Source organism: Hirundo rustica, chromosome 14 (assembly GCF_015227805.2).
Source record: "Hirundo rustica isolate bHirRus1 chromosome 14, bHirRus1.pri.v3, whole genome shotgun sequence".
Taxonomy (NCBI): Eukaryota; Metazoa; Chordata; class Aves; order Passeriformes; family Hirundinidae; genus Hirundo; species Hirundo rustica.
In genome coordinates, this window is record NC_053463.1 from 3,705,866 (window position 1) to 3,769,601 (window position 63,736).

Below are 63,736 nucleotides of genomic sequence, written 5' to 3' on the forward strand. Positions count from 1 at the left end.
ATCAGAGGAGGTGAGGAGGAGGAGAGGACTTTTAGGAAGACAACCAATTTATCTCCTTGGAAATAAAAAGCTTCTGGCATCACCTGCTGCTTATCTTGTTGCAGTGACATCTAGTTTCTTTCCAGGAGTAAAGAGCACAACCCTGACTCCAATAGGAGCTTAATTGCTATTAATTCTGTTAATTGAATTTGGTTCTCCTGTGCCACTTTAGCAGTCTGACTGAAGGAGGGAAGTTGAACACAAGGAGACTGGGAAACAAGCTCAGCTGACCTAAGGCATGTGACTCCTCTGATATCATAAATATGTGTCCCCTACAGATTTAGGGGGAGGTTAGGTGGTTTGGAGAGCTTGCAATGGAAGTGTCTTGGGTGCTGTACTAGGAAGAAGCACACCCTGGCATAATTGGTTGTGAGGCATCTGCAGGCTGAATGTGAGTTCTTAAATTAAGTTGATTTTCAGGTAATAATGAGACTTGGGGTAGTAGGGGACTAAGTATGCTCTCAGGGATTGGCCTGCTTTTGTAGAGCTCTATTTGAAATCCGGTGTGTGATTTATGATAGTTTATTTGGTTTGAAAACCAAGTGTTTGAGGGTGGGGTGGGATGTGTCAATTAACATGATTGTTTTTTCCTAGATGGTTCCTGTCCAGGGCGGACCTTTCTCAGGTGGCTCAGAGGCACAGGGTTTCATGTCAGAGCTGTCTCTGCATCTGCCCCTGGGCAGAGAGGAGTTTGCTGTGTGCCAGCTCTTCAGGCAGCCCTGCTGTGCTGGCTCTTGCAGGGATTTCTGTGCTCACCAACAACTCCCCCAGCAGGAGAGCCCGAGTGGGCTCTTGAGAAACACTTCATTCTTATTTGGATTTGTTGTGTTCTGGCTAAGGGAAGGGTTTTGAGAAGGGATGTTTTAGGCAATGAGTTCAATTCCCTCTTATTTGTTCGGAATTTCTCTCTAACTCGAGCTTTGTTTTGTAAACTGGTTTAAGTATCTGTTCTAGTGAGTCCTTGGGCCTTTCACTTCCCAAATATGATGAAGGTTAATGCACTGTTGGTCAAAAACTTGGTGGCCAGCTAATGGAAAAACAAATTTGGGCTTGAAAAGAGTTTGGCAAGTAGATTTCTTGGGGTGGGGGATTCCATCTTCCAATGACTTTTATCAAAAAGAAGAACAAGCTAAATACTTATAAGTCTGAGAATATGCCAGAGAATCTACCCATCTGCTAAGAAGCGCCTTGTGGTGACTGTTAAGGGTCCCTGAGGGCCCAAAGCCCTGCTGAGCTTGGTGGCTTTGCTTCATATTTTGATTCTGATCTGAGCCAAGCTGCAGAGGTTGTCTGGAGGAGTTCATAGGAGTTTTCTGAGGGTGTTGCATGCTTGTGGGGTCAAGGTAAACCCCATAACTGCTATTTAAGGTATTTTGGGTTTGTGGGCACATCGTGAAATTGCAGTATCCAAATGCACATCTATTCATGGGGCTTGAATAGGGTGGGGTGGTCTCCCTGCTCAGTTCTAGGGTGTTTCTAAGTAGCTTGGGCTCCTCTTCATGCCCCAAAAACGTGATGAGAGGTTCATGAGTGGAAGAGATGATGTCGATGTTCAAGGAAGATATACAAAATCAGGATTTTCGGTGGACGAAGAAGACAAAGCCCACTCAGAAATTGTTTCTTGTCATATCCCAGAGCTGGTGTCTGCCTTTTCCTTCTTTCCTTGGTGAACATGTGGTGTCAAATCCCATAATGTATTGAAGGCCGTGGACAATCCAGCAGCTCAGTGTCTGTCCCACACAACCTCATGGGGAGAGAGAAAGGTCTTGATGAGCAGAGAATGTCATGTAGAAAAGCAGCTGCTTTTTGTGGTCTGGCTTCCACGGGGGCTGGAATTGAGCTGGGAGGTTGCTTGGGGACCCCGGTGGGAGGGATGGGACGGGGACCAGGTGACAGCAGGTGGCACTGTCTGCTGCGAGCCAGCCCCACGCTGTCCCTGCTCCTTGGGGCGCTCCTGTGGGAGCAGCACCTGGGGAAGCCACAGCTTTGCTTTCCCTCCCTGGGGCCCGTTTGCAGCCCGTGCTGGAGGGGCAGATGTGACACCCTCTGCGGAGGTGGGCAAATCTCCCTTTTTAAGGTGCTGCTGTGACTCGAGGTCTGTGCTTAGCAATGAATTCAAGGCATGCTCTGAATACCTGTTTAAAACAGGACATACAGTGATTCTTGATGCTAAGAAAAGCCTTCCCTCGGGATGGTACTTCTATTCCAGATCCAGCAAGGCTTCTACCCCCGCTGCCTCTAATAACTGCAGTTAGAGAATTGCATTTCATCTGCCTGAAATTCTCCTGCCACTTAAGCGAGACACTGGACTGATTTCTGCTCTTTCCAGTATTGATCTGGCGTTGCAGAGCTTTCTTTAAAGGTTGCCCCTCTCCATCCAAAAAGGCTTTGGGATTCCTACATCTTCACAGGGTTTAGCGAGCCATTTGGAACCTCGGGGTGAGTGGTAATGAGTAATTGTCAGCAGTCAGTGCTGAGCCACGGCCATTGGAAATGATGAGAAAAAATGAACCGGTGCTTCCCTGTAAGCCCTGCAATTGTGGGTTTTCCCTGCCACCAGGGCAGCGGAGGAGCAGGAGTCCCACCCTGGGTCAGCGGTGTTGCAAAAGCAGAGAGACTTTCACTCACATGTTCTGAGGAGCCCTGGGGACAGAAATTGCTGTCGAGGTGAAAGGGAGCAGCATCCCAGCCCTGCCTGGCCCATCCCATGGTGTCATGGGAAGAGCGGGAGCACTCCTGTGGTTTAGGCGGTCCCTTCTCCCCAGCCAGCAGCAATATTCCTGAAAAGGTTTTAATAACTGCAGCCATCACTGATGGTGGGCTCTGGCATTCAACCCCTGTGCGTGTGTGGACCCCATTCTCCCTCTGCACGGCCTCTCCTGGCCCACGGCTGTTGGGATCAGGGTGTTTCCTTCCCCTCCTGGATGCTGGAGGAGGGAGGAGTGCTCATGGGCTTGTCTTCAACTACTAAATAGTCATTTCAGGTGATAAAACACTCTTTTTGCTGCTCAGAGGTACGTGATGGGCCTGGTGAATGTGAGTGCTGTGCTCTTTGTTGGTAGTGTTTGAGTGAATTCTGGGGGGAGCATCACTCCCATGACACATGTCCCATCCTGAGTGAGCTGCCACCACGCTGGCGTGACACCTGCTGACTTCTTGCACTCTCCCAGCTGAAGGAAGTTCCCCTTCCAATCCCCTGTCTGTGCCAATGCCCCAGAGGTTTGTAGGGTTTCCTAAACCAAGTTTTGCCTGGTGGAAATAAGTGCAATTTAAAGTGCAGAATGAGCTGGGATGTTCTGCCCCAGTTTTTAGCAGAAGCTAAGCACTGCCAGTAGCTCATGCCGTGTTTTGACTGCCTATCTACCTGTGGTCACATCAAAGTTTGTCCCCTTACTCTGGAACTGTCAGTGCTGAGCTCTGTTTTTTATTGCAAGATGTTGGACTTTTCCTGGCTTATTAAAAACACTTGCTCAGTGTGTGCCCCTGGCTCTCCAGCTGGTCCTGGTGGCTGTGTCAGTGGCCTCCTCTGTCTGGCTTGTCTCAGATAATTTTTCTTCCAGGTCGTTGACTCATGATGAACAGAAAATGCTCCAAAAGCTGAATCATATGAGGCATGGAGAAAACCAAAGTTGCTTGATTTAGGTGCTGTGATTCCTGCAGCATTTCCTCTGTCTGAGGTGCACCTGTCCATTCCTCTGATGGTCCCAGCCTGGGGCTGGGAGTCAAGTGCAGACAGCCTTGGGAGAGGCACTTAGCTCTCTCCTTCTCATTGATGGGGAAAAGAGATAAAGATGCTCGCCTCCTTTGGAGGGCAGTGAGAGGATTAATTGGTTAATGTTTGTGAAGTGCTTTGAAGTTGAAATAGGGCAGATGGGTGCTAACCTGGATTGCAAAAGCTCTGATGTCATAAGGAGGTAAAGGTTATGCTGAGGAGGCATTGAAAGCTTTAAAATCCCTCTACTGCAGGTGTCAAGCATCTCACGGGCTGATCTGGTCAAAAACAGGGTTTAGGAACAATGGCAATTGCAACAGAGACCTTTCCCTCCCCATTATCTCCGGGCCAGCCTGCAGCCCTACTCACGGGGACGTGGAGTGGCGGGGTAAGGCCCGGCCACGCGTCCTGCCAGGCCCTGGGACAGAGCCGTGTGGCAAGAAGGGCTGGCACGTTTTGTGATGAGTGAAATCTGGTTCCGGGTTCAGCACTGGGGAAACCAGAGTGGAGTGGGGTTGAGCAAGACGGGCTTCTCCCGGGGAGGAGCATGGGAACCAGCGCGCCCAAAGCAAGAATGTGTTTGGTGACCTGGGCCTAAGCCACGGCGGGCGGGGGCGGCCGTGCTGGAGCTGTGTTTAGCCTGGGTGTGTGTCCACCCACTGGGGGTTGCTCAACAGGCTGGAGGAGGAGGAGGCTGTGCTCACTTGGCTGCCCATGGTGCCTGGTGAGGATTCCCAGGCGCCATGGGATGGCCCAGGGAAGAGGGAGTTCCCATGGGGCGGCCAATGCTCTGGGTTTGGGGCAGAGCACCCCTTGGGGTTTGTGTGTCAACCCTCAAGACAAGCCCTCTGTGTTGTCCATGGGCATCCACAGTGGAAGAAGTCAAAGCCCACTTTCTCTTTTCCTGGAGTAGTGGACAGAGCAAGGCTTTATCCTGCGGTATGAGCAGTGACAGAACCCAGCAGCAGAGCTGGCTGTCGCACCCAGTGCTGTCCTGAACGAGACCAGACTTGAGACTTTCTGTCTGGAAGGACAGGTACTGTGCAGGCGGGTCAGCATTCACCTGCCATCTCTTATGGACCCTGTGGTCTACCTCCCATGGCACAAAGCTCTGCTGGGTGTAGAACTGTGCAAGTCAGGCCTCTGTCATCCCATTTCTCTGCTGCTCATGGTCCTGAGCAAGCAGACCACCTCCACCCTCCTCCTGGCTTGGTGCCACTCATGATTCAGGGAGAAGTGGAGGTGGTGCTGGCCTTGGGGTGAGGAAGGTTGTGGTGGTAGCAAATGTGGAGGCAGAGTGAGCAGTGGGTGAGCCTGGCTCCAGACCAGCAGCAGGAGCCGTGCCTGGCATGGGTTGGTCACTTGTGTGCATCCAGATTAGTTTCAGCAAAGACTCTCGGTATGAGGGATCCCTTTTCTCTGTACCTCAAGGGATTGGCTTTCCCAAGGTTTGGGGCCAGCACGTGCTGCTGGGATGGGCGAACTTGTGAATCTCCTATGGGCATTTGGAACAAAGCAAGGGAAGAGCAGACCCAGAGCTGAGCTGCAGCCCTGCATAACCTGTGGGCAGCCAGACCCTCCTGGAGCAGCAGCCTGGGCTTTGGCGAGGAGATGAAGGGATTTGAGTGGGAGGGGATGAACAGCCTCCCAGGGAGGAGCTGCCTGTCAGGGAAGGCTGGGGGGGGCAGGGTGGAGTCTGGAGGAGGCTGCAGGTATCTTTCACTTTCCTTGGCTCCTCCTGGGACTCTGAGCCAAGGGGTAGCACCTGGTCTTCCAGGGAGCCTCCTGTTGTCCCTTCCTGCTGGCAGAGCAGGTGGGACTGCTCTGCCTGTGGCATGTGTGTGCTTGGTGGTTACCCGTGGCAGCTCTGCCCCATTCCTTTCCCCTGGGCAGGATCAAACTGCTGCTGCAGCCTTGTCATCCGAATGCCTTCAAGTGGGGAAGAGCCTGGGGACCTGTTTTACAAGGGTCAAACAGATGTAAATAGCTTTTCTACAAAGATTTCTGCTCCATTTCCCCCATCCCAAATGCTCTAACAGTCCCTGAGGAGGTTTTCTCTTTGCTTTGGTTACTGTACCCCGCTGAGTACTCAGCCCACACAGCCAGTTTTGGGCTCTCCAAGGTTTCTTGAAGAAAGCAGCCAAATGTTTATTTTGTGGACACCCTCATAATGCATATGGGTTTTCCAAGGAACAGCCGAAGGCAGGGAGGAACCAAGAGGAACTCTTCATCTGGGTTGACTCATGCATCTTGCTTCAGCTGGGTATATTATTCATCATGTACCCATTACTGCCTGGGGCCTGCTTAGCTCCATGCTCAAGAAAGGGATTTTTTTTTTTTTTCCTGCTTAAACCACATCACTGAAGTGCTGCTGAGCACTTGTTTGCTGTTGCCATAAGAGTCTTCACTCCAAAGCTCTGGGACAAGGCAGGAGATAACTAACTTCTTCCTCCTTTTCTGTAGAAAAGGGTTTTGTTCCTGGACAGCCCTGCACCACCCAGCCTGAGGAAGCTTTCCTTCCAGCAGGAAAACTGTCACGCCAAGTTAAATGGCATGCAAATAAGATGGTCTCATTTGTGTGTTTTTGTAATGACAGCTGCTAACAAAGGGTAAGACAGGGAGGCTGAATTTTGCCTGCAAGTCCTCTTGCCCTGAGCATTGGTTGGATGGAGGATGATTAAAGGCAAAACTAACCTTGTTTGAAAATGAGGCTTTCCCACGGAATGACAGCTCTGCTTTCTAGTGCTGCTCTCTTCTGTGAGTAAGTGTGGGCTCCTTTGTGTGGGCACTGAGTTCCCTGAGATCCCAGACCTTCTCTGGAGGTCCCTGGTGCCAGGGACAGCAGTGCTGGCCACGGAGATGCTGCCATTAAGGCATGCTCACTACACTTAGAGCAAATCACCAGAACCTCTACTTGAGCACTTTTTTTGGTGATGGATGTTGCTGTGGAAGCAAAATCCAGTGATGATGTGCTTGTCCCGGGAGAAGTGAGCCCTCAGAGACGATGCTCTTAGGGAGGGTGGGCAGGGGGAGGAAGGACTTGAGGCCTCCAGGGAAGCAGTGACACCTGATCTGCTGTTGTGAAGAGGAGCTGTCAGAATTGCACTTTTTGGCCTGGGAATTCCTATCGTACTGAAAGCTTCCTGTTGCAGAAACAGTGATGAATGAAGAGGGATGAAACTCTCAGCTGCAGCTGGGCAAAATGGCAGCACACTGAGCTCTCCCAAACCTTGAGCTGTTATCATGGAGCTCAGCAGATGAGTGTGAGAAGATGATGGGGACAGTGACCTGAATCCCAGCTTCACTCCAGGCAGAGAAAAGGGCACTTTACCTTAACCATTGGCTTGTTTGGTGGCCACTGGCAAATATCTCCTTTTTCTGTGTCCCAGCTGATAAAAAACAGACACTGCTCCAGGTCAACCTCTTCAGGCTATGGGAAAAGCAGTTCAGTTGGTGTAAAGCCCGTGGGAATTGATGGCCAGATATCCAAATACCACATCTTTGTGCGCACTGATGGAAGGGCAGCACCAGGGGCTCTGGGTACAGTTTGGTGGGAAGCTGAGCAGGCAGCACCTCCCCAGCCAGATGTTGTGGCAGGGATGGCTTAATTCCCAATGTCCTAAACCAGAAGGAAGGTGGTGATAAAACCATGCTTTGGGGGGTATGAGACTCCTGGGCTAGGACAGAGCAGCCTCCTGACAAATGACAAGCTGCTTGTTTTCTTGCCACTAAAATCCTTATCCCCCTGCTTGCTGAGTTGTCTACAGAACAAATGACCCAGTTTGAATGGACTACTTAAATCTTTGAGCTCTGCTGATGAAACGTTAAAAAATATATATATATCTTAGACCATGCAAAGCATCTTTCCATTTAGGCTCACTTAATTTGTGGAGTGCTGGGGTTAAAAGTGAAAGATGAAACCCATGGCAGAGGAGCCAAGTTCACAGATGTCCTGAAGTTATTCAAGCATCCTGAGAGTTCTTTATCCAGGGCAGGGGCAAGGCTTTCCCACATCCCTTTGTTTCTTGCAAGTTTTTTGTGCTTTTGAGAGCTGTCTTTAGTCTTAGCTTATTAATCCTGTTTGGTGCAGTGGTGCCACGGGGAGCCACTGCCGCTGGCGTGAGGAGCTCTCAGTCTAATTTGAAACAAGATGTAACAAGGGAACACAACCCGGAGTGGGAGGCAGAGGGTGTAATGAGATCCCAGGCTTGATAGCCTCTGTGTTGCTCAATGTGATGTGCTTGGGCACCTTGTTTGCAAACATGGGTCCGTTCTATAAGTTTTGGGGGAAAAATATCAACCCGAAGACCAAGATATATATATATGGAGAGTAAGCGTTGGTTCCAGCTGTGCCTGAACTATTGATTTTTAACTTCTAAAATGTTCTCACAAGTGATGGATGAGGTAATAATTTTGGAGATGGATTAGCCCACTAGAGGTGGCATGTGGGTTTTCTTAAATTTTTTTTTTTTTTTCACAAGGGGTTCAGTGGTGCTGCCTGTGGAGAAAAGTTACAAAAAGAAAAGAACTTCAGCGAGTGTTGGTGCTGTTGAAGCAGTAAGACCACATGATACAAAACAGAGCAAGAGCAGCCAAAGTAAGGAACTATAGCTCTGGGTAAATTTAAAGGTGAGGAGGGCAATGCACTGGTTTTAATGGGAACATGGAGAGTTATTAAAGGAAGGATGAGGGATCAGCAAGGATGGAGCTCATCAGCTGCCTTAAAAATGTAGGATGTGGGAAAACTGGGGGAAATGTGCTGGCATCTATCCTAGGCTGCTCTGATTTATTTTTAAATGAGGAATCTATCATTGTGAGATGTAAAGACATACAGCAGCTGTTCTCTGTGCAGGGATGTGAAAGTCCTTGGACATCCTGGGAGCCGAGTGAAAGTGAATCTTCTCTGTTTCTTCAGAGTAAAAGTTGATCAGCCCCTCCCTGCCAAAAGTGAAGTGCCGAGTGTTTCCACTTGATTTATTCCTTTTATGATTAGCTTCCCTCTGCCCTTGCAGCTTAATCTGGTTCAAAATGTCTGCAATTACCCTGGTACTGGGGATTTGGTGACTCATGTCGTTCCTCAGCCCAAGGCAGCCAGCCAGCCAAAGGACCTTGTTAGCTTGGCCTGTGTTAATCTGGGAGCAGGGGTGGCTTTGGGAGCTGGGTTGCCCTGTTACATGAGGTTCTTTGAGCTTCTCCAACTCAGAAAGCATCTAAAGGTAGAAATGAAACTGCAGGGGGAGGAGGAGTAAAGGATCCTCTGTTAGAAGAACAGGCACAGGGGGATGTGATGGGCTTTGGGGTCAGACCTGAGTATTTCTTCCCAACCTTGGCTCAAGGACGAGGCTGGAGCTCAGAAAAAAAGCGAAGTGTGTGGTTGTAGGTTGGCTACAGAGAGAAGGGGCTTTGTGGGGAGAAGAGACCATTGCTGGCTCTGCTTTGGCTCCCAAGTGCTGGTCCATCAGCAGCTCCTGTGCGTGTCAGGGTTCAGCTCTCAGAGGTACCAGGCAAAAGGATTATTTCTACCACACATAAAAAGATTGCGGAGTTTGGCATCTGCTTTGAGGTTCTCGCTGCCAGGCTTAGTAAAGAGGCTTAGGAGTGCTCAAACCAGAGAAATAAATCTGCTGCACCTCTTATCGAAAATAATGGATAGTAGGCTTCAAAGGAAGAGGAAGAGTCTTTGTTTTGTATCCTACTTATGTGTCCGGCCGGATTCTCACCCTTTGCACCGGAGTAAGAGTCAGTGAGGAAAATAAATAGGGCTGCTATGTCTAGGAATAGATTTGGCGAGTGGGTGGGACACCTCGGGTGCTGGGGAGGCTCTTCAAAGAGGAAAGGCTGTCTCCACCTGGGCTGCGGCTCACCAGGATTGCACGAGGCTGCCCGAGGGGGATTTTTATGGAGCAATCGTGGTAATTAGCAAGCACAAGTTTTTCCACGTACCAAACATTGTCGAGGGCAGTAATGCAGCCCCGTGCTTGTTATTGTAGTGAGTGTTGGGCAGGAGTATCCTGGGAATTTGTCTCATCCCAAGTGGGGGGAGCCCATCAAAGTGTCCTCGAGTTGCTGATGTTGGCTTGCCACCCTGAAACAAAGGGCTGATGAAATCGTATTAGCCAAGCTGGTCGCTAATGAGGGCAAAAGAACATCTGGAGTCAGGTTTTGTTTATAGCTCTTTGTTTTGTCATTGTTAGGGAGACAGAAGAGGAAGTGTCACTCATACTATAAATCATGACATCCAAACAAAGGGCTGACATCTGGGTGTGATTTTGGATTTCATGTCCTTGGAATCTCCTGAGGTTTAAAGCCCGAAATTTTAGCCTAAGATGCTGGCGATCCACCCAGTGTTCAAAAGATTAATGTCACTTCAGGACAGGGACAAAGAGGAAGTCTAGAACTCTAGACCAGAACTGGCATGTGCTGAGACCTAAAAATGCTCACTTCAACTCTGAGAGCCTGGAATAACTTGGAATAACCCGGGTCCGTGGTTGGCTGTGGATGTTGAGGGGAGCAAACAGGGCAAGCACCAAGTTAATCTTCCTGTGATAAAGTTTCATAGGGTTCAGGGACTTGTCAGCCAGAGGCTGAGTCTCCATCATCATGTTTAATAGCCACTGATGGACCTGTCCATGAATTTGTTTAATTGACTTTTGACTCTCTTGATGTGTTTGGTGTCCATAACATCCTGGGGCCATGAGTTCCACAATGCAATTATATCTTATAGGGAGAGGAAAAAAACCCTGCCCTTTGTTTGTTTAAACACACTATATGATAATTTATTTAGTATCCATTAATTCTGGTGCTGTAAGTAATCCGGAACAGCAACTACTCTTTATTTTCTGTGGGTTCCTCATGATTTTGTGGACTGCCATGAGCATATTCCCTCTATAGCCTGTTTGCTGCTGTGGGAGTTGCTGTGAATTTAGACAAAAGCCCTTCCCATTTCTGGGGTGGCCAGGAGAGGTGTTCCCTGTGCCCTGTGTGTTCCTCTCTAAATCCCTGTTATGATGATGATGAAGGCCGCAGTGCCACAACTGTGCAGCTGGGCAGACTCGGCAATCATAAGGCAGCATGACAGAAATAATTTGTTTTATCCCCTCCATGCTTCCTAACAGCTCCTATCAGGTGCTAAACCTTTCTGATTGCTCCTCGGTAATGATGTGACATTTATTTGTGACCTTAGCCACAGAACTCCTTAACACACCCCTGACAGTGATGGTTGCTGTGGAGCTGTAATGGGCAGGTAAATCACAGCGAACTTTTCTCCTCTCTGCCCATTTTCCAAGGCTGAAATTCCTCTGCCACTTTCTTGTCCAGCCACTGTGTCCTGAGTGACTTGTGGTTTTTCTCTCAGTTGACTCAAAGCTTTGAACTCTCTTGAATAATTCAATTTGTCCCTTTGCTAATTGCCTTTTCATATCATTTACCAAAAGCTGAGCTGCAGAGATGCCTGTTGGGTCTCACCTCCACTGGGAGAGCTGACCTCCTATTACCGCTTCCATTTTTAACCATTTTTAACTCAAAGAAGCTCTTCCTTCACTTGATGGCACCTTACACTCTTGTAACCGGTTCATTAGAAAGAAGTTCATCGTGTCAAGCAGTGCAGCTCTTACCCACGCTTTAGGGGACTCAGATGGGCTGATGAGGCAGGACTTGTTTCCCAGAAACCTGTGATGACTTTCCCCAGTCTGTCACTTCTCTCTGTGTGCTTTGTTGCTCAGTTTATATGAGCTTTCCTCCCTTTCCCCCAAAAGTGCACTATGGAGCCTGAGCTGGGCAATTGCACATTTGAGTGCCTTCAGTGCTGCTGAGAGGGGGGGATTTAATCCCTGACTGTGGCTCTGTGTTATCAGGATTTATCAGCTTATTGTGAATAAGTTAATTTAGCTTTTCTACTCTGCTGTTATCTTCCTTGGAGGCTCCCTTAGCCCTGTGATCAAGGACTCCTCAATGTGTTTTGTTATTAGTGCTGTGGCTTGGAAAATTCTTCTCAGTCTTTGGAGTATTTTGGCACAGTTGCAAACTTTAGATTTTTGTCTTGGTTTTTACATCTTTGTTATTTGGACAGTGCTTCTTCTTAGCCTCATCTTACTGTTAATTGTCTCTCTTTAAGCACACTAGCTTTTATTCTGATTTTTTTTTTTCCCCTTAAGCAACATACTTTTACTCTAATGACTTCTTCAAATGGTCTTCCCACCTCCTGGGTGTGTTTTTCCTTAAGGGCTTTTCCTTTTTAATTTTCTTTGAACAATTGCCTGTGTGTTTAGGCAGTATGCTCTTCAAGCTAAACTTACAGTAGCAGGATTTCAAGGCTGCCCTCAAGATTTGTCAATTTTAAGGTGCAGGAGAGCCCTTGGCCATATGTTTGAAATCAAATCCTCTGGCTCCTGGGTGCTGCTCAGGATGTGCTGAAGAGGCTCTTGTGTCAGAGGTCGTAAATTACAGCTGGAGGGAGCAGTAACTTTCCATTTTAAATGTAAACATGCTCCTGTCAGTGTTCCCATCTGTACAGGGAGAGGGACATCTCCTGTTTGTGTTTGTCTCTGCTTATGCCCATCACAGCCTCACTTGTCTCCCTTAAGGTTTTGCTGTTGTTGGTCTGTTCTGGGTGGGTGGAGGATGGAATAGCTCTAACACTATAATGTCTGGGCATGGGACTGCAATCCTAACAGTATCAACTATTTGTTGATACAGTTATCTTGGTTGAGCTCTTTGATAAGCTCTCCTTGATGCCCAGCTCCTCCCCCTGCACAGCCTACTCTCATTCCTGTTTGATTTGCACCCCCTCATTACCATGTTCCGCTGCTTATCTTCCCCCCCACCAGGATTCCAAGGTGCTGGTTATGTTAATAGCCCCATCTGAAACCAGGGCACTGCTGTTCACTCACCTGGACTTTTAGACCTGCCTGGATAGAAATGCACACACGGTGTTCTGTCCTGCTCCCTCTCTGCAGCTGGGCCTGCAGCCCGCTGTTTCCCCCCTGACTGTTTTTGGCTTCTCTCCTATCCTTTTCTTCAAGGATACTAAATTTTCATGACTTCTCTGCTGGAGACTGCATTTTCCCAAGCCACATGCCTTGTCAAACTCTTGGCTTTCCCACAATATTTAGTTTAAAAGATCTTTATGTGCTAGTAGCCTTGGTCTGTTTTCATTTGGATTTAATATTTTTTATCCCTACTGTACAGGTCCTACCTATTCAAGCCTGTCCTCAGGGTACTGCACTCTGCACTTTGGGGTTACCCTGGATTTTATCACAGGGCACTTGGGGAAGCATTTCTGAGCATTTTATTGAGCTGATCCTGGCCTTAAGCTGAATCTTTGCCTTCAAGACTGTTCTCTCCATCCTGCATTGGTGGTGACCCTACAGACCTCACCAGGAGCTGTTCCCCAGCTCAGAAATGAGAGATCAGCTCATCAGCATTCAGCACACAACTGATGTTTTGGTCCTCGGTCTGCTCCCATTGCACTGTGCAGGATGTTTGGAAAAGGCCTTCGGATGCCTGCTAAATGGGGGAAGACTGAATAAATTATTCCCTTGGACAGTGCCATAATCATGTGTAAATACTTAGACTTGTTTCTTTTTCTATGATTTTTGCAGCTTTTCAAGGGTGTTGGATTTTGAGGGGTCCCACAAATCTCCAATGTGGAGCTGCAGTGTTGTCTTCCATCCCTGAGCAGGACTTAACTGTTTGTCCTTTTGCTCAGTGGAAGGTGAATTCGTGTCCTGTTGCTCAGGGATTCAAAATCCTCTCCATTACATTTTTGACACAAATTCATGATCCCTTGTGTAGAATGTGCTGTCATTTCTGGGTAATTCCACTAAATCACATAGTCTAAGCATCCCACACAAGGCTGAAACATAGCCCCATGGAATGAAAATGTTTATTTTTGTGTGTGTCTGGGATGTTGCAATGATTTGTAGTCGCTGTTGCAGTGATTTGCATCATTTAAGGGAGGTATTTTGGGTTTATGTGAAATGTGGAATATAGAAAACTCAAGAATGAAGCAAAACATCTTATTTTGCCTGGAAAAAAAAAACCACACCCCTCCCCTCAAGTCTCTGGGTTTTTTCTGGTAATTTTTTTTTCTTCTGGAACTGATAATGATCAGAAAGTGAATCTTAGCACCACTATAATCATGGTGCAGTGTACACATGTTTGCTTAGGAGAAAATATTAGAGGTTGCCCAGGCTTTTTAGTAAGTATAAGAGACTTATTATTTGTTTGTTATTCATTAAATCCCCAGCCTGAAGATATGCTAATTATCTTAGATGTCAGTCTAATCTGCGAGAGGGCATCTTCAAAAGCATGTGGGAAAAGGGCACATGAATATGGTATTTTTTGATTAATTATTTGATGCCATACCTTGAAAACAAATAACAAATTCCATTTAACTCCTTGCTTTTGTAAACCTGGTGATGGGTATAGCACTTTGGGTGAGTTTTAAAGCTGCAGCCAGAGGATTCTTTAGAATTAGTTCTTGTTTTGCTCAGGGCAGTGATTTTATTTATGTTTTTTTTTCTTTTCCCCACCCCAAACCTCCTCTTTCAGCTTGTTAATGTCTCTGGAGCTGCCCAGGGAAGGTGCAATTCCTTAAAAGATAACCAAACCAAAATCCAACCAAACTTCAGTAACTGTATTATTACACAGCTGATGGAAGCTGCTTTTCTTTGTTGCTGCTCACAAACCATGGCACTGCTGTCTGGAGATTCCCAGACTCAGTTTTGGAGCAGAAAGCCACTGGATAAAATGGTCTTGGGGCAACATTCAGGCTTAACTGAAGATAGACTGAAAATCTGTGGGTGACATGGGGTGCCCTGGGCGGACCCAGGCACTGTTAAATGGTCACCCCTTGTTTCCAGCCTGGATCACCTTTGGATCCTGTTATTCCTCTGCCAGATGGAGGAGCCCATTAGCTGTGATAGGCCAATCAAACAGCTCCTAATTGATCTAGTGATGTGGTTACTGGGGATGACAAGCAGATGAACTTGATGACCCAGGAGGTCCTTTCCACTTTTGCACTCCGTGATAGCAGAGTGAATCACAAGGGTTTCTGTCCTACACCTTTGGAACCAGGCTCCATGGCACCTCCAGCTGTGCTTGGCAAGGCAGAGTGTGTCCCCTAAAGCCAGCACTCCAGCCAACAGCACGGGGATTGAGCATGTACACAGTGGGTACAGGACAAAAATAACATTTGGGCCCTGAGTGGTGTTTGCTGTGTTTAATCCTGAGGCAGAGATAGGAGGACAGACCTGGACAGGCAGTAACTCAGCCAAGGGTGAACCTCTCTGCAGTGAAGGCAGCTGGATGGTAGGACAGGCAGCAGCAGGGATTTTATGAATGTGCAAGAGATTCAGAAAAGAAGAGGGCTCTGCAAATACAGGAGACCTCCCTTGCTGCAAGCCAGGACTGAAGGAAATGAAGGGGGAATTCCTGAGGCAGCAGCTCGGTCTCTGCTCCCCAGCCCCAGGGCTGTCTGTCACGAGCTCAGTGCTGCAAAGGGGAGGTCTCCTTTTTGGTTTTGTTCGTGCTGTATGTGGAGCGTGCTCCCGTTTGTACAGATGTGCTCATGTGTAACAGCTGGTGCGTGGCATCCTCAGTTCCTTTGAAAAGCTGCAAATACAAGCTTTATGCAAATTTCCTCTATCCTATTTTGAAGGCTCTGTTCCTGCAGCTGAAATGTTCGATTATGGCTTTATTTTCAGCTGGGGAATGAAGAGTAAAGGCAATCCCATCCCTGGAAGGGACCACTGGCTGGCACGTTGCAATGGTCCACCAGGAAAGACTGTTTTGTGGTTCCTGTGGCATTATGGACAAACACCTGGAATATGTTCAGCCCAAACATTAAATGTTGTGGGGTAAGGTGAACATCAAAAGGAGCTGAGCCGCCTTGTTGCCTGTTTGAAATTTTACTGGTTTGCCCCTTCTGCCAGGCACTAATTGGTAATGAAAAGGGCTGGACCATGACCTAGATGTTCCTTAAAATTTTGGAATGGCACTGATTTAGGTCTTTCCTGTCCCTGTTTCAGATCTGGGATGCTGTTGCCTGCCATGTGCCACTCCTGGTAGCCAGTTTCCAAATCAGTGCTGGTGGACAGGTTTATTCCCACTGGCCATCAGTGATTTGTTAGCTGATCTCCACCATCATCCTGGTGATTCAGCTGCAGTGGGAAATGGGATGTTTATTGGGAAATGGGATGTTTATTGGTTTGGATATAGGGGCTACTGTGCTGTTGGAAAAAAAAATTTAAACGTAAGCCAAAAGCCACAGGCAGTTAAATGTAACAAGGCAAACCTCATGACTTCCCAGGGTGAGCACATTCCTGCTGCAGGGACGAGAGCTCTGTGTCACAAGTGTCATGTTTGTGTGCAGGGGAAGCTGTCCTGGCTGGGATCTGTCATTGTGTCCTTGTGCTGGTGCAGAAAGGGCCTGGTAAGCACCCCCTTGTGAGCACAGGGATTATTGGTTCAGTAGCCAGTGCACCAGCTGAAAATCGGTACAAACCTGCAGGGATTTGGTGACTCCAGACACATCCTCTGGGATGTTTGACCGCAGCACAGGGGAGCAGATTCCAGGCTTGTGTTTACATGAGACTTGGGTTTTGGTGTGTGAGTGAGGTCTGAATGGAGTTGCTTTAAGTGCATTAGGCCTCAAGTGACACCCCAAAATACTGGTGCATTTCTGGTGATTTCTCTCTGCAGCATCAAGGGCTGTGCCATTATCTTTGATAAGGCTGAGCTGTTCCTTCAGCAGCCAGAGTGATGCTATTCAAAGTGCTGATGCTGTTTGGAAAAATGCCTCCCATCCACGAAAAAATGTTTAAAGATTTTTACATCTTGTGTGAAGGAACAACTGTCTTCTTTCCTAGATACTGCTGCATCACCAGCACACTGGAGAAAGGTTGTACAGCGACTAGAAAAGTGAAAGTTTTGGATAGATTCTGCAGCTTTCAAATTAAAAATAGGGTGTTTGAACCAAATGCAAGTATTTATTATTTCTATGCTCTCCCCTAAATTTGGGGGATATGGAAGGAGACACAGATCATAATAGAATGGTTTTGATTGGAGAGGACCTTAGATATAATCCAGTTCTACCCCTCTGCCAAGGGCAGGGACAACTTCCACTATGCCGGGTGCTCCAAGCCCTGTCCAACCTGGCCTTGGACACTTCCAGGCAGCCACAGCTTCTCTGGGCAACCTGTGCTGGTGTCTTGCCACTCTTCTTGTGAAGTTTCTTCCTAATATCTAACCCCAACCCACCCTCTTTCAGTGTGAAGCTATTCCCCCTTTGTCCTATCACTGCATGCCCTTGTAAAAAGTCTCTCTTCAGTTTTCTTGTACCTCCCCTTTAGGTACTGGAGAATCTAATATAAGAGAAATCCATACTTCTCATGCAAACATATTCAACTTTCAGTTGCAGTTGCTTATTTTTTTCCTGTGCGAAAAGTTTTCTTTGGGAACTCTCCCTTTTGGCTGGCAGTTCCAGTCATGTGGCACTGCCACAATCCATGGCAGCAGATGCCTCAATTACTGACACTGGTTTTCTATCACATACAGATCCTGAAATTCTTATTCTCAGTCTCAATTTGACAGGGCAAGGAATTTGGGATTTCATCTTGCTGTGGGCTCCTCTGGAGGAGAAGCTGGAGCTTTGGGGGATGCCATAGGTGGCTCAAGGCAGGTGCCACGGGGCTGGCTGTGGCATGGGGCAGAGATCAGAATTTCACAGCGCAATTAGGAGAGCGGGGCGTGGTGATACTTTAATCTGAGAGCAGCCACCACCCACACGGGGCATGTTTTTGGCCTCCTGCTGTCACTGCAGCCATGGGTACTGGCACTTAGGCCACCACACCCCTCGGCCAATTCCGGCACTATAGAGCCTTTGCCGCTGATAAAACATAAATAATAATTTTGTGGAGGGGAAAACACCGTGTTCTTGTGGCTTGCTGTTCCAGGTGAGGGTGGGTGGGCACGAGGGTTGTTTAGGGGGCATGGAAGGGCTCAGCCCTCCCTGGGGGGGGCAGGTTGTTGGTACCACTCACTGGAGCAGCACTTAGAGGGGATGAGGCAGAATTACACAAGTGGAATCCTCTGTGCTCTCCAGGCACTCCCCTCACTGTCCACATGAAAATGATCTCAGGACAGATTTTTTTTCCTTCCTGTGTTGAAATTCTGCTGTTTCAGTAGCCTAGTGACACTCATTGTCTTTCATTTCCATGTGTGAGTTGAATCCAGAGTCAGAAAAATTTCTACTTTGTTCCCAAACAATAGGGCCCCGTTGTTCTGCTTTTCAGCCGGTGTGCTGCGCTTTGCTCTTTGCTGTGGTCCTGCCTGGTGCTCAGCAGAGGCTGGAGAATACCCACAGTGAATCCTGGCAGTTGTGCAACGCTACACACAAAGTAAAACTCCTTTCTAACCCCTGCAGGCGATCAGTTTACACCCTGAATGATGAGATTTTGATTACCCTTATCTAAGCTACAAATACTGTAAGGGAGGTGAACTCAGCTGGCTCTGGGCAGGACTATCACAGCGCATTTCTTGGTGGCCTTCGGAGGCTCCGAGCGCTCGGCAGCTCTGGGAGATGTCGTGGTGCTTTGCCGTGGGAAGTCCTTTCAGCGTGCAGATGTTACTTGCTGAGGCCTTGTAGATCAAACCCCAGCTCCTGCCATCTCCAGCCTCCCGATTTTCAATGGGCAGAAACCGCCCAGGAGAGTGTTGACAGCAGGAATGGCAGCTGCTTCCTCGGAGACGGCAGGGAGAGCCTGCTGCCTCAATGCTGGAGCTCCCTCTGAATGCAGAGAGCAGTTCCAGCATCCCCAGCCCCACATGGCATCAGTTGCAGCCTGGGGAGCAGCTTTGCCCTCCCAGCCAGCGCAGTTTCCCAGGGCAGCTTTATTCTTCTGTGAACAAAAGCTGTTGAGCTGCAGGGAAGCTCCTGGCTGGAAGGTGGGTCCTTTCCACAGCCAGACTGAGACTGAAGGGTGGGTGGAGTGAGGCTGGACTCTGTGCTGAACACACAGATGCATCTCTCCTCTGGGTTCCTCTCTCTTGTATTTCAAATCTAGAAGAAAAGTACATTTTAAAAAATTAAATCCAGCTTTAAGCCAGAGCTGCTCGTACTCCTCAGCCTGGTTGGAGGGAAGGAGAATTGATAAGTCAATCAGTTTTCAAGGTCAGGAGGGATCAATAGGACCAGGCAGCCTGGTGTGCTGCGCAAATCAGACCCCAGACACAGCAGTGGCTCCCGAACCAGGCCTGCCTGGGAGATAGCAGAGTTGTTTTTGCCTCGTGGGAGGATCTCTCACACTGCAGGGATGAGCTCCAGTATAAGACCAGGGATGAATAGACTGAATTAGGTGTGACCCAGAGGATAATGCAGCATTCTGCATCTTAACGTATCCATCTGTGAAATGCAAATAATAATAGGGGAACCCTGTAGGGATTCATTAGTCCTTTGAAGATGGCATGTGTTACATGCTATTATTGTGATCTTCCGAAGCTGGTCTCATCCCTGCCTTTTGGACCTACACCTCTCACTGTTGCTCACTTCCTGATTCATTTCCCCCTCCTACCTGGCACTGTCAAGCCAAATCAGCAGTGGCAAAGGCTGTCCGGGCCAGTCAGCCACATGTCATGGTGGCTCATGGCCTGGGAAGGGTTGCAAACATGAGGCTCGTGCTCTGGTTCCAGCACAGGGGGCTGGAAATTGCTGCCATGGTGTTGCAGGTGTGATGAGGACACCCAGGAGCTTTCTGTGCTGGGACGTCCAAGGGGCACGTGGTCAGTCTGTAACCCAAGATGCTTTTTGTGACTTTCAGATCAGAGTTAAAAAGGTGGATTTGGGTGGGAAAGGAAACCTGGTGACTGGGAAGGGTGTGACTCGTGAGACATTGGGTTCAGAGGAGGTTGCAGCAGATGCTGGATTTAGGGGAAGTTCTTGAATGCTCTCAGTGCACAGAGGTTTGCAAAGCAATTATTCCAAATTAAGTTTATCCACTTTGTCTCCTTTTGGTAGAATAAGTTCACTTGACACAGTTTTTTGGGTTTTTTAAATTGTTTTTCAGTAAGAACTTGCTGTGCTCTAGATGTGTTTCTAAAATGCATTTTACTGAGGCTTCGTGGATGCGTAGCATTCACCATGCACTTGACTCTCAGCAGTGGATAAAATCAGGAAATTCCCATCATTCCTGTCCTGGCCTCAGGCAATTCCTCCTCCTTGGTGAGCTGCCAGAGTAGGACTTGTGCTCCAGGGTGAAGGGAGTTAACACCTGCAGCATTTTCAGGGATGCAGCCAGGAGCTGTGACCAGCCAGCAGCTGGCTTGCACACCCAGCACTGGGAGCTCAGCCTCTGGAAAAAGAGTTTTTACTGCGCCAGACCGCTGGAGCTCTGCTTGGGCTCAGGAAATGTTCCTGGCTGAAGAAAAGGGACTGTGGTGGCCTTGGGTACCTGTGGTGACAGTGGGGATTGCAGAATGACCGAGACTTGTTTCCCTGGAGATCTGGGCGGCAGCCACCTGAGAGCTGCAGCAGCACAGGGTACAAATGGAAGCTCTGGGACATGTGGCCATTGCAGAAACTCAAACTCACTTCCATCAGCTTGGGGTTCACTGGCTTCTTGGGCTGGTCAGCACCTGGAGCTTGATCTTGGAAGGGCAGGCAAAGCTCTGTCCAGGATTATAAGTCTTGTTCTTGCCTGGGATGTGGGGATGAGGAACCTCCTAAGCTCTGCTGAGATGGACGAGGCTCGTAGCTCCTCTTGCAGCAGAGTCTAGCCCAGGATGGGTGCATAAATGAGTGTCTTAGACAGGAAACCATCCTGTGTCTCTGAAGTCCCTCTTTTTGGAATGCCTCACTCTGGAGTTAGAAGATGGTAGGTTTGGGTTGGGTATTAGGAAGAAAGTCTTCTCTGTAAGGGTGCTGAGGCCCAGAGGAGGTTGCCCAGAGAAGCTGTGGCTGCCTCATCCCTGGAAGTGTCCAAGGCCAGGTTGGACAGGGCTTGGAGCACCCTGGTCTGGTGGGTGGTGTCCTAGCCCACAGCAGGGGATTGGAATGAAGTGAGCTTTAAGGTCCCTTCCAACCCAAACCATTCTGTGATTCTATGAACTCATGAAACTGCTGAAGTTGAGAGCTCTGGATTCAGCTTTGGCCATGAAGCAAAACACCATTTACTCTGTGCTTCCTTTGTTAAATATTCTAAATAACTCTGTCTCTTCCCTTTTCTCCCTGAGGATCTCTGGGCTGGAGAGGGGCATAGTGGTCAGCTGGAAAAGAAAACAATTTCAATATTTTATAGAAATTAGGTGTTGAGCAGTGGTGCTGGTGGGGTTCCTCAGAAGAAGAGAGAAGGTGGGGGGTAAAAAATGCATCAATCAGGACAGAGAAGTACATCTGTGGTGGGAATATAGGCATGGCTGTAGTTTTATGAGGGTAAATGGTGCTGTGAGAGAGACTGGTGCTGCTGCCAGGGAAAAAGCGGGTGAAACATGGGCTGCAAGATCCTCATCAGGGCTTTTTGTCCCACTGTGGTGGCTTTGGGGACCTGACCCAAAACATTGCCTTGCTCTGGGGTGAGAATGGGGCAACACAACTCATGTCCTCAAACATTCAGGGCAACTTCAGAGCTGCTTGGGCTGCAGGCTGGCATTCAAACAGTGAAGAGCTACCAAAGCACAGATGGCTTAACAAAACCCACAAACCCAACCAAAAAAATCCCCAAACAAACCCTCCCTCCACTGCCTTAAAAAAAAAAAAAAATCCCAAACCAAAACACGCTAAAAAACCCCAAACCAAACAACACTCCCACCAATCAATATCCCAACCAATTATGCTGCCAGGAAGCTTTTCTCTGGTAAAAATATCCCTAAGTGACGCTAAACCCATTAGGAAGGAGGTGATCCTGCCTGCAAAACAGTGCCATGTCTCTAATGGGAAGAAATAAAACTTCCTGAGTGGACAAGGCATCTCAATTATTTTCCTCTGTCTGTAGATGTATTTCTGTGCAGGCACAGGCTGTGAGGGAATGAAATATAGGAACATCAGAAAAGGGAAAAAAAAAAAAGGTCCATAGGAAAAGGAGTGTGATGTTCATCACTAATTAGGGTATGAATCATTTGGCTGCTTATTGGACTCCCTTCCCATTCTCCTTGGGGCCCTGGAGAGGAGAGAGGTGAATGCCCACAGTGCTGGCCACAGCTTGCTGGCTGCAGGATATTGTCCCAGCCTTTTGGGTTTTCAGCTGCCTTGGGGTTCCCTAAATTTGATGTTATGCTTCTATTTTCTCCTGCATTTTCCTAGTTACTCCTTCATGATTATTTTTATCCTGATTCCTGTTTTCATAGCAGAATGTGGTGAAAAATAAACCTGGTGAGAGCTGTCTTACCAGGCACAGCATCATTACATGCTGTTTACTTCTCCAAATTTTTTTTAACTGAGACATGAACAAAAGATATGTTTGCAATATCTCTTCTTGCCCTCATCTGCTTTTCTCAGTGGCATTTTGCTCTCCAGCTGTTTGGCGTGTATTTGTAAATTAAGATTAGCTAAGTGCTGAGCTAAAAATATATTAATAAAGCATCGGGATCATCTCTCTTCCAGATCCAGTCCTGTGGGATATAAATTCCTATGGAAATGAATGGGCTGTCTGGATTCCAGTGCAGGATTGAGACTTCATGGGGTAGATGGATCAATACGGTGTAAATCGATCAATACAGGCAATCAAGAGAGTCAGGCAAGGTTTATGCTTAATGCACTCCTGCTGTCATCCCTCATCGTGCCCAGGTTTGTGTAACTCAAGCTCACACAAGCAAATCCTCCAAGCCACGTGTCTTTGCTGGTTCTTCTCTCTCCCTTCACATTTCATACCATTACTGGGTTTTTTTTTTTAGGAGGTTTTAGTTGTGCAGTAATAATTAGGCTGGGGATCTTTTTTATTTTTTTTCCCCTCTTGAGTTTTGTTACTGAACGTGGATCTGGTTTGGGTATCAGGGTGTGTTTGGGCCGTTCTGAGCTTCTCCCACTTGTTGGTGTGGGTGTAATTGGTGGACAGGGGGCTGCAGTGGTGGGACTGTGGGAGAGATGGGGTGGTCACAAGGCCAGAGAGTGGGGTCAGGACCTGTCTCTCCCTCTCCTTTTCCTTGTCACCTCACACTGCCAGCCTGGGAGCTGCTCTCACCCGGCCAGTCTGACCTGATTTGGCACCCAGTCTGCTTCCTTCAGGAACAAGGCAGTCAGCCAGCTGTCTTAAATCAGGGAATTGTTTCATTTCTCTGTAGGAATAGAACTTTTGGAGGAGAAGAAAATTTTAAGAACAAAATCCTTATAAAAATGCACTTCCCCTTCCCAAACCCTCCCACCTCATGGCTGACTCATGGGCAGACACTTCAGTAAGCAAATAGCATCTTTTGTTTTTTGTCCTTCAGATAGATTTCCAAGCTCTAACCACTTTTAAACTACCATACACCTTTTATTTTTTTTGCCTTTTCTTTTCCAATTCTCCCAAGGATTTACTGACACATGCCCTGTCAGCTCAGTTTTCCTCTCTTCCTGTTGGCCTCCCCTCCAATTCCACGCCCAAATACGCATACAGAAATTATCTCATGATTCAGGACAATACACAGCTCTTCAGATCTGCCATGAACCATCTGCATGGCCTTGGGCTGTTTGCTACTGTATTGCAAACTCTCCAGTGTGAAGTGATTTCGTTTTGAGTTGAAAAGAAATCTTAGGGGTGACCACACTCCAAATCAGGGCTGTGCTGGCTTGGCTTTGGCTCCAGCTGTGAACATGAGCAACTGTTCTGATCTGAGAAATGAGTGGGAGCAATTTATTACAAGGATTTATACTGAGCTCTACTGGCCAGGCACATATGTCATGCAGAAGTATGTTTTCTTCCTCAGGTGCTGCTGATCTGCCTCTGCACAGCCACAGTCCGTGTTCGAGCCCCTCGTTGCTCTGGTTTGCTTGGCTGACTCATTTATCGACCCCTTTCAAACCTTGCAAATGATTTTTCTCTCCAAATTCTTCTCTTTTCGCTGGAGACAAGGCACACAGCTTCTTCCCACGTAAATCACATTCCAAAACTTTGATGTCATCTTTATTTTCCTCTCTCGAGACTCCTGAGAAACCCTGCACAGGATGATTACTTTCATCTTATCTCTTTGGGAAAGACCAGAGCAGGGCTGCTTTGCTGAACCCTTGAGCATCAACAACAACACACCTCAAAGAGCAGCATCTATAATGTTCTGCCAGGTCCCACCTGGGCTGAAGAAAGGTTTTCACTGACAACATTGCAGTTGTTTTTTTTTCCTGAAGACCAGAGGGAGAAACTGGGAAAGGATGAGGATTTGGCAGTATGGTTTTATCATTAACACAGCCTCTATGAGAACTGTAGCATCAAACCCAAAGAATTTCAACAAAGCCCCAAATTTGATGTTTTTCGACGTTTTCCAAATGTTCACTCCTTAGGGTTCACACTGAGGTGCTTTTAATAAAAGCAGACTGATTCCAGAGGTTTGAGTGACCTGGCCTTCCTGTTGTCTCCTCTGCAGCCAAGTTATTAAAATAAAACCCTTTCAGCTATTTTGCTGATATATGGAAGGGTATTTGTGGCATGATGGCTGGAGTCCTGCTGTCTTATCACCCCCCCTGAGGATGGCAAGAATCCCTCTGGCTGTGTGGAGGATCTGAAGTGATCTATTTATAATTTTCTTACCTTGACAAAATCCAGGGAGTGACTCAAATCTGTTCCATCCTTATGGAAATTAATTGTGTTAATGGGATCATTAGAATTTAGAGTAGTGTCAACAAACTGGTTTTTGCAGCTAATGATGGTTCTTGGGAAGGTTATGTCATAAGGAAGGCGGAGAACCTGGTCATCTATATATATGTGATCAGCCCTGAGCCCTTTCTTTGGGTTTCATTGAGCAATGCTCTAGTAGAGCCAACGTAGGCAAACAGCTGCCACCACCCTCACCATGAAAATAGAAGGTGCCTCGGTGGTCCTTGCTCTGGCATTTTTCTGCTTCTTCTCAGGTTAGTAACTTGTGATGTTCTCTGTGCTGGAATCTGGGACTGCCCATAAAGACAGAGAGAGAGAGGATTAGAGAGCCCTTGTTTTTTAAAAAGCATGGTGGTGTAGCAGAAGACCACCTTTTTTGTTTTGTTTTTACTACATGTATTGGTTTGATATAACATATCTTGTTAATTATTCTTTCTTTTTCATGTGGAAATAGTGGAGTTTTATTGGTAGATGAAAGCATCTATTTTAAATAGAATTAACAACTTAAGAAAAAATACAAAAAAAACCCCCACACCCCCATTTGTCTAAGTGGAAGAATACCAAGCAGACTGAGTTCTTCCATAAAAAGCCCAACTTTGAACAAAAATGTAATACAATTTTATGTAAATTCAGAAAAAAATGGTAATGCCTTGTCAACACTTGCTAAGGAAGGCATTTTCACATGGCTGCAGTAATTTGGCTACAATAGATGGACTTCAGCAGGAGTTAGGTTTGAAGCAATGGTCTTTCAATTTCCTGCCGGTTTCTATTGAAAAAGCACTAATGGAAGATTTCTTGACAGTTCCTTACAATGCAATGATGATGCAAAGGAGGATGAAGCACATTATACCAGCTTTAAGTGGCTTAGTAGAAAGAAATAGGTATCAGCTACTCACCTGCTGACTCATTATTAATTTGATAATTTGCATGAAGTACTGCAGACGGAATGGGCCTTGAAAAGGAATCTGTCATTTTGGACAAACAACAGTGGCCTAGCTCTGGTATCCCAATTTTAAGGGTTGGTGAAGAATGCCAAAAATGTTTGTGTGAGTTTGATGCAACTACCAAGGCAGGGGTATAGAATAATGGAGAAACAGTTACTGAGACATCCTTGGAACTTGAATTTTAAGCCTGAGAAAAGTAACGCACTAAAGAAGGGCACAAAGATGCACAAAAAAAAAATGGATATGATTTTACATTTGAATGACAAAAAGTGCAATGTTCCAGAAAGGACTGGGCATCAGAGAATTTCTATCAGTGTGAAATAATGCACTGGATTAGCTTTTATCAAGAGGTATTTGGGTAGATTAGGAAACTGCATCGAGTATTTTAATTAAATGCTTTTGCTTTAAAATTTCCCTTCAAAGATTTTTGTATGGTTTCATTGTTCGTTTTTCTGTCACAGATGTTGCCAGTCAAGCTTCGATTAAGGCGAGTCCAACCTCTTCTGTTCTGTTTCTCCCTTTGTTTTGCCAACTTACACTGCTTAATGCATGCTCTGAGCAAAGTCCATTTAGATGCACTGTGCTTGGATATTATAATGCTTTTTCAGTGGTGGAAAAAGCAGTGAATCTCTCCATACTTAGAGACAAGGCTTAGGTAATACGGCAGTGGCTCCAGCTGACAGTGTGTGTTTGGTGCATGATGCTGAGAACATATCCAAACAGCTCTGGGCTGGAAATCTCATGAAGTGATGTTTGAAATGGCATGAATTATATTTTTAATGATGTTTTAGAATATAACTTCTGATCCGGCAGAAACCCCTGCTTCCAATAATTCCTGAGTTTCGTAATTAAAAGAATTAAGGCAAGCCCTTTGAGTCTCAGAAAATAATTTGACTCAATGACTTAGAAGTCAGTTCCATTCATGTTTTAATCAAGCGAGCTTGTCTCCTCGGTAAAGCTCCTTTCGGGGAAACACAGTAGCCAAAAATAACTAAGCGGTTCATTGCTTCTCCCTGCTCTGCATCCCAGTTACCCGGCAGAAGATGCAATGGGGCTGCTGCAACATTGCACAGTATTACTGCTCTGCTTCCTGAGAGGGTTGTGCTTTTCTGTGCTTGTCTTGCACGTGAATCACTCTTCAGGCACTCTGGCCCGTTCATTCCTCTTGCATCCCTCTGGCACTTCCAGGGCTGTGTTCTCTGCTCTTTGCTAACTTTATAACGTACAGTGCTCTGCTGTAGCGGGTAGCAATTTACAGCTGTACATAAATTAGATGTGTTCCTTAAATGTATATACTCCTTTGCCCATGATTAATGGTTCTTGCAATGGGTGGTTTTGAACTTTCTCGTTGTCTTTTTTGCCTTGGGAGACACGAGCAGGGCTCTGGGTGCGGCCTGTGCTGTGTGTGGCCAGGGATGGGCAGCAGGAGCGTGGTTTGTGTGAGCAAACTGGCGCTGCTGAGAGCCTGCAGCACACCTGGAAAAGATTGTGTGAACAAACTGCTCTAAGGACCTTGCTGGGAGCCTCCGCTGATTGCCCTCCTCTGTGCTTTTCAGAACGAATGCAGGAAAATTTGGTCACTTCTGCGCAGCGGGAAGTTTTCCTGTCCCACCACCAAGGAGCCCTTCAGCAGCCCAAATAACAAAGGAGACCTCAACAAGTGCATGATGTGCCAAAGGCTGCTGTGAGTATCAGCTGCCTGCTGGCTCCAGTGGCAGCCCTGCCCACCCACAGCATGTTCTGCCAGCACTCAGGAGGCTCTGTGATATAGAATTGTTGTTCCTGGCCAGCCAGACCAGTTCGTAGCTCTTCAGCAAACCCAGTAGCTCTCCCCAGCTCATCACATGGTGGGGACTCACCTCAGAGCATGAGGAACAAATGCAGAGTGAAAACTTATGCAGGTTAATTTCCTTTTTCCGGAGATGGTGTTTCTTAGGATGGAAGGCAGGGAGAAAGGATGGCACAGTGCCCCCAGTGCAGAGGTGTTAAACACCCTGGACATGCGTCAGGGAGCTGAGCCCTGCTGCTGGTCTGAGCTGCTGCCTTGTGCAATGGGGAGGTGGGGTTGGCCGGGCTGGCCTTTAATCACTCCCTATATTGGCTTTGTGTCCGAGCGCTGCACGCTGCCCCGTCACTCACGCCTCCCTTTCTTGCAGGGAAAGAGACTCAAAAAACAAAGGGAGTGGTGGAGAGGCGGACAGGAACGTGAACTCCTTGGGAAAGGTGAGGTGAAACATCGCTGCCGAAGCCGGTTTTATAGGCGATGGCATCTCGTCTGCCGCCTCTGACCCGCTGCCCAGGGCGCTTCCTGGTCTGCAGCATGGGAAAGGGCCCTGCAAAGGGAGCAGGGCAAACATGCCCAGCCTCGGGAAGAGTGTCAGCCTTTGGGCCGTCCACCAGCATAAAAGAAACCAAAACTCCTGGCGGCTCCTCCCAGGCAATCACGGCACCTCCGGTGTGTGCCTGACCCAGAGCCCGGGCCGAGGAGGGTGTCTGCCTGTTTATAAGGCACAGCATTGGCATCTGGCAAACGTTTAATAGCAAGGCTGGCGCATGTGAGCTCTGACTAGGGCAGGGTGTGGGAACAGGCCGGCTCTAATTGTCCCTTGTTTATCTTGTTGATGCACCTGGCTGGTTTCTTTTACCCATAGCTGTTTTTCTAGATAGCAGGTCTTTATGTGGAGGGAGCTGTCCTTTTAGCCTTGGGTTTTTATTCTAGGTGGGAACGAATTGGTTTCCATCAGATAGTGCTGGTTGTGGTGATTGATTTATTTATTTTTTACATCTGGTTAAGCAGGGTAGCTTTCTAGCTCTTGTGTGTCTGGACAAATTAAAGGCTTTGTAAGGCATAGCTGTCCTAAGGGAGATCTTATTTTTTCGACATCTGACTTGCCGAAGTGTGGTCCAGAAGGCAGAAGGACAGTTTTACAGCTTCAGGAAGAGACCTACACTGAATTTCTTTGTTAAGCCATAGATTTTCTGTCTGGCTTTTGGCAAGTAATTTTCTAGGCTTGACTTCCCCATCTGCAGAGCTGGGATAAGCTATCAAGCCATCTCCTCTATATGGTGTGAGAGGAAAAACGTATTACAGATCACATAACAGATAAGGTTGTAAGTGCTGCATAAATGAACCTGAGGACCTCACATGTTCCATGTGGTCTTACGCTCCAGACTTGCCCTCAAAGTTATAGGAAAGCTGTTCAGAGGAAAGTAAAGGCCAGGCTGAAATGCTTAAGCAGGCTTTGCCACAAAAGCCTTTTGTGAAACAGTGCTTTGGTTCAATTAACACATACCATAATGTTAAGTGGAAGGTAAAAACACCCACCTCTTACTCTAGTGTAGCTGGCAGTAGGAGGTATTCAAGGATTATATCTTCCCTATGCCTGCAGCCTCATTTTTATACTGTGCACGGATTTTAAAATTCTTTAATTTTAGTAGCGCGTTCTCTCACGAGAGATGAGAAAACTGACTTTCTCATTTAAAATTCACTGAAATTGTGGATTTTATACTTAGAGCAGAGATTAGGTCCTTCGGGCAGGCTCTTGCACATGTTATCTATTAGAAATAGCAACCAAAAGACAGATCTGCTTATCTAAACATATGGATTTATTTGTTTTATGCGGCATGCTATGGTTTTCCACCGAGTTACGCCCCGAGGAAGCAGAATTACGTTTGAAATGCAATTCGTTGGGTGGATAATCCTCTGTGGATTTGTGGGAGATGTGCCTCTCTGTCAGCAGATCCGTGTCAACCCGTGCTTTTGGCGTTTGCACAGGACGAGTGTCGGGAGTTTCGGGATCTGTTCAAGAGAGGGAAACTTTCCTGCACCAGGGAGAACGACCCTGTCCGGGATGCCTCTGGGAAGCAGCACAGCAATAAGTGCATCATGTGTGCAGAGAAGTTGTGAGTTAAAGGAAAGGAGTGTGGGAATCCTCTCCTCCCTGGAGCACCCCGGTGTTCACTTTCTCATCTCTCTTCTCTTCCAGCAAAAGGGAGAATGAGCGGAAGTTATCTAAAAACAGACAAGGAAAAGATAAGGTGAGATTAAAGTATTAGGCAGGTCAATATGGAACTTTATTGGATTTTCACCCAAGATAGAGAAAAGGGAATGTTATTCTACTCTGGTGCTCTTTCTCCTCTGACTTAATTTTGAGATCCACTTTCCTTATGATCTTTATTTCTTATTCATATCTTGAATCCCTCAAGTGAACAGCTTGTGCCTGAATATTATGGTCTGCCCCGTTGACCTGTGGATCTAGGGACAGGCAAATCCTGAGAGAGCAGGAAGCCAGGTGTGCTGTGCTGTCCCAAATTTCAGCTCACGGGTGGAGAGGTCATTTCTGCTGAGGCTGCTAATTAGGTGGAAAAGAAAAATGTGTGAAAGGCCCTAAATCTGAACTCTGCACAGCTTAAGAGATCATTGTGTTCTGGGAGATGTCAGCTTTGCACTATCTCCAGGCCTGTGGCTCATTTTTAGCTTTTTTTTTCTGCTGGAAGCTTTGTTCTCATGGAGCTGTGATTTGCCACCTTCCCCCTGGCTCGCTGCAGCCACCATGTCGCTGTGCACTGATGTTTCACTGGGCAAAAGCAGCCCAGTAAAGGGGAAAATAGTTGGTTTCCACTCCTTTCCTCTTGATTTCTGCTGTGGTAGGGACTGGTGTGGCCCCCTTAAACTTCAGTCTTAGGGATAATCCTGTTTTAGAGCTTTTTCTAATGACTTTGGCAACAAAAATTAGAAGAAGTGTAAGTGAAATTTGCTGATGGCAAAGCTGGGAGGCAGTATCAGCAGAGCAGGATCAGCAGATCACTCAAGACTAATTGGATAGTGCTGAGGCCTGGAGTAATAGAAACAAGATAAAATGTAATGGCAGCACAAGATCACACAGTCAGTGATTAACAAGAATTCCTACTCATGGTCTAGAAGTGACAAAGGATAAGAAAGCCCTGCATTTATTAGCAGGTCAGGGATGTGACAGGCCATGAGAAAGGGAAATGCACAACTCAGATGTGCTCGGTGAGATTTTTGCAGCAGAGGTCAGGCCTGAACAGGGCTCCAGAAATGCTGGCTCAAAGAGAAAATGTTTGAGAGAGGCTCTTAGGGGGAGGCAGATCTGTCTGCAGAGGATTGGGCTGGCCCCAGGCAACAAGGAGAGCTTTTCTGGGGTTGTTGAGAAGGGAAAGCATTGCCTGAACTGTGCAGGGGTGTGAGCTGGTGGTGGGGAGAAGCAGTGAGCTCTTCTGGGGAGGGTGCAGCACTTATTTCTGATGGGACAGTCTTTCATGGCTGTTGGCACACGGGAGAGGCTCAGCCAGGGCCAGATCATCTCTGCTGCCTGTGGCTGGGGTGGCTCTAGGGAAATGTGGGGCTTTGTACTCAGAGTGGTTTGCCAGCATTACCCTCCCCTGGGAAAGCTGAGGAGCTGGAGGCTGGGGTGCCCTGGAGGGGTTACAGAACAACACTGGGGGAATCTTCCCCTGGTAGAGAGGATGAGGTGCTGAAAACTTGTGAACAAAGCAAAGGGTGAGGCCAGTGACCTGCCAAGGACCTTCACTCAAACTAACTAAACTCTGCACAAAATGGGCAAAAAATTGCGAGTGTTAAAACCTGTTTTTAAAAAGAAAAGGGTGAGTGGAAGTCGCTTCCTTACCCTTTGTACTTGCTATTTAACTGCGTATTGCAGTGTGTGAAACAGTCGAAATTAGGGGGACTGAATGTTTCCATCCGTGTTACATAACAGGGGCAGGTTAACACAGTTTCTGTACAGCAGTTTTGAACAAGGAACAAATTAATCATCCACTCTCCAAACAACCTTCCCGTGCTCGTGGGCTATTAAGTGTGTTTGCAGTGTGCTTTTATGTTTTAACTGCTGCTTCTTGATTGACATGTCCCAAAGTGTGGCTGGTTTGGAGGATCCCTACGCGCTTTGTAAAGAAAATTATCTAGAGCTACGATCTGGGAAGAGGCTGTAGCTGTGTATTAAGGATGTTGGGAGAAAAGGGAGTGACTTCATTGCCCGTATCGGTCACATCACTGGCATGCTTTGGATAGCCCAGCCAGGAGAATAATAATTACTGGGACCATACTAGAAAACTCCCAACACGTGCCGTGCAGGCAGAAGGACCCGGAATTTTTCTGACTCACCCCTCTGTTTATATGCTAAGTGGCTGCTACTGCACACCCTCTTCTCTCACCCCCACCCAGACTCTCCTGTGATGCATTTGTGACGGTTCCACGCTTTCCTGGCAGCAAAACCCCAGGTTTCTAAGGATCTGATCAATAAGGCAAGGAGGACTGAGTGCCCTAACCCTGCCCTCCTTCCGCAGGATGACTGCAGCGAGTTTCGCTCCCAGTTTGAAGCTGGCGGGCGCCTGTCCTGCACCAGGGAGAACGCCCCTGTCCGGGATGCCTCTGGCAAGCAGCACACCAACAAATGTCTCATGTGCGCTGAGAAGCTGTGAGTATCCCTTCCTCTGAGCTGTGACAGCCAAGAGGGAAACCACCGGCTGCAAAAGGGCAGCTCCTGCCTGTGAAGCTGCGTCTGGGCAGTGCCTGGGAGAGTCCCTGCTCCCAGTGGCCCTCTAAGAGATGCCCTGGCAGCAGGGCTCCTCTTCCCCCTTCCCTTTCAGCACTTAAGGGCCCAAGGGCAGGTGAGAAGCACTGTGGAGTAGAGGGGGAGAAGCAAGGTTGACAGAGAGCAGCCCCTTTCCCAGGGGAGTGTCAGGCACGGGCAGCTCCTGAGGAGTTTCCCACACGTGTACTTTGCCTTCCAGATGCTCTCTCTCTCTACTCCCATAGAGCATATGCAGAAGCAGACCCGATATGAAAGCAGCCACCTGGAACCAGGATGTAGCATACAGTGGGAATGGTGAGGAGAAAGGGAGAAGCCTTAGGGGTGGGAATTAGGAACAGGACCACCAGGAACAGGGACTGTGGGTGGGGAGGTGGTTCCTAGTGGCATGACATAGGCTTACAGGGCAGCCCTGGTGCTGGTGGCACTCGCACCACCATAGAACTCCATTTTTTCTCCTCTTCCCTTCTTCCAGGAAAAAGGAAGCTCAAAGAGGGGGTGGAACTGTCCAGCGCAACAAATTGCCTGCTTCAGAGAGGATAAACCAGGTGAGATGTGGCTCAGAGCCTGTGCAGGACCCAGAGAAAAGGGTCTGGTGAGAGTCTGTGGGATCTGGATAGCCAGGGACTGCCTGCAGACAGCCTGGGGTGATCTAGCTGTTTGGGATCCTGTAGCCAGCTAATCATGGGGGAGAAGCTGGTTGTATTGCAAAGCCTCCCTCATTTGTGGGATGGACCTGGATGTGCGCACACAAACCAGACCTGTTTGGGCCTGACAGAACGGCCCCTCTCACTTTCCCAGTGATGTGATGCTGTATGAGAGATAAAGGGCAGGTTCAGGCTCCCCACAATCCTGTAAACCCTGGGATGATAACATTTGGTGGGTATGGAGTGCATCACACCTGCTACTTTAAGAACAGCCCCGCAATTCTTGGTGTCAGGCAGGATGAGGGGGCAGGGCAGGAGCTGCTTTAACTTTGCTGCTTCCCGAGTTGCACAGAAGTTGTTTCTGTGGCTGCTGAGTGTGTTCTGTCCTTTTTGCAGAAGAACTGTGGTGGTTCACGGCAGGGTGTAAACGACAGGCGTCCCTTCTCATCAGGCAGAGGGTGAGTTCAGCAGCTCCTGGCCTGGCAGCCTGTCCCATACACACCACCAGTCCTGGCACTGCTTCTGTCCTCTTCCATCTATGTGTGGGTTTTAGGGGTGGTTAGGAGATTAATTGGTGCAAGAATGGTTCGACAGCGTAGGAGCAGCACAGTGTGGGGTGGAGCAGTGCATGTTGTGCTCTTTGGTGCTCACTGCAGCACTTCCCACAACTGAGCTGGTGATGGGGAAGAGCCACACACTGGGGTATGTCTCTCATGCAACCCTGGCTCCATTGTGGCCTTGATGTTCGTGTAGGGAGCACCAGTGATTGCTGTGTTCAGAATCCCTCTCAGGACACTCTGTGCAGTAAAATCTGCCTCCTGGCAGTGCACACATGTGCCTGGCCCTGGCTCAAAGGCAGTGCCTGGTGCTCTGTGCTTCCTGGGCACAGATCAGGCAGGAGCTGTTTGTTTTATAGCTGTTGGCCCTGAGCAGGACTCAGCTGCTGCTTTTTCTGAGGCACGCTGAGATTTGTTGCTTTTGCCTGGTGCAATTCCTTCATGTCCCCCTTCCATCAAGTGCTGCCAGCAGACACAGGAGAGCAGAGCCCTGGGGAGGTGATGAACTCAGACAGAGCACACAGCAAGGCCATGTCCTGCTGTTGGCTTCCTCCCTTTTAGCATGAGGCTGGGGGGCTTCTCTCCCTCTCCTCTCCTGTGGTGGGTGGGTGGCTGCAGTGGTGCAAACAGCCCTCCAAGAGCCGTGGGGGTCTGCAGGGAGGGCGGGTTTGCACTCTGCTCCCCCTGTTTGGAAGGAGATGGTGATGAACCGCATCTCTGCTCTCTCTGCCAGCCCACAAGGTCAGCGTGGCAGGAACTGCAACCGGCCGCCCGGCCGCAAGTCACAGAGCAGGGACATCGATGAGGTAACGATGGTGAATCTGCCTCCTGCCCCTCGGGGGGGGCAGCTGTGCGGGCAGAATTGGGGACTTCTCCCATGGGGTGCTCCTCTGCTGGTGCTGAGCCACCCCTGCTCCTTTCCCAGCAGCTTTTCCTGTTCTTGCTGTAACCCTGAAGCTTTCCACTTGGTCCCACGTCCCTGGAAGGGTTTGAATGAGTGAAAAGTATCTTGTAGCCTGCTGAAAGGCCCTTGTATCACCCGGCATGGAAACAGAGGGAAGGGCTTGGCTCCTTGTGGAAGCCCCCCAGCTGTGAGGATGTGGGTCTGGAGCTCAGGTTGGAATCCTGCCCCACGTGTAGCCAAAGCAGGGTAAAGAGTGCGACCTCCCCATGCTGAGAAGGTGCTGGGATGAAGGCCACGGTCAGAGCGGGGTGGTGGAGCTGGCCAGGGGATGAGGACAAGTTTGGCAGAAGGAAGGAGTGCTAAAGGGGGAAACACTGAGTGGTAGATGACAACCGTGTATGGAGTAATGTAGGAGGAAGGTGGGGGTGTCTGCTCTCCCTTCTCAGGAGAAGAAAATGGAGTAGTTCCAATGAAGCTAAAAGTGGAAAATGTGAATTAATAAGAGAAATTAAGTTACTGTAAAAAAGGTGACTAAACTGTGGATCTCGCTATCACAGGGTGTTGTCTAGAGGTAGGATGGTTAAAAAAAATGCCTGATGTTTTAATTCCTCCAGAATTTTCATGCAGTAATTTAAATAGCATTTTGGGAGAGATAGGAAATATGTTTCTGTGGGTTTGGAGGATCTTACTACCAACTGCCTTAACTCTCTCTGGAGCCTCTGCCACTGACCGCTTCCAGAAAAGGGATATTTGAGTTAAAAACCCAATAGATAGTTCAGGTACTGCAATTTTGATGCATTCCAGAGGAAGCATTAGGTGTAATAAGGCCAGTCTGCTTCAGGGCTTAGTGGTATTTCCTGGTAGCAGCAGAGGGGGAGTGGATTCTGATGAGCCTGACAGACCAGAGGTGATTCAGGGAGAAGATCTGCTCCCCTCCTCTCTCCAGGACCACCCATACTTTTTGTCACAGACAATTCCCAGAGCCAAAGGAGTGCTGGCACTGGCTGCTGGCACCTGTGATGTGTGAGGTTGCCGGTGGGGTGCCCTCCTGCCTGGGCTCTGGTGCAGGTAGCAATGTCTGGTGCGTAGGAAGGCATCCAGGAGAGGATTGCAAAGGTCAGCATTGTCTGCTCTCACGTCACTGATAACTACCCAGATGAGGGAGGAAGCAGCACATTATGGAAATTAGCGAGTGACGTTTAACCAGCAGGTGCTATCACAGCACCCCACCATCACCAAAACCTCTCCTGTGCTGCCCGGTATGAAATCCTCCTTCCCTGGGCTGCTTCCTGCTGCTGATAAACCATCATTTTTGCGCTAAATGCTGTGTCTCCAGGTGGAGGGGGAAGCGGAATGCTCTCCCAGACCCATTGCACCATTCGCAGCCGTTGTAGCACTGGAGAAAAGGGGTTTGGGAGCCCTTTAGCCGCTTCTTCGTCTGGGTCTTTTTTTTTTTTTTTTTTTTTTTTTTTTTTTTTTTTTTTTTTTTTTTTTTTTTTTTCCGTTCCTGGGGCTGAGGAAGGGGCTGTGCGCGCCAAGGGGAGCAGGCTGTGCTATCCCTGACCTCTGCTGTCGGAAATCTGCTATGACTGCGCAAACACCCGCTCCGCTCGCAGGGTGCCGAGAGGCTTTTTTTCTTGGGTGGGGGGAAATCCCTAAATCTCCCTCCTCGTTCCGTCAGCGCGCGTGTGCTGGCTGTGCCGCGTGTGGTTCCTAGGGAAAACTGCGCCTGGATGTTCCCGTTGCGGGGCTCGGGAGGAAGCAGGAGGGCATCCCTGGTTAGTCAGAGCTGCTGGTGTCTCTGAGCGCGGTGGGCGGCAGAGCTGCGTGCCGCACCGCCCGCGGGCAGCGCCAGCCCGCTCCGGGCGCTCCTCCTCGAGTTCAGCCGATGCCTTTCGTCTCAGCGCTTGGAGATTAAAATGGTGACAGCACACCGATAAGGAGGGCTAGGTGTACAGCTTGAGGGTTTAGCCTTGTGGATGCGCTTTGAGAGAAATTGACCTTGCCCCGGGCTGTAGTGTTGGGGTGGATCAGCGAGCGGGGCTCTGTCCCCCAGGGCTGGGCTGAGCGGTCCAGCAAGAGACGCGATGTCTTTCCAAGTCTCATCCAGCCAGGCCAGATCCAGGACGGAAGGCTTGGTTTGTGAGCGCCTCCAGGTCACGTGAAGGAGGGTCTTGCAAGTGAACCGTCACCAAATGTGGTTTCTTTCTCTCTTCAGCTGGACTGTGATCGAATTCTGCATGGGGTAAAGGGTGGAAGGATTTTCTGCAGCGAATCCTCACAACCAGTCTGTGGCACTGATGGGAAAACATACAAAAATGAATGTGACTTGTGTTCAGCTGCCATGTGAGTAGGTGGAGAGATTTCAGTAATACAGGGCCATCCACCATTCCCGAGTGTCTTTTGCAGAAGAGTGTTTGTTTTGATACATCGTGACTCACTATCAAGTGTGTCCTTGGTGCTTTGCTGTTAAGCAAACATAGATCAAAATGCCTGAGATTAATCTGATGACAGCTAATTAAGATACACAAGTTGCCAGGGTCCCCTATTCCCTCTCTGCCCAATCGTGAGATTGTTTGGGGAGTAATGAATGCCGTCACACTGGAAGTAGCATCAAAGCGTTAAGGAGCCCACAGAGGACTGTCATGCCGGCGGCTGAGAGCTGTGGTATTGCAAGTGAATAATAAGCAATGTCTTGTCCTCCCTGTGCAGGAGAGCTTCAAACTTCATCACGGTAAACTATCGAGGCGAGTGCCGAGAGCCTGCCCCTGAAGTGGTAAGCGGCAAACCACGAGCTGGGCTGCCCAAACATCAATCTCTCCCTTTCCCCTGGTGGAAATTCCCCGTTGGCACCGTCTCAGCCTGCGGTGACCCGAGCCAGGCAGCCACAATAGGGAGTGAGGAATGAGGAGTGGCTGGCGCTCGCCAACTGCCCACTGTGCCCTTCAGCAGGAGCGGGGAGTTTGACCTCGCTGGCAGGTTGACAGAGCTAGCTTGTTCCCTCAGGTAGCACCGGGCTAATTAAAGGCATGCTCTCCAGCTGCTCTTCAGGCGCTGTGGCTGGGAGGGAAGAGAGCTATTGAAGCTCCTATTTCTGTTGTTTTTTTGTTTTTGGTTTTTTTTTTTTTTTTCCTGGAGTGGAATGATGTCAAGAGGTGAAGAAAAGAAAGTGCCTCTTGGTTGTGTGTAGCATCCCACTTTACTCCAAGTGCATGCTGGGGAGCCAGCCTGGCCTCTGCACCTGTGACAGGATCATTAGAGCCCCAGGAAGGGATGCTCATGGTCCAGATGTTTAAATACAGGTTGAAACTTGGATTTAATGCATAACCTGGGCATAGTCTCCCTGTTTTCCTAGGCTGTGTGGTAGGAGTGTGATGTGTCTGGGAAAACAGCTGACTTTCTTCCTGGGACTTTGATGGAGCTAGAAAGACCAGACGTGTATAAACCATAAAGGCTTTGTTCCCTAAATAACATCCAGGGAGATGGTTGGGAAATGAAGATTATTCTCTAGGTGACACACTTTCGGGAAAGGTCTTGAGCCTTGACATCTTGTGCAATCCCACAGGGCAGATGAGTTAAACATTTCTTAGCTGCGCTTTCTTTCGACCAGTGGAAGCTGGACAGCCTCCAGCTCTTGGATTTGCAGCCAGTTTGTGCCTCTGTGCACGGGATGTCCTGTAGCACCTGGGGAGGACTGTCCTCATTGGCAGCAATTCTTGAGAAACTGAATCTTCATCACCAGGGAAGTAGACAGATTCCCGCTCTAAACCCGTAGAGAATCCAAATATTGAACCTACCAAAGAGATTTCTGGGAAGTTTTGAGAGGGAACATTGTTTTCTGGGTGTGGATGTGGTATCCGTGTGTCTGTAGGCACCGTGGGATGGGATGTGAGAGGACCATCATTCCACAGTGCCATTCCATGCCTTCCTCTGCTCTGTGCCAGGACACCAGCAGCTCCCCCAAACACAGTAAACCTGGCTCCTTTCTGCCTCTTCACTAAAACAGCAGAGTGCCCTAAACTTTGCTTAAAGTCAAAGAAATTGCAGTGCAGAGAGAAATAATTTTGCCTGTGACAGCACTGGAGGTCTCTGTGTGAGTCTGCAGGGGGATGGAGCTGCTGTTGGCCTGTGGGCACAGGGAGGTGAGGCACCACATGAGTCTGTTAGTGACCGTGTCCAAGACAGAATGAGTCTGGATACACCGTGGCAACTGAAAAATAGAGAGGATTCCCCAAAAAACTGGCTTGGTCTGGACTTCCTTACTGTTTCCACTGAGCCATTGCAGCTCTCAAGCCCTTGCAATAAGAGGGCAATGCCATTTACTGAAAGTCAGAGAGCTTGCAGCTGTGTTAAGTGTTCCAAGGAGAGATGGATGCAATTAAAAGTCAAAGTGATGAGATTTTTATCTTGAAGCAAGGAAAGCCAAGCGAAAGCCCCCCCTGCACAATGATTTGTCCTTTCTGTTTATTAAGTCACCTGAAGAACTGGGCTGGAAATTTATGGGAGCTTATAAACAATGTACAGAGCAATGTTATTTTCAGCGCTGAAATTCATGCTCACTTGCAGTATAATGAATTTTTCTTTCTGCTGAAGATTTAGGCACTCAATATATGCTACTAAAACCTGGAGGAAAGCAGCTTCAACAGCGCTCTTGGAATCAGAAATGCGTTTAGAGGGTTGCAATGTACAGAATGTGAAATGCTTTGGAGGAAGATAAGAAATTGTTACCCAAAAATCGTAGTATTTCCTGGAGTTGTATTTTTGAATTACCCGTGGAGAGTGATGGGTTGCCTGAGGAAATGTGTGATAGAGCTGCCTCATCCCTTTGCAGCCCAGCGCCTGCATCCACTCCTGCCTGCAAAGCTCCAGGTGTTTCTGGCAGCTCTGGTGAGCTGATGGCCATCAGGGGAGGATGCTTGGGAGCAGTGTGGTTTGAGAGAGATCTGGCACTAAAGGGTGTATCTGGGCATGCCTGAGGTGGAAAAATTTGCTGCAGAGAGAGCCCTGTCCCCACTGGTCAGCACTGGGTCTCACCACCTTCCCTGGGAGGTCTCTGCCATGACTGAATTCCTTTGATCCTGTTCTGCTTTACTGATGACAAATATAGGTTGGCATCGTGGGATAAGTTATCTTTTTCTCGGTAAGTTAACTGGCTGGTAGGTCCTGCAGGGCTGTGTCACGTGGATCAATTGATTGGGGTTTTTTCCAGCACCTTTGACTTTTAATGCCGCGTATCTTGGAGTTCCTTTACTTGTTCAAATGTTTTTCACACTAATTACCTGGGCAGTAGTCGCCATGCTGGTCAATAGATCAGGGGAAAAAAGGGGTTATCCAGCTTCTCCTTTTCTTTTTCAAACCTGTTTCTCAACAAACAGGTAACTCCCAGGTTTGCAATGGGCAAGTCCCTGTTTCCTTACAGTGCTCTCTGTTTTGCCACACTGCTTGTAAAGGTAGTGAAAGGAGGGAAAGAAGAAAAGCAGGACCTTTCCCAGATTAGAAAATAGGTGTGGAAGGCACCTAGCTCAAGGCTGGAATTAGTCTTGTTTTCCTCAGCTGGCAGTTGCCCAATCTGCCTGCCCTTGTGCTGGGCTCTGCGTGGCACTGAGCTGGCCTGAGGGGCTGTCACACCGACACCAGTGTCACACAGAAGTGGTCAAGCTTTTGGGGATGAGCTTATTTTTTTTTCCTCTTCCTTTCCAGGAGTAATGGAGTTCAGCCTGCCAGCAAACACCAGGGATCAGCTGTGACCAAAGGTATGGAGAGAGAGAGAGAGGCAGTGACTGAGCCCTGCTTTGGAGGTTGTGTCCTTTGGAGGTTCTGTCCCACCTTGTCCAGACAAGCTGCAGGGCCAGGACAGACGGTTCTGCAGACTTTTTTCTCCCACTGCAGCCTTATGGTGGTGGGGCTGATCCTGTGGGGACTTGAAATAGTGGGCTCTGCCCCCTCCTTTCCCCTGGCTCTGTTTGTACAGCCAAGCTGTTCCTTCAGAGCAGGGAGGATGCTGCCAGAGCTGTCCCCCATCAGAGGGAGGCAGGAACTGCCTAGAGCCCCCGCAGAGCATGGCAGCATCACAGCTTTGAAGTTTCCTCATGGTTCTTTTCAGTCCTTTGCCTCCTGGAGCCACAGTAATGAGCTGTCTGCCCTCTGTCTCTGCAGAGCAAGAAAAAGAAGCGTCGATGTCGAGCATCAGGGGAGCTGCCGAGTCCCCAGGACTGCCAGAGCTGCCTTCCTCCCCTTCTGCAGCACACGGGCCCGTCCTTGCTCAGGTGGAGGGCGAAAGGCGGCGGGGGCTCAGTGGTGCCTGCCCGGCTCTGCCCCGTGCGTGCTGCTGCAGTCCCCGCCGCCTGGCTGTGTCTTACCGTGCTTCTCCAATAAAGATAACTCCTCAGCTTCATGTCACTTTTCTTCACTCAGCCCCAGGGCAGGGGCACACGGGTCCCCGCTCTGGCTTTGTACCACGTGCTCCCTTATGAGCACCCTGAGGTGCACCAGCTGCTGTAAATACCTGGCGAAGATGTTGGACCCAAGGAGGAAGAGTGTGGTCTGGGGTTTTGTGAGGAGGGGTCAGGTTCTCTCTGGCTCGTTATTGGGTCTTGGGTCAATCACTTCACTGCCCTATCAGCCCTTTTCTCCTGCCTGTAAAATGAACATTAAATGATACTTACCTACCTCAGAGGGTTGTTGGAGATTTGTTTGGTTTACACTTGGAAACCCACAGAGAAAAATTGGCTTTAAAGCACCCCATGTCTTGGGCTGGCAGTTTAGATGATGTACCAAGTGTCCTCTTCCAGGCTTCTCGTGTGAGGTGCTGGGCAATTCAGACCAGAGTTTGGGAGCAATGCTGGGAACTAGATACACGTTGAGTGGTCGTGTTAGGAGATGTGCTGAGCCCAGAAAGGTCTCTGGGATCTGGAGGTGTGAATTTGGCCAGTATTTCTTGCTGTGAGAGGGCAGAAGCACTGATGGCACCCTCAAGGCAGTGCAGGAAGCTCAGCCATTGTGGTGGCCCATGGACCATCTGCTGCTGGGTCACCCTCTGCCTTGGCCTGAACTTCCCTGCAGGCTCAAGCCAGTGCCTGTCTCAGGAACCATCTCCTGCAAGGAGAGGAGGATCCTTCCTTTGGGGCTCTGGTGCTGGGGCAGATGGAGAAGTGAGAAGTTCCACGGTATGGAATGGCTTAAACTTTTTAAGGAGAAGTGTTGTTGTTTTGAGATGTAACTGACCTACAGATGATTCTAATTCCTTTGTATTTCGAAACTGTGTTCAGATGAAACCAGGCCTCTGAGCCAAGGGTTTCCCTGTTCTTTTGGGGTCAGTGGATCTGGGACTGGGGTGGGGCTTGCAGAGGAGAACTTGCTGATGGTGAGTTAATGGTAATCTGCTGGTGGTTTGCACGTACTTCCTGTACTCTCTTCTATAGTGTTACTTAAAGCAAATAGGTTTTTTATTTGTATAAACCTTATTGCAGGATGTTTCCAGAAGACCTTGAATGAACATTTGCCGTGTTTGAGTCCATTTTAGCTGTGGCCTGATCTGTAAACACTTTTCTCTTGCAGATAAGGTTGAAGTCACTTTCAGGTTTTGACAGGATTTTACCTAATACCAATTAATTTCAATCCCACCAAAGATGTAGAATTCTTTCAATTAAGTTATCAACTCCTCTATTTCTACAGCAGTTAATGAGAATTGATTTTGAACTGTCAAAATGCTTACGCATGCATCATGTTTCATTGCAGCTGATAATAAAAATTGATTTTATTATCAGCAGACTCTGCCATAAGTGGTTGTTAATAGTCTGTATGCTTATTTTTAATGTGAGCAAAGGCTATGATTTAGAAACAAATTATGACTGCCTCTTTCTACATGGAAAATCCCTTCACCAAGTAGAGTCATGCAGGATGAGAATCACCAGTTTGGGGCTGGTTAGCTGTTTTGGGGGATGCAGATTTTGTCTTTGAGAGGAGATGGAACAAGTACATTCTTGAATGTTATTTATGCAGCCTGAGAATGATGAATGTCAGACAGTAAAAGTGTTCTCCGATGATGACTGCTCGCTCATTCCAGCTAGCATCATGTGCAGGGACATCTACATGATTTTATAAAAGCAGAGCACCATTTGTGGCTTAAAATAAATTCTTGCAAATGAAAATCAGTGTACTTGAAAGCTACTATGATTTACAGTGATTTCAGGTATTTAAGTTTTCAAATAATGACCCCTAAAACCTTCATTAACTGTGCTTGAAAAGCAATAAACTGATGAAGACTGCCCCAGTAGCCTCTTCTGTCAGTATTTGAGCACCTTCTAAATTTCTCCTGCTGCCAGCAGAAATTACCATCCACAAAAATCGCAGCTGGCAATAAGAAATTGTTAATCAGATTCCAGGCCCATCTGCTGAGGAGGCACAGGACAGGGACTTGCTAAAGCTGCCTGTGCTGCTGTTAGCAGCAGGGCTGGCTCCATCCTGCTCCCAGCAGCCTGCCTGCTCGCTCTGCTCCTGCTTTCAACCCCCTTGTGCAGGTTGTTCCGAGGGCTGGCCGGTGAGGAATGTCCCTGGTGGCACAGCGGAGCTCCGGAGGGATGCCACGTGCTGTAATTCCTAGGGAGAAGGAGGTAAAGGCTCGTAAGGTGCTGGAGATTTACCACTTTTTTTCTCTTATGTTTGCTTGTGGTTGCCCTTTGTGTTCCCCTCTGAAATGGTAACGAGGCCAAGCCAGTCCTCTTTGAAACTGGAAAGGTACCAGCGCTCTGGGGACTCTTTGGTTTGCTGTAAATGACGCTTTATTAAGGGTGTTGCTTGCCAATAACCACAGAGCCCGTGCGGTTCACAGCAGTTCCTGAGGCTTTGCAGAACTGGCATTATGAACTGACACTTTGCTCTCCAGCCTCTCAATGCCATTGGGTTTGGAGATAAAATGCCCTCTGCAGGGACCTTAGGTGTCTTAGTACTTTTTTCTTCTTTTTTTCATAGAAGGTGTCAGAACCTTATGCAGCTCCTCAGAACACACAAGTGCTGCTCTTGGTAGAGGCTGAGAATTGTTGATTCTGGCAGATGCCTCAGCAGACTTTGAACTCCCGGTGGTGTTTTTCAGTCCTCTGTCCATTTGGAGCCTGGGAGCTCTGCCCAGCAGCTCCAGACACACGGAGGGAGAGCCCTGGCATGGCCCCATGGTGTGCTCTGCCCAGGCAGAGCCTTTTGCAGGCTGCCACAGCAGACAGTGCTGGAAATCTTGCAGTTTAGGGGCATTTGTTCCTTTAAGAACTTGGTGAATTGTGCCATGGAGATCTTGATGCTGTTTATGCAGGGAAACCCCTCTGGCTCTGCTGCAGAGCTCTCTTTTCTGGCTCTTCTTACCTCCCTGTGATGCTCAGTCCCACCACGCAGCTTCTGCTATGGGTACCTGGGGATTTCAATGTTATTTGTCTTGATTTTCACAATTTCTGCTCCATGGCCCATCTGCTTTCACCCTGGGGACTCATGAATGGGCCTCTCTCTTTCCTCTCTTTAGGGCTTCTGTTTGGCAGCTGTTAGAACATCTGTCTTTCCCTGCAAGGCTCTCTCTACTATAGGGAGCTCTTCTCCAGGCAATTTCCTTGGGATCTCCCTGTTCTATTCTGCTGCAAGATTTCTCCTGCTCCCCAGTTCTGTCTCTGGAACTGCAACACAAAATCTTCCAAACCTTTCCTCTGCAGGAAGGGTGAGTAACTCCACTCAAGTGGTTCGCTCAAAACAAGCTGCAACTGCTTGAAAATTAGAAATCCAGGCCCTTGATGTAGAAGATCCCAAAAGAAGCAGCTTAGTGCTGGGTGCAGGAACAACCACCCCTGTGGTTTGAGGGTGGGAAGCATGGAAAATTTCTGCATATATTTCTGAAAAAACAGATGAGTTGGGTTTGTTGCCCTCTTGCCTCAGAGGGTTTGCTTCCTTTCTTGGCCTGTGTCAGTGAGATTCTGCAGAGATGGAGACAGATGATTCACAGCTGGGACCAGAGGTAACCTGGAGGGGCCGCAGAAGAAAGGGGTGGAGTGCTCGTGTCCAGGGCTGCTCAGCCAGGTGGGATTTGCAGCAAAGGAAAATAAACAGGTAGATGTCAACACAGCATCTCATTGCAAGTGGGAGTTGCACAAGCTGAAGGGTGTAAACACAACCAAAGGTCTCCCTGTCCAGCGTGGGTGGAATGTGCTGCACCTGCCTCTCTGCTCCTGAAAGGCTCTGTCCTGAGGGACGAGTTCCTGGTGGAAAAAGCTCTGCTGAATCACTCTCTGTGAAGCAGACAGCTCGCTGGTGGGGTCCCAGCATGGATCTTTCTCGTGCACAGGGCAGCTGAGCTCTGTGTGCCTCAGCTGACACAGGGGACAGCAGACAGGTGTTGTAGCTGCAGCGTTTTCTAAATCTGAGCCCCTTCTCTAGGTCCTTGACAGGTGTTTGCTCTTCTGTCCCTTTACTCTGTCTCCTGTTGCAAACGACTTCCTAAATTTAATAGCTTGGTTGGAAGAGAATTACTTTGCTCTTGACAGGACATGCTGAGTCAATCCACTTTAACTGCAGATTTGGTTTGCAAATAATATCTCCTCTCCGACAGGGTTCAGGTGTCATCGCCGTGGACATTGGCAGGAGTTTGCTTGACCATGACAGCTTTTACAGAGCCTGGCAATTAAGTTGTCAGGAATCATTTTCCACTGCCAGGAAGCATTAATGGATCCTGGCCTTGGCTGGGATTAAGCCCTGGGAGATGGATATTGTAATCGGGAGGAGAAGGGGTCCTTGTAGACGAGGTCTGCATCGATCCAAAGGTCTGGAGTCCTGGACACTTGGTGGAACTGAGATTAGGGAAAGGTCGGAAAACACAGGGCAGAGCATCAAGGGGAAGGAATGAAAATGAGGAATATGAACAGGGACACGATCCCTCCTGTTCCTAATGCAGCAGGAAACGTTGGCGTTTGGAGAGGCTTTAGTTTTGCAGATGCACACTGCAAAGTACTAATATTAGCAGAGCTCCTGGATATGAAAGCAAATATTTTTCCACTAGGTAATCCCTAAAATTGTGTTGTTGTGGGTTTGCTTTTCAAGTGAGGAAGATGTTGGAAATGTCCTTCTCTTAGAAAATAAAACTGCGATGATTCAACACGAGCTCGCTCTGTTTAAATTATGTCAAAAAATAGATCTGCAAGCAAGGATTTTGATTACCAAATGCAGAATTTGAAAAATGAAAAATTAGGGAGAGATTTGGAGAATTTAGGATCCCAACTGAGGAGTCTACAATTGAGATTAATCCAAAGAATTGACAAGAATTTCCTTACACAAAAAGTGTTCAGGGCCTATCTAAGCCCCATTACCTGAATAGTGGGCAAACCTCGAGGAGATATTTGAAGAAAACTAAAGATATGAAGCGTAAAGAGATAACGTACACAGTGAATTTTCAGGAAGCAAACCGTGCGTGGGCTAATACCAATCTTTGCAAAGTTGGCTGACTTCCTAGGTAAAGGAAGCACAATACATCTAGTCTGTGCAGACATTAAAGGCATTTGGCCCGCTGCCCTGGGGGATGGTGTGTCACTTAGGCTCAGTGAGGTGGGTCAGGGACTGGCCATGAGGAGGTGGGAGCAGATGAGCAGAAGGTGCCCATGAGAGTTATCAGTGAACAACCAAAAAGATGGATTTTTAGGACCAAACTTAGTATTTTTGCTCCTTGCTGTATTACAGAAAAAGTTAGCAGCAGAGCACTGCTGAGTTTTTTAAACAGGAGAAGAGCAGGATTCCTCCCGCAGAGCACGGGGTGACCTTCTGGGCTCAAACTGGGCTGAAATACAGCAGTGAAGAGTACAAAACCACTCCGAGGTTAAATAACGGGGGGTTTGGCTATCAGTTAGCAGCTCAGTTGAAAATTACAGACGAGGAGAAAGCCCTAATTGCCTTTAGGTAGGCACAGGGGAGATGTGAGCCCGCAATGAGGAGCAGCCCAGGGCTGGGCAGAGCGTGCGGGAGGACAGGGGTCCTGGCACGGCCCCCGCTCCCCTCAAGCCACACAAAATCCCCTTCCTGGCACACACACTTGTATCAATCATTAGCCAGCTATCCAGAGCTGGGTAAACACGTTTTTGGCTTTGAATGGTGATGACAGGCTGGGAGCGTTACCTAATGAGGTGGGACCACTTGATAGCGGGGTGTGCTATATATTCCTGCTCCTCCCTGCAATCTTCCTCTCCCGCGCAGAGAGCAGGCAGGCTGCACTCGAGGGGTGTCCCTGGCTGCCATGAAGGTGACAGGAGCTTTGGTGAGGGCAGCTCTCGCCCTTTGCTGCTGCTTGGGTGAGTATTCACTGGGGTACTGCAAAGATTGATCTGGCTGAGTCAGAGTTGAGTTTTCATTTCGGTCAAAGCCTTTGGGTCTTGCAACATGGAGGAGAACCTTGTTCCGTGAAGAAATAGCCTTCCTGAGAGAGCACAGCAAGGAAATTAGGTTTTAAGATTGAGGTTTCGGCAAACATCCTTCAGCTGTTATCTTCTTGGTTTGTAGGAGCAGTTCCAGTGCGGGGTAGGGGCTTGCACGTGGTAGTCCTGTGTATAAAGGCAAAAGAAAACTGTTAAAAATTTTATTATTACCCATGCGAGCAATATAAATGCAAACTTTAACCTCTAGGATTGCGAGCAATATAAATGCAAACTTTAACCTCTAGGATTGCACTAGAGGTTTATTGTGCTACTCCTGGTACCTGAGAATGAGATATTCAGAGATTGACAGCGGTGGTGACTATAATTATCTTAAACATGCGTGTCCAAACTTGGAAGTCAAACATAAAAGTCTCTTAGAAGAGGTTAAAATCCAAGAGTATAGAATTGAAAATACCTGTATCACTCACCAGTAACATTTTAGGGGTGGATAAATATATGTGCTCTCACAAGATTTATCTCCCCTCAGGACTGCAATGAAACTTTATTTAGTAACTTCTAATGCATCCTATGGCTGTTTACTGGAATAATGTAAAACTCCACATTTTCCTAAGCAAAATAAATCAGTGTTGACTAATCACCAAATTAACTCGTTTCATGAAAATATTTGCATATGTTTTCTCTGCATGTTAATAATTTGGGGTTTTTTTCTGTCTCTGTTTTTTTTTTTTTTTAGGTACTGCCTTTGGCGTTCAGGTGAGCTACAGATCTATTTATTATATTCTGTCCAGGCTTCTGGTAAAGTAGAAAAACTGTATATAGCTACCCAGTGGGTAGAACATGGGTTAAATCTAATGAAATCTCTGCTGTTAAAATAATATTTGCCGGTGCATGGTTGAACGACATTCCCAATTTCACGAGAAAGTAAAAGATCCCCATTTTTTGCAATATTTTCGCTTCATTAAATAAAATGAAAAAACAGGAAGTAATTGTACACTCTTTATTATATTAACTCTTAGACATAATTTAGTTACTCCCAGCCAAAGGCAGTAGTTTGCCTCCTCGTGAGGAAAACTGTCTTAGGATGACACGCTCGAAAAGATCAAACGCTGTGACTTTGATAATTGCTTCCATACAGCAAGGCGCAAAGAATTCCTCGCATAAATTTCTGTACCTATACCACAGAGAGAAAACCAGCAGGGCCTGAGCCACGGATTTGTCTGCAGGTTCCTCCCACGCAGCAACGAGCCTCTCGGAGCTCTCCGGAGTGCAGCACGATCTGGAAGGATCCGCTGCGGAGCCGAGGGGCTCCCAATTACCCCTGCCTTCATTAGGCACTGTCTCACCCACAGCCGTCCTGCCTCCCCGCACCCCGGCAGAAGTACATAATCAGAAATTTCTGCAGGGAGGGTTCCCTCCTCCTGGCTGCCTGAGCAGATTCCCAACAACGCCTCTGATTTGCATCCCAGCAGCAGCTGCAGGCGCGGCGGTGGTGGGAGGATGCTGGGGGGGTTTCACTCCGTGAGGGAGGCAAAATTGGGGCTGATTCTGGGCTGCTTCCACAGCTGGATTGCAGCGAGTACCCCAGCGGCATCACCAAGGATGGGAAGACCTGGATAGCTTGTCCACGGGACTTGAAGCCGGTGTGTGGCACCGACGGCAACACGTACAGCAACGACTGTGGGATCTGCCTCTACAACGCGTGAGTCTTGCTGGGAACCCGCAGAGACCCCGGGGCAGGGGCTTCCAGGCAGGGGTGGCAGCTTTGCTCCCCAGGGATGAGGAACACGTGCCTCTGCAGCTGGGTGACACCACCACCAGCCTTGAGGAGTTGCTGTTCCTTGGTCCCTGACTCAGGCCTGCTTTCTTCCCTTTCTTCCAGGGAACACGGCGCCAGCGTGGAGAAGGAGCACGACGGAGAATGCGACCCAAAACCTATCGTGGTAAGACAAAGTGTGTAATGGGGGCAACTCAAACACCGTGCAGAAGTGGGACAGAGTGTGCACAGCCCAAAATAAAATCTGGTGATAACCAAAGCTGAGAGGCTTTTTATGAGTTATCTGACAGCATCTCTGTTATTTTCTACTTCAAGCCTGTCTAATTGGGAATAAAATAAAGACAATACATTGGCTGAAGGTTGGATCTCACCACCTGGGTACCTCCAGCATCCTCCAGCATGATCCTATCATAGTCCTTCTTAATATCCTTTTTTTTTTTTTTTTTTTTTTTTTTTTTTTTTTTTTTTTTTTTTTTTTTTGCCATTGGGAGAGAATTCCCACAGAATTTCTGGTTTCTGCTTCTGATAGTGAAATTGGTTTGATGCTGGATTTGTCCCCAAAGGCCGAGGGAGAGTGAGACTGTGTAAGAGGGTTATATCTTTATATCAAAAAAATTTTTTCTTTTCTATTCCTGCTATTTTTACAGGTTGATTGCAGTAATTACCGTAGAGCTGTCGTAGATGATCATGTCATGGTGGCGTGCCCAAGGATAATGAAACCAGTCTGTGGCTCAGACAGCTTCACTTATGACAATGACTGTGGGATCTGTGCCTACAATGCGTAAGTCTCGTGCATGGAATGTCCTTGTGAATAATCAGCGAGTTGAGGCTCTCAGAAGCACTTCTGTACAACACCAGTTTTAAGGCAGGTGTTTCTCTAGGTCTCCTTGCTGGTGGCTTCTCATGATTCTTCAGCCAGCTTGAGTTTTCTTCCCTGTTTTTTTATCAGTGCTCATGAAGGGAATTGCAAAAAGAACCAGAGCAGAGCCATGAGGAGATCAAAGTGTTGCTTGTAACACCTAATTACTCCTAACACTTAATTCCCACGGGAGATGGGAACACCGTACATTAGCAGCTGCCATCTGTAGGGCACATTCAGACAATTCAGGCAGTTGTAATGTCCCACAGGGAGGGTGGGACCCTGCTTTGTTGTCCCAGTGCCTGCAGTGTCACAGGAAAAGTTATTCTCCATGCTCCCTAACCGAAGATTTTCTTCCTTTCAGAGAACATGACACCAACGTTACCAAAATACATGAAGGGCCCTGCAAGGAGTCTGTTGCTGTAAGTGCAATACAAGTCAAAAATCCACCTCTTAGGGCTGATAATAAAATCATGAAGACCTCACAGATTTTGCTAGGAAGTTGCAAGAGGTCCATAGGACAAGGTGTACAAGGGTCCCAGCCCATTATTTGCTTTTCTGCATGGTAGGGGGGTGGATTTGGCATCCTCCCTGCTCCAGAGAGGTCACCCCACTCTTACCACACTAAACTGAGGAAAGAGGAAGGTGCTGGTTATGGGATGAGGAGCTGACTTGTGTCCCCAGGAGAAGGTGGAGGGGCAGAAGATTCCTCTTGCCAACATGCTGTGCAGGTTGGCGGTTTTCTCTCTGGAGACCACAAGCGTTTCCACCCTCAGCAGCAGGGATTCACAACTCCCATGCTGGTTGTATTCACAGATGGAGTGAGACTTGTAAGAGCACTAACCATAAATATTTATAGAGCACAGTTTATTGTATCTTTGTCTGAGGCCAACAGTCTGATGCCTCAGAGGGAGAAGATTCTGTATCTCAGCGCTAAAATTCTGGGACGTAGGGAATCCATTCTTCAACAGATAGATAATCATTCCTTCCAATCCTTTCAAATCCTGTACTGAACTAGAGGGAATCTGAAGTAAGAAGTAATCACTGGGCTGGAAAAGTGTGGAGAAAACCAGCACAAACGGAAACAGTATTATTCAGATTTGCAGCTGTTGAAAAATGTTTCTTACCAAATTCAAGACTGTTTTTTAATGAGATGAGGCTGAAAGTTTTGTACATGTTCCTGTCCCCGAAGGATCTATTCTCCAAGACAGTCCTTTTTCTTGACTCCTGGAGAACTAGGATAATATTCAGAAATATCATTTCTGATTGGAAATTTAGCTTCAGTGTAACAGGGCTTTGTCCTGTTACAGAAACTTTTGAGGCTGAGATACAGAACAAAAAGGTTTTGAATCAACTTTTCTTGTGTATCAAGGGCTCCTCCAGAGCGATTTGTCCTTATTTTGCCAGGTTGACTGCACCAGGTACAGAACACAAACCACCAAAGATGGAAAAACATTGGTATCCTGTCCCAGGGACCTGAATCCCGTTTGTGGCACAGATGGCACCACGTACGACAACGAGTGCGCGATCTGCGCCCACAACGTGTGAGTGCCGTGCCCCGAGTGCTCCTCCTCTGTGCCCTTGAGAACTCTCCTGCTGCATTTCTGCTCCTGCCTAGTTCTTTGAATCCTTTGGAAATGGGATGGTTTTGGATTTGCCTTGAGCTTCTTTCTGGTGCCTTCTGCGTGCTCACGAAGGGTCATAATGCATCCCCTTGGATGAGTCCGTGGGCTGGGCAGAGGAAGGAATAATTCAGAATATTGCTTTAAATTGCATGTTATGAGAAGATGGGATGAGCTTGGTGATGGGTAAAAGTAGCAATTCTGAACACTTTTTAAAGAGTCTGAAGCCATGGTTTGCTTCATTTTGTACATGACTTTGACCAAGGGGTTAAGCATTTATTTTATTGTTTCCCTCTTCCAGGGAAAAAAGGACCCATGTTGGCAAAAGGCACAGTGGACAATGCAGAGAGAAGACTGCTGAGGTGAGTGTTCAATATAAGGCTTACTCCTCTTAGCTGCATCAGCTGAAGGGTTCCCTGAGGTGACATCTACTCTGAAAGTGAGCTGGCCTGGGGTCTGGCTTTCTCCACCTGTCTGTTCGATCTTGTCAGCTCCTTGTGTCGAGGACGCCTACAAATCTCACCTGTCCTGAGGCAGGTGTTCTCTGTGCCCTCCTTGCCCAGCAGCTCTGGCAGATGGGCTGGGATGAGAGCTATTCACGGAGTTCTCATGATGAATTCACACCTACAGCAGCCTTTGGGGTGGGGACAGATTGTGAAATGTGGAGCACACCTGAAGTTTTGATTGGAATGTATCAGCTGCTGCGTAGGACACAAATGTGCTCCTATCACACAAATGTGGAAGTCGTTCGGTTTGGACTTTGATCTTCCTTTGATGATGCCCTTCAAATGCAAAGTCCAAGTTCTTTCACTGCACAATTAAAAAGGGGCCAAGTTGTGGTGTGGTTTTTTTTTTTTTTTTTTTTTTTTTTTTTTTTTTTTTTTTTCCCCTGACCTATCCTGTAGTTGGGACAAACCAAGGTGCTTAAGCCAGGGATTTGGCACCTCACACACTGTCTAGTGCTGTGCGGTTCCCCCTGTGTGTGAGAGGGCTCAGGCAGAGCTGACTCAGCCTGGTTTAGTAAGAACTGAGTCTTACAGCAGTAGCGCTGCTGTTGTCTCAGCATCCCAGCATTAGAGACATGGCGGGAGGTTATGATGGAATTGTTTATTTTTTATTGGGGAACAAGGTCTTCCTCAGGTTTGATGCTGCTGCTCTTTTGTAGCTTGACTGCAGCAAATTCCCAGCCAGAAAGGTGAAGGGTGGCAAAGACCTGGTCCGGTGCCCCAGGATCCTGCGCCCGGTGTGTGGCACAGACGGGTTCACGTACGACAACGACTGCAGCATCTGTGCCCACAACGTGTAAGTGTTGCACACAGGACTCTCTTTCGGAGTGGCAAGCCAGGGTTAGTGCTCCAGATGGCTTTTCCTTTGGTACTAACATATCTGTGTTCCTCTTTCAACATCCTGAAGCCCTTGTCACCCGAATTTTGTTCTCTGCTGCTCTTTTTGCTCCTTGGGGGGGAGTGTGGGAGAGCCAACTCTCAAGCTGAGCACTCTGTGAGGGCTGTGCTATTTGGGCAGGGGAAAGAGTGGACAGAACTGTTGCATTTGGTCAGAAGAAAGAGTGAATAGAGCTGTTAAACAGCCCACAACAAGGAGACCTGACTGGTCTGTTGCCACTTAGAACTACGCTCTCTAATGATGGGGATAAGCTGGTTCATCAGGCAGTCAGGTGCCTCGTTTATCATATATATTGGTTATGGGTTTGGTTTGCTTTCTGTGGCACCTGTGTGTCCCAGGGCTCAGGTGGTGAACGTGCTGACCCCAGCCTCTCCCTTTCAGGCAACAAGGGACTGATGTTAAGAAAAGCCACGATGGAAGATGCAAGGAAGAAAGCACTCCTGTAAGTGTTCTTTTAGCTGTGTAGCTGTAGCTGCAACTACTCCCTGGGTGTTCTCCAGGAAGAGCCCGACTGGGCTCAGGGCACCCAGGGATAGATGGAGGGGAGTGCACGGGGCTCATGCTGATGCTGTGCTTCTCCTCAGCTGCTCACAGCTGCCAGTGAGCTGTGCAGGAGGGAAAGAGAGGATGGGAACAGGCCAGGACTTCAGAAACAAAATGTCCCAGTACTGCCAATCTCTGCACAGAAATCATCAGAGGCAGCCCAAGAACCATGCAGCCCATTTTAGCACAGTACGAGAGGAGGCAGAAGGCTGTGTTAGATGTCTGGGTATTTATTCAGTGCTAGGATTTCCATTGCACTAGACAGGCAGGTTAAAATAATCCTTGTACTCTGGTCAGCCAGGACAAATCTGCTCTCAGGTATGTGTACAGAAATAGCTTTATTATCCTGCACGGTAACAATATGTGCTGATAATATCTCAACACATTTATTCTGCTTATGCAGAGCAGCTCTGAAACACCAAAAATAATTTCATGCATCCTGAGGGACTGCAATATATTTTCTGTAGAAAAGGCACGCTGCTAAAATGTGGTCTTTGCTCTAATTTGTCCTTGGACCACATGGGAAATATGGATAATAAGAGACACTGCATTGGGGAAACTGTGCAAAATGACAGTGAAGTGTCAGTGATGCTTAGCTAACGTAGACTGATTTCCAATAGGTGTTTCTCTATTGATCCTCAAATGCTTAAACCATTAGATCCTATATATTGTAAATATTTTTGCAACAGAGACCTGGGGAAACAGTTCTTGCTGCTCTTGGAAATGCTGGAACAAAGTCTTGGCTATAGCAAACTATGTCAAGCTGCACTCAATGTCTAACTCTTTTTAAATCAGTTTCCCCAGGCTGAGTTAGGGGATGTTCAGTTTAGAAAGTAGGAAAAAAAATTCTTCAGTGACAGTCTTGTCAGTGATTGGAATAGGCTGACCAGAGAATTGGTGGAATCACTACTCCTTGGAGTTGTTCATAGGGCGTGTGGATGTGGCACTTGGGGATATGGTTTGGTGGTGAACGTCGGGGTTCTGGGTTAATGGTTGGGCTCGATGATTTTAGAGGTCTTTTCCAATCCTTATGATTTGTTTTACGAATGCTGGATTTAAAGCTTGTGCATGTTTTACTCTAGGAAAATAATCTCTTTTACCAGCTGTTCACTCTGCTAGCAGAAAATACCGAACTACAGTTACATAATTAATTTCTAATGCAAGTCTAAACTTCGGGAACCCTCTGATTTTTCCCCTGACCAAGACCTCTAAAATCTAGAGGATCAGAGTGGGCAGACTGCAGGTGGGACTGTGACCCAGCACTGCTGTTTTATCTGCCCAGGTTGACTGCAGCACGTACCTGAGCGGTGCCAAATCCGGAGAGGCCATCGGAGCCTGTCCCTTCATCCTGCGCGAGATCTGCGGCACCGACGGCGTCACCTACAGCAACGACTGCGCCCTGTGTGCCCACAACATGTGAGCCCCGCAGGTCACAGCCCCCCGAGCCCCACAGAGTGATCTCTTGAGCATTTTTAACCCTTCTTTCTCTTCCAGGGAATATGGAACCCAGGTTGCCAAGAAGCACGATGGAAGGTGCGTAGAAGAAGCTCCCCAGGTAAGTGACACCTGAAGGAAGAGTTTGAACAGGTGCCAACTGCACAACCTGAGCAAATGCTGGGTGGTTTTGGTGGTGTCGCCTCCACGGGGGTCACACTTGTGCTGCCCTTCCTTCTGTGGGTGAATATCACCCTCCCATCAGCAGGAACCCTGTGCACTTCCTGCACACGGTCAGGGAAAGCAAGAGGAGAGGACAGGTGAGGATTGAGTTATGAGACAGGTAGATGAGAAATGGTTTATGGCTTTACACAGAGAATCCTCTTCCCACAGCGCTCTGTCATAGCTGCTGCAGGAACTTGGCAGAATGTTTTGGCAATATGGGCAGGGATGCAAGGGCCCAGGGAACCCCGATGCCTTCTCAATGCTTGTGTTTTACAAAAGGATAATCTGCAAAGATTAGAAAATTGCCTGTGTTTTGAATGTTGATATTTAAGGTATCAGGAGATTCAAACCCACCTCTGGGCTTTTGTGTTGTGGTTTTTTTTTGTTTTTTTTTTTGCTAAATGCCATGTAATCTAATATATACCAACATTAATGGTGTAAAAATACCAGGTTAACTATATTTGGCAAGTTCTAAACCACTTACTCTCACCAGGGAATAGAAGAACAAAACCACCTCATTAGCATGTGTTTGAAAGAGTCAACATCCTGAGTCATATATTTCATTTCTATACAAACAAACTATGAAATGTCATTCCTTTGTTTCCCGAGTACGCTCTGTGCCCGGGCTGGGTGAGATACATAAATCAGGAGAGAAGAGTTCACTCTGGAGAAACTGGGAGTGCTAAAACACAAGGCCAGCTCCTCAGCTGATGTAAATCATCTTCCACTGCTGTCAGTCCTGCTGGCAGCTCTCAACACTGGGAACCGTCCCGTTGCAACAAAAGACCTGTCAGCACATCTCCCCTCCATTCTTGTGGGCCATGAAAAACACCTTGGCCACAGCCAGCCCCCTTGCAGGAAGTGCATAAATCGTGCCATTTTGATTTACAGATTATTTCTGAGCCGCCTTTTGTAATATCCTGGTGGGTTCAGTAAGGTATGGGGGCATCGTGATAAATGCAGAGCTCAGTGAGTAATGTCTACCTTCCAGCCTTGATTCAGTCTTCCCCAGGGAAGGCTGTGAAAGGAAATCTCTGTTTTTCCATGAAGATCTAGTTAATATATAACCACGATTTGTCATCTGGCAGATCCTTTTAGGGTCTGGCTTAGGCAGGTTTAGGCAGAGGCGTAAGCAGGGGGATGTGCTGGGGCTCCCTCGCAGGGAGCAGAGCCTGTGGCACAGCCTTTGCTGTCCTTGCTTTCCCCAGCTGAACTGCAGCCAGTACCGCAGGGCCACGCTGAAGGATGGCAGGGAGCTGCTGGCCTGCACCATGATCTACGACCCCGTGTGCGGCACCGACGGCGTCACCTACGCCAGCGAGTGCACCCTGTGTGCCCACAACTTGTAAGTGCTCCTCCTCCTCCCCGGGGTGCCACCCTAGTTTTTCTGAGTTTTTTTTTTTTTTTTTAAAGCTTTTTACTTGTTCATAAGATAGAGTTAGTTATTTTTTTTTTTTAGTTTTTGTATAATATTAAGAGCAGTGTCTCACTTTTCTCATGCATAGGAATATAAACCTTTTGTTTTCGTTCCCTGTCCTTTGTTTACATATTTCTAGCCTGAAAATAATGTTAATTAACAGCTGGTCTAGCCAGTGTGGTAAAAAGTAGTAACCCCAGAAACCAATCCACAACCAAGCCCACAAATGTATAAAAATAAAAGAAATAAACAAGCTCTCTCTACCCTACTCTGGCTTGAGAAGCAGCTCTGCGCTACAAACCTCTTATCTCCGTGTTTTCTCTTTGCGTACCGCTACCACACTGGGGGATTTGCAGTTTGGCTTTGTGGGGGCCGAGTAATCTGCACGGGCTCTCTCTGCAACCTTGTGCTGAAGGGATTCTGTCTGTCTGCCCCCCGTTTTCCTGCTCGCCTTGCTTGGTGTTTGACACGGGCGTTCAGAGGGGTGCACCAGCTGGGGACAGCGCCTGGTCTGGTCTGTAAGGTCGTGTTTTTGTTAGTGCTGAGCTGGGTGATCTGGAAATCTCTGTGACTCCGTGGGAGCGAGGTTTGTTCTTGCTCTCTGGCTGTACGGGGAAGGTTGTGGTTAATAACAATCTCTCCTTCCTCCAGGGAGCATCGCACCAACCTTGGCAAGAGAAAGAATGGACCCTGTGAAGAGGATATCACAAGAGTGAGTGGGAAAGGATGGGAATAAAGAGGGAAGTTCAGCGTCTGTTGCACTCACGGGGGACTGTCTTCTGTTCTGGGCTGCAAATCAGGAGGTGGTGGTGTGCACACCCGAGGAAATTCCCTTGGGAATTTCACACTGCTCATAAAACAGCTGACATCCAGCCCGCTGCTCTGTAATAGAGCAGGAAAAGATGTGGCAGTGAGAAAGCAGTACAAGATCACATCTGCTGTCAGGAGGACACTTGGAGCTGGTGATGATTGTTACAGCCAGTGTCATTCCTTATGCTGGGGGATGTCACAGTTTGCTCCCAGGCAGAGGGACTCAATATTTACCTTCTGTGTGCAGGCCCTTTGCAAGGACTTCAAAGAAGTCTCTTCCATCTGCACCATGGAATACATGCCCCACTGTGGCTCTGATGGCAAAACCTACAGCAACAGATGTGTTTTCTGCAACGCCTACCTGTACGTATAGGAGCAAAACCTTTCCTTTTGTGACCAATTCCTGTCCCTGCTGTGAGTGCAGGGCTTGTCTCATTGTGCCTTCTTGTCTAGCTGCTTGTGGCATATACTGGACATTTCTAGGGTTTTGGGTTTTTTTTTTTTTTGCATTGTAAGGGCCCATTTCTGTGATCTGTACTTGGCCTCCTCTTTATTGGCTTTAAAAGTATTTTATTGATTTTCAGCAGCACTCAGTCTGTTTCACAAGCTCACAAGGGTGTGTGGAAATTATTTCACCAAACAAACTGAGTGTACCAAATGAATGAAACCATTCATCTTTCTTTAAATGAGGATAATGAAAGGGAGTATTTCGGTTTTTGAGGCTGTTCTTTATCTCCAGTCAACCCTAAGCCAATGCTTGGGCCACTGAAATGAGGAAAGGGGTGTCAGCAATCTCTCATTCTCCTCTCTCCTTTTCTCACCAGGGAAAGCGGGACAACTCTCAACCTCGTGAGCTTGGCTGAATGCTAAGTCTGTGCAGGACTTCAGCCCAGGAAGACAAACTCCCTTCCATGTGCCTTCCCATGGGCTGACCTTCCCTAGTAACATCCCTTCAGTCCGCCTTGTTTCCTTAGCTCCTGAAACACGTTCAATAAACTGACTTGGCAACATTCCTCTGTCTCGGTGCCACATCTCTTCCCTTTTGCCCCGTCTCTTCCTTGCCATGGTACTTTGAGTGGTGGGTGTCTGTTTTTCTGTTGGTGTCCTCACTACCAGCTCACATGGATAAAATTTTCTGGCTGTGTGTCAGTGCCGTCCCTGCTTTGATGAGGGCCTGGGCTCCCCTTGGAGCTTTCAGTCTTTTCCTTACTCCTCAGAGTCTTCTTGTCAGTGTTAATCTTATCAAACCTTGATATCTCTGTGTGACCTGACCACAGAGTTCCTCTTTACAGTCAGTGCAAGGAGACATCGACCTCCAGAGCATGGTCCAGCTCCTCCATGGGGAAATGCCAAGGATGTTGGTGGTGATTTTCTCTCTAGGGGAGCATTTTTTGGCTTGGGCTAGAAAGGGAAATTGGCTGCCTGAGCAAGAGGTGTCCTGTCCTCATTCCCACTGCCTGTGGAGCCTGTCCCATGGCAGGGACAGCAGCTGCTGCCAGGAAAGAGGATATATATATGTATAACAAGTCATAGGAAAGAAATGCTGCCTGATAGTCATTTTGCCTACTTTTTTGAGGCCAAGTTGCCCAGGACCTGGTGATATAATTATTGTGATTCTGGTGGTCTGTATGGATGGCGGGGGGCTTGGGGCTGCCCTTCATCTCATGGCTGTGCCACTGCCACTACCTCCACATGAGGTCACCAAAGCTATTGCAAGTCTAACATCTCAGGGATTCTTCTGGACTGCAGTAAGTGCCTCCGCGATTCAGTGTCCCATTGTAGTTCACCAGAGAATGACACAATTATTCGGATCAGTTTGGAAAGTCACTCTTTGAATTGTCAGGCTAGAAGAATAGGCTGAAGGCAAATGTTCCGGACTTGGAGGTATTGGGGGTATTGTACCAGGGAATGAGGCCGTAGTACCTCTGTGCCATTAGTGTCCGTTTTCAGGATGATTTGTAACTAACAATGGCTTATTGTACTTTTCTTGGGTCTGTGTCCTAAAGTAAATGTTCCTTTGGTTTATATAACCTTTTTGCCATTTTCTACTCAGGTGTTTCTGCAGAACATGCTGTTTTATTCTTGTCTAAGTGTTACTTGGTTATCCTCAGGGATAAGACCTGAATAATTTTTTTTTTTTTCTTGTGGACTTTGGCAGCCTTTCCCTTGGACTGTGCCCTGACCGCTGGCTTTTGCAAACCTTTGCAGTAAAGCTGTCAAGATCCAACTCAGTGGCATTATCTTGGCACAGCCAAAGCCTCCTCTGTGGAGCTCATTGTCTGGTGACACCAAAGGCAAACAAGGATTCAAGGAGACACAAAGTTGAGATTAAGTCAGACCCAGCCAAGGAAGAAGCCAGAGGGTTAGAGGACAGAGGTCTCCATGCAGGAGTCATCAGTAGGTTTCATGTCGAAGCACATAATGGAATAAATCACTAAAACTGGGCCAGGAAATGGGAAAAGCCTGACATTGGAGTTTGAATGTCCCCCAGGCTCAGGGGGTGTTTTATGAAGCAATATAACTATAAAAATAGGGCAACCTTCTCAGGGACAGCGGGGTTTTCTGTGCCTTGGAGCTGTTTTTCAGCTGTTCCACGTTTACTTACTGAGTGTGTGTTACTTAGACAATTTCTTTTTGCTTTGTATTGGAAACGGCCTCAAGTTGCATCAGGGGAGCTTTAGATCAGATGTTAGAAAAAAAAAATATTCATGGAATGGGTTGTCAAGCACTGGAAGAGGCTGCTCAGGGAAGTGGCTGAGTCAGTGACCCTAGAGAGATTTAAAAGACGCATAGATGTGGTGCTTCGGGACATGGTTTAGTGGTGGCCTTGGCAGTAGTAATGTTTGGACTTGATGATCTTAAAGGTCCTTTCCAACCTAAACAATTCTGCGATGAGGAGGCAATGATCAGGCAAAGACAAGCACATTCAAGAGGGAGCATCGAACCTTTCTGGCTTAGGAGAGAGGTGGAACAATGCCAGGCTTCAAGTGGCACTAAGAGAGTTGAGAGTTGGTTTTAAGGCACAGTGGACTGAGCTGGGTGCCTGGGTGGGCACAGACAGAGGGATGGCTGGACAGATGCATGGATGGATGGGCGTTACTGTGGTGGGAAACAGCAAGAGATGACAGAATAGTTAAAGTTGGAAGGGATCACTGGGTGGCTTCTGGTCCATCCTCCCCAGTCAAGAAGTCCCCAGGCACCCTAGGAGCTCAGTGCTTGCCAAACGGCAAACAGCAGCTGCCTCTGTGTGGGTGACAGGTGCTTTAGTGCTGCTCAGCCTGCTGCTCCATCCCTGCTCAGGTGCAGGGTGCTGCAGAGCCCTGGGGCTTTCTCACTCACCGTCAGCTGCCTGAGCAGCTCTTGAAGAGTCAGGTTTGTCTTAAAAACCGTTCCACAGTCATGCTGGGAAAGCTTGGCTTTTAAACTTGAAAGAGGCACTGAAAGGATCAGATGCAAGCATGAACTGAGTCCTGCTTTGGTGGACTCTTATTTTTGCACTCCTGCAAACACAACAGAACAGAAGCAGCCTTATATTCTCAGTCAAGGATAGAGTGAAGGAAAAAAAAAATGACTTTGCAGTGCCTGCTGTGGCTGCAGCATGAGGCATCTCAGATGCGGTGCTGAAATACAGCTGCTGCCACTCCAGGAGCTGGAGCCGCAGCCCTCGGCTCCGGGGAGCAGGGAGGGAGCTGCCAAGGCTGGACCAACTTTGACGTGTTTCACACTGATGACGATCCAGCCTCGGGATTTGTGACCTGTAAATGTACCAGCACATATCACAGAGGCAGTGCTTTAAAAATACAAATGTCCTCTCTCTTTCCTTGTTTGTCTGACATATCTTTATGGCGTTATCAATGTTTTCTGAGTCTACAGTCATTTTTCTTGCAACACAAAGAGGGGGAAGAATGAAGCGAATCATTTAAATTTTGATTGATTAGTGGTATGTAGAAAACAATACTTAGTCTTTTCATATTGAGCTGGGATTTTTTTCTTTTCACCTTTTATCAGCACTCACACATCTGCAACTTGAAAAAAAAACCCACGACTTTTCCTTGAGTGTGGCTGTACCTAAACTACATTCAAACCTGTTATCTAAAAATCTGTGCCTTTCAAAATTATGTCTGCTGATAATTTGCCTTGGTTTAGCTATTTTTTCATATGCTGCATTTGTTAGTGAGGCATGTGGATGGGCTCAGACACTCTGTCACTCTCTTGAAGGATGCTGGAGAGTGACAAGGCTCATCCCACTGATTTTTAAATATTCATTTCAGAAGAATATTTAAATTATTTTTAAAGCATTTTTATAACCATATGTTCCTCAAAAAAAAAAAAAAAAATCCAGGAATAATTATTCAAACTCATTGTATCAATTGCACCATCCTATTTAAATGATGGTTGGCAAAGAAAATAGTTTGGGAACTTAAAAAATTTCCTTGGACCTCTGCGCTAAAAGAAATATATAGCCCTGGTATGCTCCCATTTCATCCATCAATATGTTCACACTCAGACGTGCTCATTCTCTTGTTGTAATTTAATGTTTGATACAGTTTTATTTGACTCTTTGCCGTGCCTTGGGCTCTGGTTGCGTGCTCTCTGCGGATCAACGAGCAGAGACGCAAAAAGCAGAGAGCAGCAGTGGAAGGAGCCTGTCTCCGGCTGGCAGACATCCACATGGCCCAGGAGGGGTTTCCAGATTTTCACCAGCTGAGGTGAGGCCCCGTGATTTCAAACATAACATGAAACTGTGAAGAATGAGTGTTCGTACGGCGTGCTGCTTCCTGCCTGTTTTTCATGCGTGGAAGTAAAACGTTAATTTTGTTCGAGCCCCCTGAAGGACGAGGAACATTTGGATGTATTGCTCTGAGCTCTCTCTGGCCGTTCCCTTTAAAGCTGGGCTGTGCCCCAGAGCTGTTGCTGAGGATGGCCAGTCAGGGCCCCCTGACCAAGTGCTGGAGCAGATCCGTGGCACAGATGGTTCCACTTACACCAGTGAATGTGGGCTCTGTGCCTATAAAGTGTCATTCCGATGGAAAGAACATGCTTTCTGAGTGACAGTTCCCTAGCCCCTGGCCTCTCCCCGTGCTTTTCCAATTTATCCTCCTTTTCTCCCTCTCCACTTGCTGTTTGTGCTCGGGGGTAAATCATGAAGATTTAGCAGGGAAAAGAAAATAGCTGAAGAAAGTATCCGGAGTGGAAATTCAAATGATGCAGCACATTCAGATGGCAGAGGTTTGTTGACTGATAGGTTTATAATAGTCAGAGACAGTAAAAACACTTTTCATTGTTGGTGGTTAACTCACATGAACTCTCCTTCGCTTGCATCATTTAGGAGTTTTATGTACATTCCCAGCACTCGTGTCCCTTTGGGAAAATGGTCATATCGAGTCTCTAATGGCAGACTTTCCTTTCCTCACAGAACGTGGGGCACTCAGGGCCTTGGGAACAGCAGCCATCCCAGTGACTAAGAAGGAAGGTAAATGAAGAAGCAGCCTGAACTCCCATTGCTCTCTGTGGCAGCATCCCAAACAGTGTCAGCCGGATGCTGAGCAGGCAGCGCAGGATTGGACGTAAGTGATGCATATACCTTCTGTTGACATTTCATTTGGCAGTGATTTAACACAAGCTTTCTAATATTGCTGTTCTCCACAGGCTGCATTCCAATGTGGGAAGGGAAGGATGGCAAAATGATGCAAAATATGAGACAAGTAGGAGAAATATTTCTTTGCTATGGAAGCATTCACAAACAACCTCCACCGACAGCGGCAGGAAAGGGCAGAATAACCCGATCCAAGATCAGAAAAGGAGGCACACAAAGCCTTTGCAGAGATCAGTGCACTCAGTTCTCCTGGGATAAGAATGTTTTGTCAGATTGCAAATGGACAGTGCCCAAACCAGGGGATCAGGGACCCCATGATCACGTATAATATAGCAGCTGTCATTCATGTATAACTTACTGAGTAAATACCTGGGTTGCTTTGCTACTGCAAGAGTTCAGAGAGGGTGGAATTCCTGCTGTCTACCTCAGTTTTACTGTAAAATGGTAAAAATCCCCTCATTTGGCATCGTGTTCCTTTCTGCCAGCACCAACTGTGCTTCACCCATGTCCAGATGCAAACAATCAGCCAGTGGTCTCATTAAAGCTCAGCTCTGCAGAATAAATGAAATTGTTGCCCTTTCTTTTGATGTTAATAATGAAGATGTGCTCAGTGGTTATGATGCTAATAGTCCTTCGGCTATAGGAATTCTTTCCATCCAGTTCAGCCTCTCCCAGCCAAGTGTTCAAGATCTAGCACCATGATATATCCTGCCTCTCACCCTCTCCTCCCTGCTGTTCCCACTAGGAAGAGCAGTGAATTTTCATTCTTAGCCAATTGCACCTCTCTCTTGTCACTGCTTTATTTACAAGATCATTCTTAAAAACCAAACCCTCGTTCATCCCATATCCCTGGGGTTCCTGGTTTTATTCCCATGCAGGAAAGCAAGCACCTTCATTGTCTTTCCCAGACATTGTTCCTCAGGTGCATTTTTGCTGGTTTGTTGGTTGATGAGGTGAGACCTGGGAGCTTCTTTTTTGTTTGGCGCTCTGCTTTCTTCTGTTCTGCATCACATCATCCTGTGGTTTCACAGGGAACAAAAGGGTTGCATGGGGATGTGATCCCCTGATTTTCCTTGGGGCGGAGTGATGCCAGCAGGTGACAGCGGTGCTCTTGGTTGCTTCCTCCCTTATGGGATTTGTGCAGGGGCACATGCCCTTGACATGTTTATCTGACTTGACTCCCTCTTTACAACAATTCCTGTGCTACCTGTCACTGTCTGTGCATAAACTTCTTCACCCCTGGTTCCCCCAAGTTGGGCAGAGCCTCTGCTCACCCTGTTCTGAGCTCACATGAAGCAAATCCCAGATCTGGACCCAAAAGACCGTGGACTTACAGACTTTTGGGTGATTGCAGACCTGGTGCTGGTCCAAAAGCCCTGAGTCCAAGGCTTTGGCCATTTACCCAGGGAAAATCTCCCCTGGTTACCTACTGCTCCATGTAGAGCTTGGAACAGTCATTCCTTCTGGACTGGGATCAGAGCACGAAAGGAAACTGTAACTCATTTAGAGCC

The 63,736-nt window shown here is 47.7% G+C and overlaps 2 protein-coding genes across 14 annotated transcripts; both read left to right on the forward strand.

The window, feature by feature from the left end:
- The first annotated feature begins 276 nt into the window (after positions 1-276).
- On the forward strand, positions 277-41,022 carry LOC120759436 (serine protease inhibitor Kazal-type 5-like). 13 transcript variants are annotated; one of them, XR_009208334.1, is made up of 16 exons: positions 317-430; positions 8,233-8,348; positions 25,934-25,959; positions 27,029-27,156; positions 27,629-27,695; positions 29,248-29,375; positions 29,459-29,510; positions 31,797-31,927; positions 32,517-32,589; positions 33,085-33,146; positions 33,979-34,051; positions 36,368-36,495; positions 36,862-36,925; positions 38,743-39,289; positions 39,850-39,902; positions 40,306-41,022. XR_009208334.1 is itself a non-coding variant. In XM_058422540.1 (15 exons), the coding sequence occupies exons 3-15, from the start codon at positions 24,725-24,727 to the stop codon at positions 37,721-37,723; spliced, it is 999 nt and encodes a 332-aa protein (XP_058278523.1). In that variant the 5' UTR covers positions 277-430; positions 22,347-22,529; positions 23,648-24,724; the 3' UTR covers positions 37,724-38,501. The 13 variants fall into 13 exon arrangements, 12 of the variants coding, with proteins under 12 accessions (XP_058278523.1, XP_058278520.1, XP_058278527.1 ...); XM_058422540.1 differs by lacking the exons at positions 8,233-8,348; positions 38,743-39,289; positions 39,850-39,902; positions 40,306-41,022 and adding exons at positions 22,347-22,529; positions 23,648-24,782; positions 37,715-38,501 and having other exon boundaries at positions 277-430; XM_040078645.2 differs by lacking the exon at positions 38,743-39,289 and having other exon boundaries at positions 40,306-40,825.
- A 5,351-nt stretch (positions 41,023-46,373) lies between these two features.
- On the forward strand, positions 46,374-57,610 carry LOC120759174 (ovoinhibitor-like). Its single transcript, XM_040078195.2, has 16 exons — positions 46,374-46,457; positions 47,275-47,294; positions 48,104-48,240; positions 48,421-48,481; positions 48,963-49,096; positions 49,539-49,596; positions 50,582-50,718; positions 51,098-51,158; positions 51,962-52,098; positions 52,582-52,642; positions 54,026-54,159; positions 54,238-54,298; positions 55,611-55,747; positions 56,471-56,531; positions 56,877-56,992; positions 57,454-57,610. The coding sequence occupies exons 1-16, from the start codon at positions 46,403-46,405 to the stop codon at positions 57,497-57,499; spliced, it is 1,416 nt and encodes a 471-aa protein (XP_039934129.1). The 5' UTR covers positions 46,374-46,402; the 3' UTR covers positions 57,500-57,610.
- Positions 57,611-63,736: the final 6,126 nt, after the last annotated feature.

Bases quoted from the DNA above. Each gene is read 5' to 3' on its own strand.
- LOC120759436 (XM_040078644.2), top strand. The intron at 29,511-31,796 runs GTGAGATTAAAG...CTCCTTCCGCAG, and splicing joins ACAGACAAGGAAAAGATAAG to GATGACTGCAGCGAGTTTCG. The intron at 32,590-33,084 runs GTGAGATGTGGC...TCCTTTTTGCAG, and splicing joins CTTCAGAGAGGATAAACCAG to AAGAACTGTGGTGGTTCACG.
- LOC120759174 (XM_040078195.2), top strand. From the start codon at position 46,403: ATGAAGGTGACAGGAGCTTTGGTGAGGGCAGCTCTCGCCCTTTGCTGC. The intron at 52,099-52,581 runs GTAAGTGTTGCA...TCTCCCTTTCAG, and splicing joins AGCATCTGTGCCCACAACGT to GCAACAAGGGACTGATGTTA. The intron at 55,748-56,470 runs GTAAGTGCTCCT...TCCTTCCTCCAG, and splicing joins ACCCTGTGTGCCCACAACTT to GGAGCATCGCACCAACCTTG.